We start from the raw sequence: 72,089 nt of genomic DNA, 5'->3' as shown, positions 1-72,089 counted from the left end.
CATCTCTGATCTCCTAACCTCGTCTTCTGCCTGGAGGTCACAGAGGTCGTCATCACAACAGAGCCAGAGCCAGTCGTCTTTCTCTCATTGCAGAAGAAAAAGTAAATAAATAAATATGTATAATAGATCTTTATCTGTTGCTGCCCACAAACTCTGGAATTTTAAGTATTTTCTTTTCTTCCATGGCTTTAAATCAAAGTTAAAACCACAGTAAAAAACACTACGGGGCCTCTCTCTATCTCTCGATCAATAATCCATTAACAAAAGATGATATTAAGCACTGTCATACCAGATTTGTACCGCTGTACAAAAAAGTGTATATTTTATTTAATAGATTTACCTTTTTAAACGAAATATATAAAAATGTGTATTCTATTTTATGAGACTATTTCCTGTTAGCACTAATAACAGTTGTGGAATGATGACTGACACTAAACATGACGAAAAAATGTGGTCGTTGGCGATACATGAAAAGGTCTAAAACTACTTTATCGGACTGAAACGTGTCATCACCATTGAAATATTCATTTACAGTACTATTAAAGAGGCCATAGCATGGTCGTAGCTCACTTATATGTGAGATATGGAGGTAGCATGCGTATATACACATACGCATGTGTGTAGCCGACTATCACTGCAGCATACATGGAGGTATTGGGAAATGTCGCAGGGATATTCCCATCAAATATGAAAGATATCCACTGAGCTTTTATTTGCTCATTAGTGGGGAGCTTGTGGAGCGTCTGGTATTGTTTAGCACAACCCAGAACAGAGCAAACACTCACTGAACCTTTTTTCGACATGTTCTCAACCGATACGCTCAGCAGCTAGTGAGAGAGTAGTTCTTCTTCTTCTGAGGTTGAAGGTACGTCACCGGATGTGCCCGGACTAAGAGGCGCTGCTGTTTACAGGAGTGGTGAGATTCACCAGTGATGTCATTAGTCAACAGAAGTGCCTTGCCACTTCTGTTCAGGAAAACAATAAAACCCTGTGCTCTCAGCAGTGGCTGAACTGATTGTTATGGACTTTTAGGGCTTCATAGACGAGGTAATGACGCAGATACACACACAAACGCTTTAATTGGCATTTCCGGGCTATGTCAACTTTAACAGATCTGTCAGCTGTTATGATATTTTAATGCAAAAATGTCACATACTACAGATTTAAAGTATTACCTTTTCAATCTCGCTTTTAAATCTCATCTTTTTTGTCTCTTTACCTTTTTCTCAAGTAGTCAACACTCTTTACAAATATAGATATATATAAAAAAAGTAAAAACGTTGTTGTTTATTTGTATTTGTATATATGATATATATATATATTCATATATATATATACGTATATTTATATACAGTGCACAATACAAGTTATATGTGTTTAGAACTGACCTGCTGCCAAAGCTTGAGTAGAATAAACAGCACTGCCACTTGTTTTTCACCCCTTACTATATATATGTATATGTATATATATATATATTTATAATATATTTGTTATATAATATATATAATATATTTTGTTTATCCAAATATTACTTCCATTAATATTCAGTATATATATGTTATTATTAATATTAGTTTGAAGATGTGAAGACCTGCGCTCGCAGTAAAAGGTCAGCAGGTCGCGCACAGCATCTCCCGAGGTGACCACAACCATCGTCCAGCCAGAGGAAAAAAAAACACAAAAAACAGTCTTATCTCTGCGAGCACTTTGCCAAATCACAGCTGGCTCTGTTTGTTCTAACACTGTTGTTTTTCTTTTTTAAAGATTAATTTTCATATGAAAGAGCTTAGAATGCATGTCTCTGCCAGTTTGCCTAAAGGTAAAAAAAAAAAAAGAGAGCAAGAAATGGATACATATTATGAAGGAAAAAACCAGGTTTTATTTTAGAGCGCTGAATCTGTGGACATTAGAGGTTATCATAATTTATATATTTAACAGTGTGGGTAATGGTTGTATGTGACTGCATTTATTGTTAATTATGTTTTCCTTCTACTCCGTGCCTTGAAAAAGGTCTTTAGAAATGAGCCGGTTGCTGATTGTTGCTGATGTAAATCATGGGCCCCGCGTGTCCTGCACCTCTGCTCCTGCCGCGTGTGTTTCCTCTGTTTCTAATGCCGTCTTTGTGCCTCCTCTCTTGTATGTGCTTTGTCCTCAGGGGCCACCGTACTAGGCTAATGCCTGACTATTCATTATCTCCATTAGGAACACGTGAAGAAAATGCTTCCTTTTTTTTTGTTGTTGTTGTTGTTGCTCTGCAGCGTCTGAGAACATCTCCCCCAACCCCCCCCCTTTTTTTTTTGGTACATATAAACACAAAGAAGACACTGGAGTGCAGATGACTTCTGAATAACCCCCAACTGAAATATAAATAGAGCGTATTCTGGAGTGCAGGGCTGTTAATAGGACAGAGGTGCAGTTGCTGTTATAGCCGAAGTGTCCATTAACAGCTACAGTAAACTGTCAAAGAGTCCTTGAGCAAGTGCACCCTCTCTGTGTGCCTCTCTCTGTCAGAGTTTAAGGCTGCAACGCATTGCGCGGACCCCGGTATACTCTACTCACACGGCAGACCCCAGTATACTCATATCTGACACATCTGGTTCGAGTGGCTCACAGCTGCCCGTCGGGCAGGGGAGTCAGAACACTCCACCTTCTGGTGGGGCAGAAGTTCAGTTCACGCATGCGATGTCCACATGCACCCAGCACGCTCTTTGCACATGGTTCCAAAATCTGGGCTGCGCACTCAAGATGCACGCTGGGTCCGCGTAAGCGCATGCAGAGAACTTTTGAAATGTATGGAAATGATGCTCAGACTTCTGTGGACAAGGCGCGTGGGTTTGCATATGGATGGAGGGGACATGTGCCCACCAGTATTTGAAGTAAAGATTGTCTCAACCAATATTAGCAACAGAGCAATGTGTGCCAAGGTTATTATAGTTCACGAGCAGTCGAAAACTAAAATTGAAAAAACATTGTCTATGTAAATTTATTTGGTTCATTTAAGTGTGTTTATTTCTTTTCTCTGAAAGGTTTTGTTTTAGACGGCCTTTTCGCTCATTCACTCATCATGAAATGTTTTTAATTCGTTTTTCTTGTGGTGTGGGACATAGATAATGTTATGCAAGTGAAACATGACATTCGTTATGTGGTTAATTGGGTCGAGTTGGTTCATGGAAGTGAATCAAACCTTTAGTCTTTTATTGGCTTTTTTAATTTTGCTCATGTTTTTCCCCCAGTTTGAACTCCCTGAAACTCCTGACTCACAAACAATGTGATGTGTCTTATGAGAGTTATTTATAAATATTATTTATGTTGTTATGTTCATGTGTGTCTTCAGTCATTTTGCACTTCAGGTTAATTTCTTGTGGATGGTTATATTTGATTCAGTGACAGTTGTGTGTTCATTTGTCCTAATAAACTTTTGCTGGGTTTTTATGACACAATACTTTATTAGGACCTTTTTGCACCATGCACCTATTACAAAAAAAACTTAAACTCACAGTATAACAAATGAAAATGCTCTGACATTTACAATTTGCAGTAACAAGGCAGAAGAGCAGCGTCAGCACACGCTAACTCGCCACCGCCACTGATAACTCACCGCTGCTTCACTTTCCACCAAAGCAACAGCTTTTATGAGGGAAAATTACATTTGACACCCCGCAGTTCATAAACAGGAAAGTGAGACGCACGCTAGCACTCGACGAGAAGCACAATCACCTTCAAAAAATAACAAGTTAAAGTCAATTTGTGGGACGTTAGCGGGTTTATTGCATTTGTTATGCCACCTGAAGTTTGGAAAAACAAAATCATTTGGGCCACTCTGCTCTGGCCTTGAGAGGCAGGAAAGAAAGAAAGAGAAAGAGAGTCCAATTTAGTTTTCTAAATGTTCACAGTCAGTCTTGTTCTCTTGTTTTTTACTGCAGTGTTGAGGAAAACCCTTAAATCCAGTAATCAGGACTTAAGGACTCAAACTGCACCAACAATAACGTTCGCGTTGTTGTCGGCGCAGGAGTGGATTTTATTGCATTATTCAGAGTCCATTTAATGCTAAAGAATCCAATTTTCATGTGTAGTAACAGATCAGATTTTGTGAGTTTTTAAAAGGCATTGTGTAAAAATGAACACGTGCATGCACTTAAGGGCTTTCCAATTTGCCTGTTAATTATTTTCCCCCAATAATTGAGTACTTGTTCGGTCCCAAACCTTTTGTTTGACCCAGTTTTGAAATGATTTCTTTGTTAAATGGAGCAAAGAAACCAGAAAATATTCACATTTAATAAATACAAAACATGTTTTAATTATTAAGAAAAACACTCAAAGTGATCAATTATTTTAGTTACAGCTGTAATTAAGTGAAGAATATGAAAAAAAGATTTATTTAACTGAATTATACCTACATTTATGCGGAATATTTATGCTGGAAATGACAAAAACAATGAACTGATTAATTAATACGTTAAAGAAAGACTTAATAATGACATTTTTCAAGCATAAACATCTCAAATCTGGTGGTTACCGTTGTTCATTTGCTGATTATCTTTGAGTAACATGAATGTAAATTAAAATATGTTATATTTTGACACTGTGCAAGTAAATTAAATTAAAAGCCTTCAAAATTACTCGTGAGAATCCAATAAACTCACAGCTTTTTAAGGCTCTATTTAATCCACACAAATTATTTATAAGGCTGGTAAATAGAGAGAAAAAAAAGTGTATTTTAAGTACATTTTTAAGCTGTTATATTTAAGTGAAAGTTGTTTTTTTAATGATTATTTTAGTAGTGCAGGATACAAGTGTCTGGGGGGACAGAGTGTTTGAGCTAATATAGTCTTGTCATTGCCATCATATACCGGGAGGCATATCAATAACCCATCAGCAGCTGCAGTTGTTATGGCAGCGCGGCAAACAGTGGGTAGACATCCGCAGCGTTCCTTTGGGAAGACGAGGGGGGAAATCAGAGAACTAATCAGCGGCGGCTAAGAAGTGTGGAAGGGAGGGAGAGAAAAAAAAACAAAAAACAAGTGCAACAAGCAGCTGACGCTGATGGGAGCTGACAGCGGGAATTGGGAGACGATCAAGAGACACCCTTATTTAAAGGAAGCTCTCCTCAAAGCTGGGAAAACTTTGATTTAAACGTAATGGAGTCCTCATCAGGAGGAGGACGAGCCAACAAAGACGAGGGAAGAGGGGGAGAAAAAAAAGGAATTTGGAAGTAATGACATTTTACATTTTGGTTTTGTGGAGGTGTTTGACACGGGGCCAACGTCCATGTGTGCAGCCGGTGCCACTGCAGTGAACCTTAAGCCCTTAACTCTTAAGCCTGTGATATTCTTAAGGATGTGCTCTCTGCCACTAACTCACTCACACCAAAGCCCATTGAGAAAATCCCGCATGTTTAGCACGCGGGGACACAGGAGCTGCTTGGTCCACTGCTGCCACACTTGGATTGCGTCACCGAGGTGAATCAGAACACATTTCAAACACCATTTCACCAAGTCACACTATAGCATATTTAAATGTACGAATGGAAGCGGCGATCGATAAGAACCTCCTGTGTGCTGTGATGTAGAATCACTTATTTTCTCTATGGGATTTGGTGTGGGAGAGTGAGCAGTTTACCAACTTCTGCCTTCCAGAAAATATTATCAGTAGAGAAAAGAAGTCATATTTTTAATTTTTAAGATATTGTAGAACAGTGACACCAACAGTGTAGGCCAAGCCCCCCTGGTGGGACATGAAGGTACTGTAGGAGGAGCTGTATGAAAAAGTTTCAAACAACTGGAAAATATGTATCATGATATTTATATAATTTTGTTTTGTTTTATATAGTGTATCCTGTAGTTGTGTGTGTTGATAAGAGGTACATACGAGGAAAGATATTGTAGAGTAAAGAAGGCCTAGATTCTATTTGGTGAGCCTTTGTTTAAGTGGATTAAATCCGTGTTCCCTTGTTTTTTTGTATCACTTTAATGCTACAAATAACAATTTCTGTATGTTTTTTCAGGGTAAACTTTGGTTTTCGGTATTTTCTGACACAGTCGGGTACAACGTGTGTGTGTGTGTGAGTGTGTGTGCTCTTGTTCTCTGATGTTTGCACAGAGTTGCGTAACAACAAACGTAATTAACGTCCCATGGGCGTAAATAGCAAGTAAATTAATACTAATTCTATGCAGAGTACAAAATAGCCTCCTTTTTTCTTTCTTGCCTTTCTTCCAGCGGCTTGTTAGCGAGAAACACTCGCAGAGACAAACACATACATGAGGAAACATGACACACCTCTCCTCCCTCCCGTGTACAAACACGGTACGCACGGCAACATATGCACACATGAACAAATCCAAACAACAACACAACTACGTCTTAATCTCACAGCGCCACAAACACGAGGGGAGTGACTCATGCGGTGCGAGGACTTGACTTGGCATCAGAGGGAGCCTATACTTCGCCGCGTCTTGTTTGGATGTTAATTAGTTTGGCCTGTTTGCATTTTTATTAAGAGTTGGGGGCTGATAATCTATTCACACTGTGATATCGGGAGATAAAACTTGAGCTCAAATGAGGTTGGCCCGCAACAAGAGCACTGCTGTTTTTTTTTTTTTTTTTAGTTTCTTGAATTATGTATCAACAGTGCAGGCCTGAGTGACATAGTTGCAGTTCCCTGCTCTGCTGTATCACGAGGAGCACGTGCAGGTATATATAATTAAAAAAAATGTATCATGGTTGTGTTTGTTCGCAAAATGAAATCGATGTCTCTGAAATGTCGTCAAAGGTGTTTCCATTGAAGGGTGTCTGGCGAGACTAAAATTTAAGGAAGATGGTTGAAAGCATTTTGCGTTTCCATGGTTTTGGAACAGTGACCTTGATTGTCGCTCGTGAACTGGTCATGTGACGTGTAAATGTGGTAGGAAAAAAAAACAAATTTCCTTTGCACTTTTGAGAAAAACTTTTATATCGACACGTCTGAAAAAAACACTGCATGAGAGAGTAAAAATGTTTTAGTGATTTTGTCCAAAATGTGTATCCTGACTTAGATATAATGATAATATCTTGACTTAAATACCGTGATAATATTGTATCGTGACTTACATATTGTGATGATATTGTGACTTAAATATCGTGATAATATCGTATCGTGACTTACATATTGTGATGATATTGTGACTTAAATATGATAATCGTGACTTACTGATGATATTGTGACATATCGCGTCCTTGACATATTGTGATGATATTGTGACTTAAATATGATAATTGACTTACATATTGTGATGATATTGTGACTTAAATATCGGATAATATCGATCGTGACTTGCATATTGTGATGATATTGTGACTTAAATATCGATAATATCGTATCGTGCATATTGTGATGATATTGTGACTTAAATATCGATAATATCGTATCGTGACTTACATATTGTGATGATATTGTGACTTAAATATCGTGATATGATCTGACTTACATATTGTGATGATATTGTGACTTAAATATCGATAATATCGTATCGTGACTTCGTATTGTGATGATATTGTGACTTAAATATCTGATAATATCGTATCGTGACTTACGTATTGTGATGATATTGTGACTTAAATATCGTGATAATATCGTATCGTGACTTACATATTGTGATGATATTGTGACTTACATATCGAGATAATATCTTGCTTAAATATCATATTGTGACTTAAATACTGTGATAAAATTGTGACTTACATATCGAGATAATATCTTGGCTTAAATATTGTGATAATATTGTATCGTGACTTACATATTGTGATGATATTGTGACTTAAATATCGTGATAATATCGTATCGTGACTTACATATCATAATAATATTGTGATAATATCGTATTGTGACTTAAATATCGTGATGACATCGTGGTGCCTCTCTCTCATAAATATACACTTCGTAAGTGGAGATTTAAATGTTCCACAGTGTGTCATTGCCGCATCATTGTCTCGTCTCATCCTGTGATAATTCTGTGCCGCTACTTTAAGGCAAACACACGCTCACTTTAATCTCCGCCTGTTGTGAACACGCTAAAATCACCCAACTGGGTTCAACGTTTCAGGTAAATAGTGTTTTTACAGGCCATACAGGTCATCCGCCCGGACATTGTGACAAATCTCTGCTGCAAACGCACTTCATTCTCAATATCCGAGGAAATGACCCATACAAATCAATCAGTTATGCACGTATGTGTATGATGACAGTGTGACAGGTGCTTTTCTCTGTGTTCCACAAACTTTAAAATCCACTTACAGTTCCAAAACCTACGCATAATTTGAAAATCTACTAGAAAAGTCTGTATATTATATCTGTATATCTGTGTATTTAGCGACAGCTCTTCGATCGTGACGCGGAATCACAAACCAACATTCAGTGGTATTTCAGTTCGGAGTCTGTGCTCCGGTCGTGCAGGAAGTACTGAAGGATTCTGTAAACAAATCTACAAATCTACTTGATGTAATGATTCAGTTACACCGAAAACAACTGCTTTGACGCTCACTAGTTTGTGTGTATAAAAGTCACGCTACGATGACTCCACCCCCACATTGAGGAGGTACTATGAAGTCATGGAAAGCGACGCGACTGATAACAAACTGAGTATAGTGCTAGAACTCTATGATGGCAATCATTTTAAATATGCTATGTTACTGTTGCACATATTTTACATACATCACAAAACCTCTCTGTCTCTGGCCACTGGCATCAAAATCAGCCGGATTAAGGCGCGATATCGCTCCTCAGCGGCATGTGCAGTGTATATGGAGACGTGCTGATATTCATCCGACATGAAACCTGTAATGAGAAGGGATGACAGAGTGCCTGGACTGCATGTGCACCTGTCACATATACTGGCAGCCAAGTCAGCGGGACGATAGATGAAGACGAGCCGAGCTAAAAAAAAAAAAATCTACCTACACACACACGTGTGGTGCTCAGTGTGTGGCTGATTTACAAGTTATGGCCTTTTTCTCCTTCATTCCTCTGTCATTGAAAGAAGATTAGATGGGGGGCCGATTGCTTTAGACATCAAACATCATACAGTCGATCCGTCAGAGCGGTCGCTTTTCAGCTCAGCCTCTTATGTGGAGAGCTTTCTGGATGCGTTCACTGTCAGGAGGGGAGGGAAAAAAAAAAGGAAAAAGAGAAAGAGAGAGAAAGAAAGACTGCATTTGCCTTCCCACCGTCCACCCTCCTCTTCAGCCTCTAACCTCCCCAGTCCTTCCATCCCACTGTCAACTGATGCTCACTGGGATGTAAAGGCCTCTATTTTCCTCATAACCTCCCCCTGCATTTTTTTTCTCCTTTTCCTTCTTCTTCTTCTCTCTTTATCGCTAACTTGTGAATGGCAGCCAATCAGGGGGCAGAGTCGCCTCGGATTCAGCCCGGGTGACATCCACCGCCAGAAGTGATGCACTGCTACAGAGAAAGAGAGAGGAGGGGATGGAGAACGATGGAGAGAGAGAGAGAGAGAGGGAGAGAGGGGAAGGGGGGAGGAGGAGGGAAGAGAGAGAGCGAGAGATGATAGAAAGAAAGTGTAGAGGAGGAAAGAGAGGAGCCAGAAAGAGTGGGGAGGAGGAACGGAGTGAGGGAGGGCAGGGAGAAATAGAGAGAGGCACAGAGCGAGCGAGGGAGGGAAGTAAGTGCGCGCGCTCTCTCTCTCTCACTCTGTGGTGCACACACAAACACACTCTGACTCACACACACATTCGCACCAGCTGTGCTGTTGTCAGTCTTGGAATGTAAGCTCTGCTGCGAGGAGTCTGATTCTCCAGCGCTAAGCTAAGCGCCGCTCAGGAGTACACAGCGCTCTCTCTCCCTGACACAAACACGCACGCACGCACACACACACAAAAGCACACGCACACACACACACACAGATGGATGCTAAGCTGTGAAAATCAGAAAAAAAGAAAAAGGTAAGGGCTTTATTTCTTCTTCTCCTGATTAAATGTTGAGAGGATATTTGTGTTTCACTGTCTGCCTTTTTAACGGACTCCTGAGAGATGATCTGCTCCTGTGCACTGTGACCGAGCCAGACTAATGCAGCAGCAGCAGCAGCAGCTGATGATGATGAGGATGAGGATGGTGATGAAAAAAAAAGAAGTGTTTCAACTTCAAAGAAGGTTGACAGAAGCTAAAAAGGAGAAAAAAAAAGGAGCCGGGGCAAATGATTTAATTGACTTAAGCTATGTTGGAAACAAGATGCATTGCTTGTAGCCGAAGCTTAAGGCTCATAAATGATAAATTAAACCCTTTCAAAAAATAAAGAGGAGGACGTGTTCCATTTCTTTGAATTTCACATTAGTCAGTCCACTGCACCTGTCACACAGTGGCTTACTCCAGTGCCTGCGTAACTTTGAGGTGGGCGTTAAGGCTCGGGGCCATACTGTGCTTTTTTTCCATGAAGACTCGAATTAACTTTGTCACTCACACACGTGTGTGTGCACGTTTTGATCATGTCACATACATGCATACAAGTGCACCTGTGCAAGTGTCTCGTTCTCTGCGTGTGGAGACGCAGAACACCAGGATGTGTGTGCTCTGTGTTCAAAAGAGAGAAGAAAAAAAAAGGAAAACGAAGGCATTGGAGGTGTTTATCTTGGTGTTCAAGCAGAGCAACGAGTGCAGCCGTCGGCGTTGCCGAGTACGTAGGCTGAATGTGCATATCCTCCACAGCACAAACTTAATCCTCTTCCTTTTTTTCCCCCCCTCTCTCTTCCGCCTGCTCTCTGCTCTCTCTACAGCTGCCCAACACACACACACTCACACAAGTGATATATCAGGGGGCATAATGATGTGCAGCAGGTCACCCATGTAACGCCATTATTGTTTAGTGCAAATTAGCCACTAACGTGGCCCCCTTGAATTATTGCCACATACATATGGGGTGACCTTTTTAGTGTTCATATAAAACACACACACACACACACAAAGAGAGGAGGTGGGAATCCATTCCAGGCACAGATGCTCTCATGAGCTTTTCACACAGCTCTAAGGATCACACATGAATATTTATCCATTTGAGGGACACTTTACTGTATCATGTCAACGAGGAGTTTGTTGTTTTCCTCACAAAAAAATGATGTGCGCTTTAATTCCCCCGCGTAGTTTAACCGACTTTTAACAAAACGTTTAACTGAACCATTTTATAGTTTCATGAAGAGGAAAATGCACCCTGCTCTCTCTTTTTTTTCCTTTTTTTGTTTTAAAAAAAAAAAGCATCTTTTTTCAACAATGAAGTGTGCACTGTATGACACGTTTTTTTTTTGCTTAGAACAATTTCAAAACATGCTTCTCCCTATCACCGACTGCAGCCAGCAGCACAGTGGACGCGCACGCTCGCTCGGGAAGGTCTAGGGCTCCACCAAGTGGCCAAACGGGCACATGCGTCTTTGCAGGCACTGCATCTTGGTGCATCGACGCCCCTCATGCTAGATTTACACTCTGTCTGTGCTGCTCCTGCCAATACCAGCAAGCAATCACTGGAGCTACTCAAACTGACAATCACGCAGCACTAGTTTCTCGCACCCAACTCACATATATGGCAAACGTCTGTCACTGCAGAAAATACTGCGTGTGCTGCTCATAAATCATGGTATTGAAAAAAAAAGAAGTGTGGGGTAAGAGCAAGAACGGGTACAAATAACGGCAGAGACTAATCAGTTTGGTGACCTTGCAACCTTCCCCCCTGCCCTCTCTCTGCATCCCCTAATTACTGTTATCTGACTGTTTGTCTGAATTTCTGGAATTTTTTATTCTTATCACTGAGTAACAGCTCATTTCTGAGTGATAATTGTGATAAAAGATGTTTTTTTTCTGGAATAAATTGTTCATTAAAGTGACAAAGTGTTTGCTGATGGACTCTTTCAGCAAGAAATACTGTCTCAAATTGAAGCCTCATAGACATTTGATTGTCTTCATCATTAAAGCTAACCTGTTTTATTTCACCAATTTTCTACAAACTACGGTGGCCCTGAAGGTCAACGCACAACAACATGTCACGAAACACAACGAAACATGACAGCATTTACTAAAATGCCACAATGTTTCACAAAACACTACATTTACAAAAAACGCTACATTTCACAAAACATTACAGCATCAACCAAAACGCTACAGCATTTAGCAAAACGCTACAATGTTTCACAAAATATTACAGCATTAACCAAAACGCTACAATGTTTCACAAAACACTACATTTACAAAAAACGCTACAATGTTTCACAAAACATTACAGCACTTACTAAAACGCTACCTCATTTACCAAAACGCTATAATGTTTCACAAAACACTACATTTACCAAAACGCTACAGCATTAAATTAAACGCTACAATGTTTCACAAAACAAACGCAACAACATTCGTATCCCCATAAAGCAGCAAAGATTGAAAATATTGTGATATATCGGGAGGGTTTTTCTAAACTGTGCAACAGAAGGCGCTGTCGCTGTGCCATCTTACTTTTCTTGTGCCCCCTCATATCAAAATGCAGATTTAGCGTTAAATGCTATTTATTACATTTTTTAAAAAGATAATTTTCCCAAATATAAAATTGATGCCAGCAAACATTATTCTCTTTGCTCCAAACTCCAAAAAAAGCAAAAACATCGCAGTAAACAGCAAGTCGGATGACTTAAACAGAATTTAATTCACGTAAACACCGCCATCCCGGTGTTGTTTATCGCTCTGCGTCGATTTCACATCCTCATATACAGCAGGATTGTGTGACTTAGAACGAGACTGTTGCGGCAAAAAAAACAAAAAAACAAAAAAAAAAAACTCTAGTTGTAGAAGTAACAACGTTATTCGCACAAACAATTAACTTTTTCAAGTAGGAGGAGTGGAGTTAGAGGGAAAGTCTGCTGCCAACTAGTGGTCGGAGGCTTAAGCACAACTACTACAAATAACTACTAACATTTTGCTTTAACCCTCTAACACCGAGCGTATCGCAAACGACACGTTTGCTCCTGAACATATTCCGTTTCCATTTTTTAGCCTGTTGTTGGACATTGAGATAAAGACTCAAACAAATGTTATTTCAAAAACATATTACACTGTTTCAATTAACAATTTAAAAACATGAAATCTGGTGTTTGCATACAACTACAGTGTTTTTTTTCTTCATTTTAAATTGTTAACATGCAGTAAACTGTAAATAACTGCCAGATATTGAAAGTTATTCTAGAAAATGGACAATTTGAGTTTCAGGTGTTAAAGGGTTAAAGATACAAGACATGAAATATTGCAATATACACACTTTTATTTGTTTCGTGATAAATAAATAAAAGTACTCTCATATTAAGGAAGAGGAGCACAACGTTAATTTGAAAACATAGTGCGTTGACATTAATGTTGGTACCAAAGGCCGCAGCTACACCAGATGGTCAATTTAAGTGTTTATATCCTCACATGTATAGAGGAGTTATTCATTTAATATGCATGCAAAAAAGAAAACCGTGTGCCGTGCTCTGCATCTATGATTACTGACCTGTAGTGAAGCCATAAAAACGCTTAGTTGCAAGGATCAGTTTAATGTCTGTGTGTGGACGGGAACTCTGCGCCCACAGACGAATGTGCAAAATGATTTTTTTATCTATTTATTTATTTCTCGAAGGAAGCATATCCTGATGAACAGCTAGATTATGCGTCCGATCAAACATGTTTCTTACTCAGCAAGAACAAGAATGTGTACATTTTTGCAGATTACAGAGACGGCGGCGGGGGCCAGAGAGCTCAGCTCCTGCCAGAACGTGTCTTTGTGTCTTTGCCAAGATTAAGAATAACAACCTGGGACTTTTGCAATTTAATAGGATATTTAACAATTTTTTTCCCTTTGCACCTCTGAGTTTTAATGCCAAACCACATAATCTGCCTACAATTTATTTAATCCAATCATAAACATTATTAGTTATAATGGTTGTTCTTCTTAATGTAACTGTAACTGTTGCTGTTAAATGGGCAGAGTAAGTTGTTGAGATAATTTAGCTTGAGTCTATAGGCTCTGGCACGGATTCAGCGAGCGGACTCATCCTTTAATGGAGTGTTTGGAAGAATTGTGACCAAAAAAAAGAAAGATACACACTGGCCCGATGCTTAATAGGCACAGCACATCAAAGATTCATATCCAGAATGCTATTAAAACTCAAGGACAGGCTGGAATGATAATTAGAAAATGCAATCACCAGCATCAGACGAGATTAATTGCGAGGCGACGTTTCCTGATTTGGGGGGAAATGTGCGTCGTCGTTGTCGTGGTGGTACAAAAACACGGGGCACGCACACAAGAAAATATCGTTAAAAATGTATCAGCGAACGTGATTTTATACTTTCTGCTTCAGACACACGTTGACTTTTGAGTCTCTGCTCTGATGTCGAGGAAAAAGTCACTGTTCTTGCTCGACATGTTTATATAAAATGGAACAAGACTTCTACTGGCGTTCATCCTCCATAAAAATACGTGAGCAACAGTGGAAATGTGCTCTAAATATGTTTATTTGTAAATGTACTTTTTATTTCCTTGGATTCATCTGTTGAAAATGGTGAAAGTAGGGGTTGGTAGGTGTAAGGGCAGTGTAGGGGCTTTTATTTTGTGAGAAGGAAGTGACTTTTTGTCTATTTTTTCAATCCCTCCCAACACATCCTCTGTTGAATGAGACGTGTGTCTCAGATCAACTGTCGGATGATTGAACAGCACGTTTAGCTCTGTATATTTTTGGGGGAAGTGATCCTTTATTTAAGTGAACTAAACAGTAGTCAATTATTAATAGATTAATGGATTAATTATTAAAAGTTAAGTGTTTTTTTTTACTTGTTTGAGGGCTCAGTGGTGACGTTTATGAAGCCAAAAGTGGGGATTCATTTGGTAGATTATTACACGAATAACAAGCACAGGGACTATATTTTTACATTGTGACCTCTTTAGTTTAGTTGTTTGATATTCTGTTTATATGATTACAGTGTTTGTTATCTTCTTGATTAATCATAAAATGAAGAAGCTGTTTCCCTGATTTCATAATGAATAGATTGACAAAAAAAGCCAAAATGTTGAAGCCAAAACTATTGTCAAATAGTTGTTTGGTCCATGAAATGTTGGAAATCTTAAGTCTGAAATTCCCAAACGTCACAATGACAACTGTCCACAACTGTCTCTACATTTAAACTAAAAGTGATTACTCAATGGATCAATTGTTGTAGCTTTAGTGTTTTTAGATCATTTTCTTCCCTCAGTGGTGACATTTTTGTTTCCTCCAAGCACTTCCAGCTACAGTGGAAATGCACTTAAAAACCAGTGAGTCAGCTGTAATGTTTCCTTTTACACCATGATATCCATTTATCCTGTGCTTCTTTGACGTCATCCGTATAGAACCACAATGCCAATTTATAAACAGACACTAACGTGTCTTTTGTTGGGTGTGAATTATACATCACAAGCCTCATTTAAGAGCACAGGAAACGCTAAACTGGCATGCACCTTTTTTTTTTAACGCAGCAGTCCCTAAGGAACCGCTCAATGCTTGTCAGGATAACTCACTAAATGAGCTCTTTCTTTCTTTTTCTTGAAAGAGAAGGCAAGATTTATTAGAATTAACTTCCAAAAGAGCATAAATTATGCATGCATAGGCAAATTACTTATCAGGACTGGACCTGGTGGAGACATTTGCCACAGTCGAGTATCAGAAGACGACTATATAGCGAGTCCTGAGGGGTTGATTGTGCTGATTTGTGACATTCGTTACACGTCAATAGAGATTTCTCTCTCTTCAGAAAACATCAAAACGTGTTGAGGTTTGGATAAAACTGAGATAAAAATAAATACTTTCCCGAGAAACTGTCCGATCGTAAAAGCGATATAAACGGCGATAAGAGCAAATTTGTGCATCACAGAGTGACTCATTTCTGTAAAACCTTCCATGAAATGTTTTGTAATTTAAGTAAAACTTAATTAATGCCCCCGACTAAGGATTTTCTTAGTCGTCATGGGATGCCATTCGTCGACTAATCGCTGGCACGTTGAAGATTGTTATGAAAATGGAATTATATTGAATTCCAGGTCTGAGAAAATATGTTATAAGTAATTTTTGTAACACTGTTTGACACTATATATACATGCAAAACCTTCAAATCTAACCCGAAATTTATTCAACCGTACCGCCACATACTGAAAGTTTTGATTTTATTTGGCTTAATTGATTTTATTTTGAAAAGACGCATATTATATATATTATGCATGCTATTTAAAACATGTACGTTTAAATCTTTGCTAAAGGTTTGGGAAAATTCTGAAAATTTGATATAAGGACCCCAAAAAAAAGTCTTTGAGAATCCCTATTTTTTTTTTTACTTTTTTAAAAAAGTTTATTTTTGCAATTTATAATTAGAGCAGTGTGACGGACACCGAGATGGATACTCGTCTGTATTTAAAAAAAATGACCTCCCGATAACAAAGTAAACAGACTGCGTTTGCTTATCTGTATAAGTATGTTCAAAAATAGGAAAAAAAAACAAGGCCAGTGCATCGGAAATGAAACTGTGCCGTGGTAAATGAAACAGACAATTATACACTCTAGAAAGGAAACATCCAGTATTGACCATTTGTAATCCAAAACAATGAGCAGACAAGGAGATGCAGGAGCAGCGATTAAACTTAATTTGACCGTTCTCTGAGCTGCTAATGCACTCACTGTGAGGAACACAGGGCCTTTTTTTTATTTATTTTTTTTCCTGTGCCTGTGATACATTTGCAACCACAGTTTATTGAATTTTCTTCCTGAGCAATCTTTCCTTTTAGTGTCTCTTTTTATTTTCTCCAGCCATTTTTCAGTGCCTCACAAGCTCTGCGTAATGACTCCAAAACTACATTTGCTTTGTCTACATTCTTACGCAATTATATACTCTTTTTTTTTTTTTCAAAAACAAACAAGTTTCCAATTTGTGTTTGACTTGATTTAAACTGTTGCGGTCCCTCATTGGCGACACTTTCTCACTCAAGTTTCCTCTTTTCCGCAGGAAACCTGAAGGACGTCGACGTGAGGAATACAATGACTATTCTGATGACACTTCCTGCCACGAGCCTGCTACGATAATTCAGAACTCACCCAGGACGTTTCGCCCGCCACACATCAGCTGACTGGATACCATGGTAACCAATCAGGTTGTGCTGCTGCTGCTGCTCTGTATCCCGTGGCCCAGCATCGCCCTGCCTTTCACACCTGGGAATATTGGAAAACTGCTGGGGATGGCGGAGAGTGATGGGAGGATCCTCCAGCGCTCCAAACGGGGATGGATGTGGAATCAATTCTTTCTGCTGGAGGAATACACAGGAAATGACCATCAATACGTCGGCAAGGTAAACGTGTCCAAACACGTTGTCCGTCGACTAATTATAGAAGGTTGAGCTTGTTGAAGTAGTGTTTGATGTAATTGGCCCAAGACGAATGGGCTGCCAGGAAACTGGCTGTTACAGGCACAGTTAAATGGGAGCCATCACACAAGCTGCTGCTCTCTTTGCCTGCAGTCTCTCTGTCGTTTGAGCAGCACTTTTCAATCAGCTTGCACGGCTCCGGCTAAACTCCAAAGTATATTATCTGAAATTTAAATTGCGCATGCCAACGATGTATCAGGGAATATCTCAGCGATAACGGAACATGACTCTTCCCTTCATCAGCTTGGCTTCTTAATCACTGCTCCCATCAATCAGTGATAGCAGAGGAGCTCGAGTCAAGCGGAAACTTCCTGATGAAGCTTGAGGGGTCGTCAAAGAAATCGACTCTGATGCTGACAATAGAACACATGACATGACTTTCCGTATAAAGTATAAACTTCTAATTAGGGTTTTTAAAGTGATGAAAGGCAAGATATAGCACTATTTTCACAAATTGATGCAATCTCACTATTTGGCAACGCCCCATCACAGCTCAAAACACATGAATCAAATACGTTGCTGGCTAAAAGTATAAAAACATATAAATCTAATCATCAGAGAGGACAGAATATCCTAAGAAACCCTGAGAACGCTGTGAGATATGAGACTTCAGAGTGCAAAGACATGCAGGCTCACTATTTGGCAAGCAGCATATCGCAATTTCCTATTTTCCTTTTGAGTATAAGTAATTATAAACCTAAAACTCTGTTTCCCTGAGACTGTAATAAATCTAAGGGCAGATTAGAGAGGAAAGTCGCCTCCTATTGGCCGCTCTGCTGCAGACCATCTATACTAACACCTACACTTCAAAGCACCTCAAAAAATGTTCATATTTTGTGCAGAACTATCAACATATGAAGCACAAAACAACATTATTTTCACAGTGTGGGGATGAGAATCAACAATTAACTATTTATCTAGAGCAGTGACTGCGAGACTGTGGGCTGTGGCCCCCCTGCTGGGCCATAAGGGTACTGCAGATGTCCTGCCGTGAAAGGCAGTTTGAAATATTAATATGTAATTTATAATTTAAGCGTCAAACGATCCTGCAATGTGTGGTTAATTCAGATTATGGGAATTAATTATTGTTGCTATGGACAAATTATGGAGCAATTTGTTATGTATCCTAGGTTTGAGTTACTTAGGTTATTTTCTGGATGTGGCATAAACCGGAGCTTCAGAACCTGTCTAAGATTGCCAGGAAAGTTAAGAGGCCAAATTAAATCTCACTCCTGCTGCAGTGGCACTTTCCTCCAAATGATTACCAAAAAAGAGAAGAGTTCCAGGACAATGCTCCACCCCAACCCACCCAAGATCAGAGAGTTTCCTGTCAGCTCCCTCGTGCACTTTCACACTACAAAGACAGGTGTGAGTGGAGAATGCTTCAGTTATCAGCTCGAGGGAGGGAAATGAGGTGACTGTCGACAGCCAATTTTCTCAAAGGAAGCTGGCTTTCATCACACACCTCATTCTCCGGAGTAAACAAGTGTCTTGTGCGAGGTTGAGTTGGGGGGATATGACAACTCCACAAAGCATCATCCTGATGTGGTGAAGAGAAGGGAACAGTGGGAAATAATGGATCACGGGAGTGAGAAGGCAGAGAGAGACAGAGAGAGGGGGAGAAAACATATCAATCACGAGAGGGGAATGAAATTCACCCCGTGTTATATGATGAAGCAGCAAAGTGATTGCTAACTATGAACGAGGTCGCGCACTGATGTGTCACTGGGTGTGATGTGCGCTTTGATGCTTGCTGGCACCAAACTTCTGTGGCATGACAGCAGTCCTATTCACCACTTCACTTTTCCCCCGTGTCCAATTTCACTCGTCCATTACCTTTTCAATGTGAGCCTGCTTTTGTACTGATAGCTCTTCAATTTTTTTTTATTTTTTTTTAATCCAAACAACGTCAAAGTCGGCATTGCACATACTGGTGCCCTTAGTGAAGCCTGCACAGTTTTTTAAACAAAAACAAAAAACATGAGGCTTTAATAAATCACAACACCTAACCCTTAAAATATCTTTCTGGACAGACATTTTAAAAGGACCAGAGAATGCCCTAATGTAACTAAGTGCTTTTATCCATTTTTCCACAATAGCTTCCAATATCTGGCAGTTATTTACAATTTACTGCATGTTGAAATACTGTTTTAACAATTGAAAAACCAAAAGGTTGATTCAGAAAAACACTCCAGTTGTACATGATCAACAGATTTTGCGTGTTCAATTGGAAATTTGAACAGTATAGAACATATTATTAACATATTATTATTATTATTATAGCCGCCTTATTCTCCACAGGAGGTTTGCGGTAGTATATCGCCCTGTCAGCTGCCAATCTCAGCTGACATAGGGGACGATAGGCAGGGTACACCCTGGACAGTTTGCCAGTCCATCGCAGAGCCACAACCATTCAATCATTCACTCTCACACCTAGAGTGTCCAATTGATCTAATCCCCATATTGCATGTCTTTGGATTGTGGGAAGAAGCCGGAGAACCCAGAGAAATCCCACCCACACACGGAGAGAACATGAAAATTCCACGCAGAAAGGCCCTTGTTCCGACCGGGGCTCGAACCCTGTTCTTCTTGCTGTACAGGCAAGAGTGCTAACCTCGACACCAACCATGTGGCCATCCTGAAACAGCACAAGTGAAATTACCGCCATAACCACACGTTGGTGTGCAACTCCTCAGCTTTCAGTAACCATTTGGATTTTTCCGATAGCACAAACCCGTCACGTAACTACGGTGATGCAAAGTGCGCTTGTACCCAATGTGGTGTCAGCGAATTGCACTGTTTTAAAGGGTTAAAAGGAGGGTTTATGGACAAAACGAGACATTTGAGAACATCGTCACTTCCTGATTAATCGAGAAAATAATAGACAGATTAAACGATGATGGACATAACCGTTAGTTGCAGCCCAACGTTGGATATAGAGCTAGAGCGTGTTGGCGACAGACCTACAGTAGATTGCCGTCTGTGTTAAATAGCAATAGTTTTGTTTGCTCTGTGACAAACACTTGGGTCTAACAGCAGCTACAGTAAATATTAATCAGTTTGCATCAACCTTGTTGAACCTTTGTTTTGTGTTGTTTTTCTTCTCAGTACATTAAAGGTCCAGAGTGTGGGATTTAATGAGAATTAATGACATCTATTTGTGAAACTGGAGATTGTAACCAAAATGGAGAGATTTCACCAAGTGTGTCAGGGTGTAAACAGAAAGTATCTCTATTTTTTTTTACCATTTCCTTCTTCTCTATTGGTTAATAAATCAGGTTAATTTAGACAAATGAGCTTCCATGTCAAAATACAATATTTCTTTGGGGCTGCTGTCGAAGAACGACGATTCAACATGGCAGCATTCGCAAGTCAAGACCACAAACTAACGCTACGAAAACCAAAACAAACAAACTTTTGGGCAGAATATTGCTGCCAATCAACCCGCCCTAATGTTTCCTCCCATAATAAATGTGACTCACTTTCACTAACATTAGATGGGAATAATTTGAGAAAATAAGTGATTTATATGAATTACTGGCAAGCTTTAAAATGGAGAGAAATGGAACAACAGAAGGTGTAGACGTGGACAAGATAAATTTATATAAATACAGCACAAACCGAACATTAATCTTTGTGTGGGTTCATATCTATTTGGAAAAATAAATCTTCTGAGGCACCAAACACCGTATATTAAGCTCCGAGAAGAAATTATAACAGGTGCACTTCTGTCTCAGTATGACATTTTCTCTCTCACACACAAAAACATGTATCGACTGCCGGCCACCGACATGAAACGGAAAAATCAATCAATAATTAAAATAACTGTTAGTTCCAATCCTGATGGATGTAATGATAGATAATCAGAGGGCACACAGAACAAGACGGATGAATGGGGTGACGGAGAGAGAGAGACGTAATCAGATAGAGACAGACGGCAAAAGGCAGACAGATAAACAAAGATATTGGAAGAAAAAAGACACGGAGAGAAAAGAGAAATGGAGAAAGTCGGGGACCAAAATGCACTTAAACGCCTGGCACAAAGCCATCGGAGCGGTGATGGTCGTCCCTTATAAGGATTATTTAATGGTCTTTGCAGAGCCCGGTGGGAGACCTTGTTTATTTCTCATTCAATCAAACCTCTCCAATCAGCCCACACACACTCGCTTAACTGTCACTTGAGGTTGATTTCTTGATTGCGGCAATCAAACGTGATGTAAAGAACAGTCACTCAATCACTCACATATGGCTCTGTGCCTCTTAACAGAAAGGGAAGCGCCGCTCTGCTGCGGCTCACGCACTATGATAATAAAAATAATAACAATAATAATAATAATAATAATAATGAGTGCGGCTCGCGTTGCTGATCAAGGTGTTCGAAAAAGAGAGATGTGTTGCTTTGATGACGATGATGATGATGAAGAAAATAAGTGCATTCATGGAAAAACAGGAAGGTTTGGGTCAGCAGCAACTGTCAACACTGGAAAAATGACAAGCTTGTTTTTCAAATAAAGTCACTCTGTCGTAGAGGTCGACTGATTTCAGTGTTCGAGCTTCATCTTCTTCTTACCAGGACGTTGCATCACTGCCATCTTCTGGAATTTTCCTCAGATTAATCCTTTCCTATGCTTAGTCTCACCCTCTCATTTCCCCTGCCTCATTATCTCATCCTCTAACCTCCTTTGTCTCATCATCTAATGAGTCTCATCTTCTTCTCATCCTTTCCTCTCACCTCCTCATTCTCACCCTCTCACGTCCTCTTACCTTCTTAGTCTCATCATCTAATATCCTCACTCTCATCCTCTCACCATCTTCGTCTCATCCTCTCATCTCCTCAGTCTCATCCTCCCATCTCCTCTACCTCACCCTTACGTCTCCTTGGTCTCGTCCCTTCACCTTCTGACGCCCCCTTATCTCATTTCCTTAGTCTCATCCTCTCACCTCCTCAATCACATTGTCTCACCTTCTTAGTCTCATCCTCCCGTCTCTTCAGCCTCTCTTCTCTTTAGTCTGATACTCTCAAATCCTCTGTCTCATTCTCTCATCTTCTCATTTCCTCAGATTCATCCTTTCCTCTCATCCTATCACCTTCTTTGTCTCGTCCTCACACCTTCTCAGTCTCATTGTCTCGTTTCCTCAATCCCCTCATCCCTTAATCCCTAATCTCATCTCCTCAGTCTCATCCTGTCAATTCCGTACTGTCTGATAGCCACTCCCACTTGTAGTCCCGCCCCCTCTCTTACAGCTAACATAACTGTGACTTAATCCTAACCCTTATAACAATATGCTGATATGTTTGTTTTTATTCTTTTATTTTGCTACTTCTGACTTTTCGTGAGATTTGGACAATTTGAAGTCCCGCCCCCTGCTGATAGCCCCTCCCACTCCTAGTCCCGTCCACCCCTCTCTTGCAGTCTGCCGAAAGATACTGCTGAAAAAAGATGTTAGTGTCCCACTCCAACCTAAATAAACTCACATTAAGTCAGGAGTTTCCCGGGTGTGTTAAATTTTAAGGGTGAACCGACCAAATAAAAAAAATATGTGGGGTCAAATATAAACTGACAGACTTTTTTTTCTATTTCTGATTGATAGGTGATTGATATCAGCCGATAAATAAAGAGCGATTGACTAGTTCATGCGTCAGACTATCCTTATTCAATCAGCCTTTTAAAATAACATGGGTCGACCTCTGCAGCGGCCGAAGCGTGAAATCCTCAAAAATCTCCTTTTCACCGACTTTCATGGAGCCCATTAATGAGTGCGAGCGCTCACTGTTGTTGCAGCTGTGGTGCCCTACTTCTTAAGCAGGGGCTGGTGGAGTGTGAATGCTCGCAAATGCAGAGCAACACAAGCACAAACTTGTGAGTGTGGAGTGTTTGAATAGTGTGTGTGTGAGAGTGTGTGTGTGTGAGAGAGAGAGTGTTTGAAGTGAACTAAATCCTGTTAAATTCTTGCTGCACTGCATTGTCTCTGTGCCTCGGAAAAAAAAAACAACCCAGAATCCGCTGCACTCACTTTGAACATTCAAGGTATGGCTGACTTTGTTATGCTAAAACTTTGCCAATAATTATCCCGGCCTTGTCTTATTTATGAATTTCATTTTGCAACAGACACTGTGTGAAGCCGCAACGTGTAAACCGGCTGCATTCTGCCGCGCCGTCCGTCCGTCCGTCCGTCCTCCTTCACACGGTGAAGAATCTGTGTCTGTCTTATAGGAGACGGAGGGAGAGACGGAGGAAGAGTAATTATTCTGTATCCGTTCTGCTCTCTATTTCGCTATCTCCTCCCCGCAGCAGCAGCGACCAATGCTTACCAGAGACCTGACGAGAATTGCCAATGATTTTTTTTACACGCTTTGCTTTGCTTGACAATTCCTCAGTGTTTGTGCGAGGCGATTTAACTCATCAAGGCTCTCTTCTGTGCTTCTGTGTGTTGTAACGGCCTTGGATGGTGGGGCGCACTTGTGCCGCAAGGCCTTGAAAGGAGAGAGCCTCTAAATCTCTGCAAATACAGCGAGGTATAGTGCTAACATTTGATTTTGTCGAGGCTGTGTGGAGACACTTTGTGCCACACTGAGCACACACACGCACACACAAGAGTATCGGTGCCATTTCTTCTTCCTCTTCTTCTTCCCAGCAGAACTACGCGTACTGTGTTTACTCTGCATGGTAAATGAGGGGCTTACGGCGTCGCTGCTACTGTATGTGTAAACCTGTCGAGACTTTTTGGAGTCCCTACATTGGATGCTGTTATATTTTTATGTGGTGCACTTGTATGTTTCTACAAAGCTGCACAAGTTATTTACACTGCGATAGTTTTACGTCATCGTTTGTCACAGTTTTGGCTAACATACTGTATAAGGGCATGAGGGTGATTATTAGTTACTTTTTCATCTCTAATAGACAACACATTTGTGTCTTTTCAAGCTTGTTTCAAAGACATACAGTAATTCTCTCAACTGAGTTGACAACATGACTCAGGTGTAATGCTATTGCTGGTTTTCATTTACATTTTAGCAGTCTGTGCATTGATCCATTGATTATGACCAATATTGGACCGATACTGAGTATCATATTGGGGACATTGTGTGGACACAATAGCACATTTTCTGATGTTTGCGCTCAGATAGCAGTGGACATACAGTATTGCAGATATTCGGTGGACGCCGTCAAACGCATCTCAAATTGTGGCAAATGTCTTGCAGACACTGCATTAATGTTTAGATGTTTTCTGGACATCCTGAGGAAACTGTTAACAACCTTCTCCGACACATGGTCTCAAAGTGTCAGGGACAATCCTGTGACGTTTGGAGAGATCTTGTGCAAACCTTCTTTCATTTGTTAAATCTGTGTTAGACATCTTGTCTATGCTGCCATTAATCTTTCAGTGTTTTGCTCTCTGACTGTGGCAGACATCTTAGAGACAAATCTTGGGTCTCAAATCTTGAAGGTGCCACAACATGTGGAAACTTTTACTCTTGAACGTAACATTAGAAATGTTGGTATAAGACAGTGGTTCTCAGACTTTTTTATACCAAGCACCACCTGAGAAAACACTGAGCTCCTGAAGTAACACCATTATCACCAACTGAGTCGAATTATGACTTTTTATCTCATATTTATGACTTTATCTCATAATTTTGACTTTTTATCTCATAATTTCAACTTTTGATCTCATAATTATGACTTTTTATCTCACAATGTCGACTTTTTGTCTCAAAATTATGAAACTTTATCTCATAATTTCGACCTTTTATCTCATAACTATGACTTACTTTGAGGATATTTTATTATCAAGGCTAAGTTGTACCTCTTTTTTGGGCTTCTATACATACCCTTGTATATACACATATATATATATATAAGTAAGTACCAATAACAATAAGTACCACCAGAGGAAACTTGCGTACCACTAGTGGTACACGCACCGCATGGGAAGTATAGCAGAGTAAACACATGTGATGTTGTCCATGATTTACAGAAAATAATAGCAGCCGTTTTTCCCCCTGAGAGAGAGCAGACTCGGTGACTGCGCCGTTCCTCGTTGATTTACAAGGAACAGGGGATGCCATTATTATTATTATTTTACATGAACTGTTGTCTTATAATAACTCAGCGCAACACTTGCTTACTGGAGCAAAAAAACCCTTCCTCATTTGCACTCGGTGAAACAAAAATCTATACGGCCACAGGGAGAAGGATGTGTTTATCCACATGATTGGGGGAGCTGACGTTAGACATCCGATAATTAACAAAAGTGCATGAGCTGACGTTTTGCATTATTCCACATAGAAATATGTTAAAACACACAGCTCCGGGTTCTGCAAAGACTGACAAATTTTCTATTATTCTGCAGAGAGCTTGACTGCACAGGGAAACAGGCTCCTTTGATGGCTAACTGTTTGTTGTTGTTGCTGCCACTGCTGCTTCTCAGGTTCGTCTTTTATTTCTTCGTCGAGATTAACAACCAAGAGAACGAGGGAGAGGGGAGGAAAATATGGTAATAATCGGATGAGAACTCCCACAGAATATAATCAAAAGATTTACAGAAATCTAATTCCTGTGGTGTGACAAGGTCTGAATTGTTTTGGCCTAATTGCGACGGTGTACGCGCGGCGGCGTGTTGGTGGAGTTTTTTGAGTGTTTGTAATTGAATATGTGTCGCAGAAGGCGTCCGGGCTTTGCTTCGCGAGCATGTCATGGCGCATCACGGGGCCACTGTGGCTACCGTTAATGGTGAATTTCAAAGTAAAGTGAAGGTGAGTGTGGCACAAACGTGGGGAAATAATTGCACAAACCGTGGATATAAAGGTCGTCTCAATGCAACACAAAAAAAAAAACCTCACACACACACAAACACTCGGCTTCTCGCTAAAATTAGCCTGTCATTCACACTCGACGGCAGCCGCAGCCTTCACATCAACATACACATCATAAATCCTTGGTTCAACGGTTGACAGCTCATGGGAGCATTCATATTCATAAACAATGACGAGAACCGTCCCAGAACGCAAATATATGTGGAAAAAATACAAGCCGACTGATATTCCCGGCGTAATAGACTCGGGGATAATGGAGTTCTTCTGCATGAGAATTATTTTCCAAACACAACTCCACGTACTGTGCACATTACTCATTTGAACTTGACAGCATCTTGTTTCCACTCTCTCTCTCTCCCAGCAAGTGATACGTTTCCCATTTCCATCCAAAGTTGTACTGTTGACATCGCTCTTCCAGCGGCGGCGGTGACGACGAGAAATAATTAGTTTCCTAACAGCATGCGGACATTAATATTAATAAGTTACTGATGCACATTCCCGTGTCCCGCACTACTTGTCATTTAAGGAATGTGAACCCACGAGACAGGTGATCTAAATATAATCCCGCTATGTATCGTAATGAGCTTGAATCAAGTGTCTGTCACAAGCACGCCCGCTGCGACTCCGCCGTGACACCGCGAGCCACTTTCAAGGTGACGGATAGGTCAGAGGTGACTCATTTGTGCAATTGTTGCTCGAGGTCAGGGCTTTCTCATTTTTCAAAAAGGCACGACTGATGTGGAGGAAGAGGACAGTGGGGACGATAGAAGACAACTTGTATTGACAACCTGTAGAAAGTGGTGCAGCTAATGAACCAATGTATGATGACATTTTGATCAAATATAACAGTTTAATAACAGTAAATTGCTTAAATGTATGGTCTGTCTCTCTACAATCTGCATTTTGTGTATCAAGATAAAAATCAAATCAATGTTTCTTGTCAAGCTTAAAGGGTAAGGCATGAGCTAAATGGCTTATAAATTATAACTCAATATGTTTGGGGCTATATCCAGATATATATATTTATTACATATGCACACAGGTTGTTTCTCTGGACTTGTTTGTGCATCTCGTTGAATTAAGGATATGTGCGTGTGTAAGAAACAACGAAATTGGCAAAAAATATTGGTCAAATTCCCTAAATACCATTAAAGACACTTTCCAACACAAAATGTGTCAATATTATACATATATATATATATATGTATATATATATATATATATATATATATATATATATATATATGTATATATATATACATGTATATATGTACATATATATATATATATATATATATCATATTTAATTTATAATATTAATGTAAAACAATGAATAAACTGAAGGTTAGCCGCAAATTTTAATTTAAAAATTAAATTTTAAGTGTAAATGTTAGCATTTATCAAAGTTCTGAGTCGAAAATGTCTAAACTTTAATGAATAAGTTGGGCTTTTAATCTTTAATCCTGTTCATCCTTATTTTTGCTATATGATGCGACCTGTCAGCCATTTTGTTTGTGCAACTGGTTCCATACACAGAAGATATAATAACTAAAACACATTTTTGCAGACACTGGTCATTAATGTGTGCAGACAGTTCAGGGCTGCAGCAGATTATTATTTCCCCTCACTGATGACTCTTTGTTATGATTTTCTTGATGAACCAATTCATTAATGGTCTAAAGTGTCAGAAAATGGTGGGAGAACAAGCCTCAAAACTTATTTCTAGTATAAATTCAGTGAGGAAGACTTGCTTCAGTTGTAGAGTATTTGTGTTTCATCTTGTCTTTATTTCATGGCCTGTCAGTCGAGAGCAAAATATTGTTTTCCACCTTCCCATCAGAGCCCAGTGTTCACAGTTTCATCTGCTCCGTCGTTCTTCATTCTCCAAAATAATCACGCAGCACCAGCGTCTGGACTCTAAAGAGGGATTTTTTACCTAGTTACCGCTGTCCATCTTAATCCACCCCTGCCGACTCCATCAAGACTTCATGACTATCATCACATCTCGAAAACAACAATTTTTTCATGCACGCGTCTCTCCTGATTGAAAATAATGACGTCCACAAAGTCTTGTTTGGTCCACAAGCTAATGATATTCAGTTTTCTGTCGCAGTAAGATGCTTTTATTAGAAGGAAAAAGAGCTGGAAATTAGTCTAGTAGTTGATTGCAAATTGATTAATTAACCCAAACGTTTACCTGTGTGCCTACAATATATACAAAATTGCATGAATCTTAAAATAGTGAGTGTGGAGAAATTCAATTCCCGCTAAAGGGTTGGGGAAGAAAAAGAAAACAGGTAATGGATTTTACTCTATGTATGTGAAGTGGTCAAAATTGTCTGAAACTGGACAGATTTGAGGGAAACAAGAAAGAAAATGATTTCTTTGAGTGGTACTCAAGGATAATGGTTAGTGCAATTATAGTTTTTCTTTTTCTTTCTTCCGTATTTCTAAACTATACTTTGTCGGATTGCCAGTGGTTACGCAGAACTCGTTTCTCGTTTTCTTTCCCATGTACTAAAATGTTCCATCTCTAATTTCACCCACCCACCCACAGCTCCACTCCAACATGGACAAAGGCGACGGCACCGTGAAGTACGAGCTGACTGGAGACGGCGCGGGCACACTGTTCCTCATCGATGAGAAGTCGGGCGACATCCATGCCACCAAGAGGCTGGACCGCGAGGAGAAAGCCATGTACACGCTGCACGCCAAAGTCCTGGACCGGAGAACCAACATGGAGCTGGAGCCCGACACCGAGTTCAACATCAAGATCCACGACATCAACGACAATGCGCCAAAGTTTGCCAAGGACATCTACTTCGCCAGTGTCCCTGAAATGTCTGAAGTTGGTAAGTTGATGATTTGGTGGATTTTTGACAGTCAACAAAGAAAAACTCCACTTTAACCAGTTAATTTGGACAAAAATGTGCAATTGGAAGCTACTTTTTTCTGCTTTGGTGAACCAAGTGAGGAAATAATCACATTTATTTATTCATTTTTGTATAAAAAGTTGAAGTAATTGCAGATAAAATATGGCAGTTCAGTCAGCTGCACTGGCCTCATGTGACACCACATTCAATCCGTCAAAATCATTTGCCGTTTTGTTTTTTTTCTGTGTTATGATTGTTTAGTCGGCCTCATTGGGCATTCATGACAAGTAATGCCATTTTGCCGTTTTAATAGGCAGTAGAAATATTGAAAGTTTAGATTGTCACAGTCTTTCCAATTAAGGATTTGCTCCATTGCACTCCTCCACTTTTTAATCCATTCAACTTATATAAATGAACCAGATGAATGCATGAATATCAACAAAGCTCGGGGAAATAATGCACGCGATGTCCCCGAGATCAATCCTCAATTATACAACCCGCAAATGGATACACTGCAGCAATCAAGGCTAAATCAAAAGCCAATTGTGTATATGACAAATAACGACGACCTGTTTGGAATTGTTAATGTGCAGCTCGCAGATTTATCCTGGCGTGTAGACGCCGGGCCGGGGTCGCCACTGCTCATCTGCGCACTAATAAACTGCCTTATATGTTCAGAGTGAACACACTGGTTTTAATCGAGCCAGTCAGCCGTGAAGAATCAGCAGCTCTCTTTTATGCTGCTGGTGCTGGGAACTAAGTGGGACAGATGTTCGGGACTTCATTGGTATGCACATGAGACGCTCAGAGCCCCAAACAGGACACGGCAGAGAGGCAGAGAGGTCTCCTGAATGCCAAGGACAGTATTCACTGAAGAGCCCTGGGTCGATGATGGTGGACTCATGGATGTGACTTCAGTGAACGTATAGGAGACGAGAATGGAAATTAATCGGAATTACACTGATCTGGGACAGAAATAGTAAGACACAGATACAGGGATGTTTCTGCACATATATGTTTCAAGACGTTTTAAGACAGTAAGGGCCTAAATCTGATTAAGTGAGTCTTTACTGGGACTTCTCTCCGCAAAACTTTTCCCTTTTCGTTATTCGGGCATTTTCTGTGCAGTAGCAGTTTCCTCTAATCAATCAAAAATAATAAATAAATCACAGTTTTAGCCACAGAAACAAATATGTCATCTGTCAGTAAAGGTAACACCAATTAAACGTTTAAAAGCTAGCATGGCAGCAACAGATATTTTCGCTTTTACATTCAAATATTCAACATAAATTCTGCAAACAAACAACCAACTATAACAAGGAAACGTGAAGTGTTGAATATGTACACACGAAAATCGTCTATATCACCGAGCAAAAAGCACACAGCGAGCAGCTGTTTGTCGACAGAATTCCCTCACAAAATCCACACAGGACTGCAGCACTGTCAATCAAAAACTGGCTCCGCCTTTCAGACAGTTCCTCCAATCGTCACGCAGAAGCCCAGTGTCCTCTGCTCCAGTGACTCCCAGAGAAGCTGAGCTTCCCTGGAAGCGACGTTTATGCCACATTAGTCCAATCAGCGTCGAGCTCACTGCCGTGAAAAAACCCTATTCTGTGTCGTCCCGCAGAGAACAGCTACAGGAATACGAAAATCCCGTAAGACGATCCATCATATGTGATAAACAGCCGATTCTGAACGAACTAGTGACACGTTCTGATCACGTTCTAGCGCACGTTTAGTACTGAAATGGAAATACAACACAGTATGTGTATTATAAATGGACCGCCAGTAGTCGTTTTCTCTTCCTCTACACTGCGACTTAGAGGCTCGTCTCACTGAGTCACAGATTTCCTCTCCCTCACACAGCTCTCAGCCCGCTTCTTGTCATTTTTCAAAACCAGGTACAGGGCAGAGTCAGCCTCGGAAAACACCCCTGCAGCATCTGCATGTGCTGACGTCTGCGGGTTGTATTTTACAGTACATGTGACGCTCCCCGTTGTGCTGTTAAAACCACAGAAAAAAATGTCAGCGTCCGTACCATTTTAAAAATATTTTATTTATTGGACTCTGTGGATACTGTGTGATATATTGCTCACTAACCTGAAGGAAAAGGAAAAAAAGGAAAAAGATCAGACTCCTTCGACTCTGCGGTTAATCAAAGCAATAATTTTCACTGAGGTGTAAAATGAGACGCAGCCACAGTCTGTAAGCCTGTCACTTTCACAGTGTTTCACACAGGTGAGGCAGTTGCTGCTGCTGCTGCTGCTGCTGCTGTTCTTGCTGCTTCTGCTGCTGCTGCTGCTGCAAATACAAATCTCGCTGCTTCTTCAACACCAATCACAGAGAGTTGACACATTGCTCCTGGCAAAACTTTAAAAAAAAAAATCAGAAGGAGCAGTGCACTTCACTCACTCACTCGCTGATTAAAATCAAGTGAGGGGATTTTTGGGAGTTTCTGCTCTGGAGAGAAATTGATGCACGGGTCATTTTATTTCTACGCACTCGGGTTTTAAAAATGAAACGCACACACACATACACAAAAGGGCTAATGTTATGTTACTGATTAGAAAACTGATTTGACTTCCTCTTGAGCCCTGCTGTTCATTAAAAAATCACATATGAGTCACTGATAATCAGTGATAGATGAGTTATATCAACGCCATCACTAAGAGTGCACGTATACTTGATCTTGTTTCGACTCCATGTGGGTTCAAAATTAACCCTGCATGTATGGTTTTGGGGTTTTTATTTTGGCAGGTACATCTGTCGCCACGGTGACTGCCACTGATGCCGACGATCAAACGTATGGGAACAGTGCCAAGCTCGTATACAGCATCCTACAGGGACAGCCGTATTTCTCTGTGGATTCTGAAAATGGTAAGAAAAACATGGTGTGTGTGCTCTGTAGAATGCAAGTCTTAGGGTGATGAACACATGTATTGCCCTGCTCCTCTAAAGCCCCGCTCCACACTAGGAGGATAATTGGCCAGGTTTCAATCCCGATCGTGGGTGCCTTCCGATTTTAGGCAGATTTGAGCAGATTATCTAGCTAATTTATCCTGTAGTGTGAGGGGATTAATCGACGTGATTTTAACGTCTAATGTTTTCCCGATTTGTAATCTTAATTGTTTGATATTCACGACTGCACAGCAATTGGGGGGGGAGGGGGTGAACAGAACCCTGCAAAAACCAATGAGAGCGAGTCAACCGGGAAATGGATGTTGCGGCATACTTTTGTTTAGAACCATAACTTGTACAAGCCAAGTTGATTCCGTCCTCTCAGCTGGGATTTCATCCACAGTTTTTTTTGGTTTCTCAGCACAAAACATCGCACACACACACACACACACAACAGCTACTAAGTGACGACACCGACAGTCTGTTTATTATATTCTGAGGTCACCTTAAATCATGTGGGTTTCTGTGAGATCTCAAATCCCTGAAAGTGTGTAGTCCTGCGTCTTGACTGGATCGTCTAAATCTGAGCTTTCTCAGGATTTAAAGCATTGAAAATCGGTTACAAGGTTCGTTGTGTCTGTGGATGTAAGACTTAAACAAGCGGAAATACAAATCTGCCACTTGCTGGTATGATTTCATGTACACTGAATAATGGCTACCAAACTCAAAAGTTCACTGAAACTAAAGTTACATAAAGACAATTGGCTTTCTGTCGTTGGAATGGACTTACTTCATTTCGAGGTCACCAACTGAGGAATTAGTATTGTATCCGCTCTGATTATTCTTCATTGTCATCTTTTTGAGCGCACTTTTTAGGGCCTTTCCATGAACGAAAACTCATCAAAATTGGTGTGACCATCAGGACCTGCAAACACTGTGATCTCACAGAGTTTTAGCATGAATTTTGCAGGGATTAGATTTAAAAACACCTTTCGTGTACCCACTAGCAGGCTTTTGCCAAGACAGATGTTGCCCTAACCTTCCTTTGATCTGCATGCAGGTTACCATGGCAACCATGGTGGTGGCCAAAATTATGTTTGCAATTATTGGTGGCCTCTTTCTTTCTCTAGCACCACACAATAACCATTTTTGAGTTGTCAACATTTTCTTCTTCCAGTTTTGGTCAAATCATCCATCTGGCCTTTGCAAATTTAGCGCAAAAAAGCTCTGGCACATATTTACGACACAGTTAATGTATGACGGTCACAAAAAGGAGAATGAGGATGAAAGTGGATTTAAAACACGAGACATTGCCTGTTAATTAAAGTCATTTCTGGGGGTTTCTGTTGGGTCACAGTTGAAATAACGCAGCAGAAGCGAGCTGTCGAGTGGTGCTACTCTGTGTCATAATAAACAAGTGCGAGTGAATTATATCCTCTGTGGTGTTAAAGATACTGAATAGCAGTGTCTTTCTTTTTTTTCTTTTTTTATTGTTAATCGATTGGCTTTTCCCTCCCCACCATCTCAGCATCTGGGCAACGGAATATCACAGTGAAAGCAAAACTTGTGGGCAGATCAATACGAGTGCGGATGTTGTCTGTTTTATAATGATATTGCGATGGGCAATCAGTTTTCTGCTACGTGGGGGCTTATGTTGTTTAAACCGCACACAGTCATCTCTACATTAATGCCACATTTCTTACACCGGGGAATATTTTACCTCAAAAAATAATTACTGGTTGCACACGGACAAGGCAATGTGTGAAATTCAAATGACCTGAGTCAACTTTACAAAGAAACCTCTAAAAGGTGAGGTAAGTGGTAAGAAATATGCTTTTCAGTGGTACTTTTTTCAGTTTTTCTGATTGTTTTCTTTCTTTCTTGCATTAGGCACCATAAAAACAGCACTGCCCGGCATGGACAGAGAAGTCAAAGAGAACTATCAGGTTGTGATCCAGGCTAAAGACATGGCTGGACAGATGGGAGGGCTGTCAGGAACCACCACAGTCAGCATCACCCTCTCCGACGTGAACGACAGCCCGCCACGCTTCGCTAACCGTAAGAGGCTACGTTGCCATATCTCATATCGATTTATAACAGACTTTTAGAGAGTTTAGTGTATGCGAGTGGGAGTTTTCACTCAGACTTGGACGCTAACCAGACTGCAATCGTACCCAGATTCCTTCCGCGTGACTGCCGTGGAGTCGACGGACATTGGAGGCGCTATTGGCCGAATCAAGGCCGATGATCCAGACGTCGGGCGCAATGCGGAGATGGAGTACAGCATCGTCGGCGGTCACGACATATTCAACATCATCACTGACCAAACCACACAAGAGGGAGTCGTTATCATCAAAAAGGTAAACTTGCATTGGCGTTATTCCGGAAGTTGGCGTATTTTGACCGTAAGGGAAGACAGAAGTAAGGCTTGTCTTTTCACCATCAACCATGCGGCTAATATCAGACGCATTGTTGAACTCTATCTCTTGTGAAAACCGTCGTCGTGTGTGGTTTCACAACACCATCCGGAGCCGGACACAACTTGGCGACTTTTGCCGTTTAGTTTGGCTCAGTATGGATAAAAACAGCTTCCAGTGGTACTTTCGCATGACGAGCAGACGGTACACCGCTGGGAGAAAACCAAGATGCATTCAAGGAATCTTGTAAATTTTAATCACTTCTGCAAACACACATGAAGTCCTCTAACTAAATTCTTGCTGCTGCTTTTTAGTAATGCAGTTGATGAAACAATTGTGTTTGTGTTTTTTAATAATCGAACACTCACAGCCTTCCGTAGTTTACTGCTTCACTGTGTGACATCATGTTCAATTCAATGATAATGGCTGTGGATTCACCTAAAACACTTGTTTTAAACAGTGGTAATTCAGAATCCTCTGGTTCCTATAGTATAATCACTGGTGTACCAAGGATATTTGTTTAAATGAAGTGAAACCTGGGGGATTAAACTTGTGCGAATAAAGCACATGGAAATTTATAAAAATTGAACCCTACAAGATTGTCGTGACTGCTAAATTTATGCTGTATGTTTTTACTTTACATAAAAGTTGAGTCTCTTTTTTACCTTATGTTATTATGCACGTTTGACTTCAGTGGGGAAGAGAGTGAGAAAACAGCACCGCTTCAGATGAGGAAGAAAACAAATGTGATAATGTACGTTCATGTAAGAAAGAGAAAAGAATTTGTTTTTGAAGTAAATCAGATCCCTTAAGCCTGTGAAATGTCATGTCTCAAAAGGTATTTTATAAGTTCAAACCTTGCAGATCAGTATTCCTCTCTTTGATTGAGGAAGATAAAAGCAGACAAATGAAGTGCACTCATCAAAAACCTGGTGGGCGAGTGTTGTTCTTTTATTTTTAAACTGAGAAGAATAAACGCTCAACGCCTGATGCTCTCTCATTTTCAGCCTCTGGATTATGAAAGTAAAAGGGATTACGAGTTCCGAGTGGAGGTGAGAAACACCTACTTGGACGCCAGGTTCATCCACGGTTTGCAGTTCAAAGACTACGCCACGGTCAAGGTCACAGTGGAGGACATGGACGAGCCCCCGGTTTTCACCAGGAACCCGTACATCATTGAGGTACACGAGGACACTGCGGCCGGAAGCTTCGTTGGCGTGGTGTCGGCCAGGGACCCCGACGCCGACAACAAGCCAGTCAAGTATGATATCTACTTTTTTACTTTTTTGCTTTTCCCTTAGTTTTACTGCTCTGGTTCGAGGTTCCAAGCGAGCTGAGCCAATACTAAAAATCTGATGTCAACAAACTGCTGGACACTGGTTGGTGTCATCACTGGAAGACTCATGAACGCGACGTCCGACAAAAGAATCTAAACTGACCAATGTCGAACTGTAGATCAGCTAAAAAGACTTATAAATCCCTGAAAACATGCGTTAATCGCCAACATTTAGCAAAGGAAATGTCTAAAATCTCAATATTTAACATAGTCTGGTGTATGTAGCGACAGCCGCTGATCGTGAGCAGCAGTTTGTGAAAAAATCTTTTGAATCAACTGATTCTAATGATTCAGTTACACCGAAAACTATTTTACAAGTCACAAGTTTGTGACGCCTATAAAACAAAGTCGCGGCAGTTTCGTGTAGCGGCTGCTATGACGACACGATATGTTGAGGAGGAGCTATGAAGTCATGGAAAACAACGTTACTGATACCAAACTGAGTAGAGTCGAGTAATGTTAGAACTGTATAATGAAAAAGAGCCAAGTAACCTTTTATTCTTGTGTTTAGTTAATTATGTTAGCCCTTTAAAAAGTAATAATAATACTTATTGCTTGGCATTAACATTAGTACGCTAGATTTTGTGTTTAATGCGTCTATTACCTGTGTAATTATGATGAAAGTGTTTTTCTAATGGAAAAAAAATCCACTTAACTAAAAGAAAATAACGTTCAAACTGCAGAACTGCAATAAAACATTTTGGCAAATCTTGGCAAATTTTTTATGACAACAGCAAAGATATTAATGAGAAAAAGATTAGGAAGCATTAAAATAAAAAGAAATGAAGCAGACTTTTAAAATATTTTTGGAGAATAAATAGTTTTAAAGAAGTTAAAAAACCTTTTGTAAACTGTAATCCTGGGTAAATAAATACTGCCCATCGCTGCTGAGCACTCACTACAGTATGTGGCCAAATTTAGAAAATAAATCAATGAGATTTCCTCCCAAACAAAGTCAATGTGAGACTTTGTGGCACTTTGCACTTCAATTAAAACTCACATGAAAATCAATCAGGAAAAAAGTGGCAGATGTTACAGAAATACAAAAAAAAAATACAAAGTCTTCTCTCATCATTTTTTTCTTCCGCCTCCCCCTTCCCTTTAGATTGAGAATGAAAATGTGCGCACTTGGCTAAATCTAATCCATCAGCCAGTCAATGTGTCAGTGAAGAGGAGGAGGTGGTGAGGGATAGAAAAGGATGTTATTCATGGGTCGTCCCCCCCTCTGGTGATTTCCCAGTGGAAGACGGCAGCAGTGGCAGCCTTGTGAAGTGAATACGGACAGTGTTTATTTCCCCCAGAATTATGTAAGCCCTCTGTGGCTGCGGCACAAAGTCAAAGTGAAGGAGCCCGATTGTTGCTGTATCAACTCACGCAGCTCGGCGTCGCTGCGATACACATATGGCGCCTGCTCGTCTCTGACACAGAGACGTGCCGCTCCCCGGGCCCCGTGCCACCAGACGTATTGTGTTGCATATTCAAATTTCATTGAAATTAGAACATCGACTGTGGCAAATGAGGAGAGATGACTCAGGTCTTGGCAGACGAGAGCAGAGAGGCGTTTGCTTTTAGAAATGAGGCAAGAGTGAAGACAATGAGTGGAATGCTTAGTATTTAAAGCAAAATGACAATTGTTTACTTTTATTTTTGAATGTTTTGTGTTCTATGCCAATTTAAAAGTGGATAACCTCCATGTTGGGCTGAAACAATTCCTCGATTAATTGGTTATTAATCGACCACTAAATGAATCGTCAACTATTTTGATAATCCCATTAGTTTATCTGATTTTTCAGCTTCTTAAATGTAAAATATGATCAGCGTTCTTTGCTCCATATAACACAGAAATTATTAAAATTGAATCTGAAGTTTTATGGAAAAAACAAGACATTTGAGAACATCACCATTAATCGACAAAAAATAAACAGATTCAATTGATTATGAAAATACTGTAATTGTGAGTTGCAGCCATGTTATCAATTTTCTTCTAAATTGACATCATGCTCTATGTAGAAATTTGTGATCGAGACGATCTTTGCGAAAAAGTTTTCTTTTCAAATAGAGTTCTTCAAGATGCATTCAAGGAATCTCGTAAATTTTAATCACTTCTGCAAGCACACATGAAGTCCACTAACTAAATTAAAATTCGAGAAAATAATCAACAGATTAACCGCGGAGGTCCTGAGGGGCTACCGTAATGACAAGTATATATGGTATCCCGTATCCATCCATCCATCTTCTACCACTGCTCCTCCACAGCTCAGCTGACATAGGATGAGAGGCGGGGCAGGGTCACACCCTGGACAGATCGTCAGTCCACAGTTTTTGAATTTTCTAGATATCACAAACGGTCTATTGGAGTTACGGTGATGAGAAGTATGGATTTGGTAACAGAAGGGTTAAAGCAGAGTACGGTTGAAAACAAGTGGTGTCTTTAATTTCTCGTATGTCGTTTCTTGTATGACATCATAAACAGTTAATATTTTTCATCATATTTAATGTGGTAGTTCTTCTCTTTCAGATACTCCATCGATCGACACACAGATCTCGAGAGGTTGTTCAACATCGACTCTGTGAACGGTACCATCACAACGCTAAAAGCTCTGGATCGAGAGATGTCCAAATGGCACAACATCTCTGTGGTGGCCACTGAAATAAGTAGGTTTTTTTCAAATTTTAACTTTTTATTATTATCCTCCATGTCTTTGCTCACTTGAACAATTGCCGTTATCCCAGATAACCCGCGCCAGACTACCCGAGTCCCTGTGTTCATCAAGGTGTTGGACGTCAACGACAACGCTCCGGAGTTTGCGATGTCCTACGACACGTTCGTCTGCGAGAACGTCAAAGCGGGACAGGTCCTTAAAATTCATCATCATCTTATCATCAAGGGATTTATTGAACTGCTAATTATCCCTTCATTTGCATTCACGGAAAGACGGAGGTCACACAGAAACACGCACGTGTCATCGCACCACACGGACTGTTAACGCATACATCAGCCGAATCATAAAAATGATTTGGGATTGATTGGGGGTTTTATAGTCGGCCTGCTTCTGACACTAAAAACGTCAGTCATAATGTTGTGCACAGTCATTCATAATGCAACGGCAGTAATAATTTACTTTGCATAGCGAGGATAAATAAGTCATAGAGAATGTAATATAACATAGAGACGTAAAATATCAAGAAATTGGGAGACTGTGGCGTGTTGTCTTCATGAGTGTTGAAAAGAAGATGAATAAAGAATGAATAAATGTGTCTTCAGGTAGATTTTTCAGTGGTGGTGAAGAAGCTAATGAGAAATGAGCGGGGGAACCTTCATACAACTCAGGACGAATGACGAAAAGGGACTAAATCAAAATGGAGAGCATTGAGCGGTCAGCAATTCTGAAGGTTAACAGAGGAGGCAACAGTTGAGATATACGACCTGGTCACAGTCCAGTCCTCCTGATAAATTCTTCACCTATACACAGTGGAAAGAGGCCACTACATTCCCAGCATCGTGTTTGATTTTTTTTTGATAAGACCTACTATGAATTGAGCGAGGACGTCAAGGACGTTTGGCTTATTTTAACCATAAAAAGGGACAGAAAATGTCCCCTGAGTTAGTGCTTTTGTTTATTTTTCCACAATAACTTTCAATATCTGGCAGTTGCGCATGAACAATTTAAAACAGTACAAAACACATTTAAATAACATTTGTTTGAGTCTTTGTCTCAATGTCCAAAAAATGGAAACTTATGTACAGGCTTTTTTTTCAACTCTCTCAAAGAAGCTGATTCACCGGCTTCCTACAACAGTGCGAGTGAAATTACCGTAATACTCACATATGAGTTTAGTATTCCAATAAAACATAATTGCAGTAATGCAAAGTGCATTTGTGCAAATGCATTCATGGCAATGGTAAATCCTTAATAACACAAAGGTATCACCACACCACACAAAGACACTCAAATAAAACCGACTCATATTTTTTTCTTCCTCACTTTTGCAGCTGATTCAGACGATAAGTGCCGTGGACACAGACGAGCCCCTGGTCGGACATAAGTTTGTCTTTAGTATAAGTGCCACCAACCCAAACTTCACTATCAGTGACAGGGAAGGTAAGTGCAAAACAAGTCCTACACATTTCATTCCATTTCAAAATTGCTTACAGATGTTATTTTCATCTATCAAATGCATTTCTTGATTAATTGATAAGTCATTTGGAGCATGAAATGTCCAAAAATGTTGATTATGGCTTGAGAATCACGGACTCGATGGCAAGTTGTCCGATTGCCTGTAAAAGTTGGACTTAGCTCGATTAAACTGTGCATGTACACGAGTGTTGAACACAAATAGTAACGTTCTTCACCTTAAGTACAAAAACGTCCCCACTGGAAAACCTAATCCCACTGTCAGTAGAACAAAAACATCATGCATTTCATGCTTGTATGCTTTTATTCCAAGGCATGATGTATATATATATATATATATATATATATATATACATAAATATATATATATATATATAAAGCAGTGCCAGATCGGAGCAACTTTGTCTGCATAACTTGTATGATTTGTCCGTTCCGTACCTGTCATTCGCTCAGAGACTGGGTCAGGACACAAAGATGGATGGTTTTCAGGATGGGTGCCTTATCTATTCAAAATAATATTAGGGTGTTACAGAAATTGCAGGTTAAAAATAGAAACATAATAGTTTTTTGCTCTTGACATGGTTTGGATCTTGAATTGGGTCGTTGTCCTGAAAAAAAAAAAAAATAAGTGGGTTCCCGGATAAAAAGTTTGACACACAGTGCTTTATGTAGTTTACCTGATTAAGTATTTATCACAGACAGAGGAGAAAGTGAAACTATGTAATAAGTGCTCTTCAATTTATGTTCCATAATAGCTACAATGGAAGATTATGACAGCGTTACACGACGGAAACTGCATGCTGCACTGAAATTCTGCAACAAAGGATTATTTTATAAATTGATTCATCTGTCAAGCCATCGTTTAGTCCATAAAATGTCAGAAAATGTTGATCAGTGTTTCTCAAACCCGGTCTTAATGATTTCTTTGTTATGTGTAGCAAAGAAACCAGAGAATATTCACATTTTAGAAGCTGAAAAATCAGAAAACTTCTTTCAATTCTTTTAAAAAAATGCTCAAATCAATGAATCGAGTATCAAAATAGTTGACGATATAATTTAGTATCTACCTCTGTAGTAGTGTGTTTGAATCTACTGTATATTTTAAAGACTAAAGTAGTGGAAGCTAGTATTTTATTTGTGGAATATTGTAAAAATATGGTGGTCCAAAATGACAGCCTCCGTAGAGCCGACATTGGCTTGTAATATAAATATAAAGGGATCATTTTGGGGTAATAAAAAACACACAATTTGTCCAATTTCAGCTTTTTCAAATCCACTTTCACAATATCATCAGACTCTACATTAATTCTAAATGTCTCGGCAAATTAGAAGCCGTACACGAGATGGACAGAGGGGAAATGCAGATTGAGATGATTTCCTGGAAGGTGTCACTGAAACTTATCTCTCATCATGTGTTATCTCTGCAGATAACACGGCCAACATATACACGCGGAGGGGAGGCTTCAGCCGGCGCGAGATGAGCGTGTACTTCCTGCCCATTGTCATCTCGGACAACGACTACCCCATCCAGAGCAGCACCAGCACGCTGATCGTGCGCGTGTGCGCCTGCGACAGCCGTGGGAACATGCAGTCGTGTGACACGGAGGTGCTGCCCTTCTCAGATGGCCTCACGACGGGAGCGCTGGTGGCCATACTGCTCTGTGTCATCATTCTCCTCAGTAAGTCCAACCTCACGTGTGAGCACGTGTACATGCAGGTGTGTGTGTGGGTTTCTGTCGTTTTTTTTAGTCAGGCCTCCTTCCTTCTTACGAACGACACGGGTGTAAAGAACATTTCAGGAGTTTAACTGACGGTCAGGTTTGTGAGAACAGGGCTATGTTGGCAAACCAGGGTGGAGTACTAGGGCCATACAGGAACAGAATCGCAATATTACGAGAATATAGTCCTAATATTACTCCCTCTAGATCCAAAAATTTCACAAAAGAGGAGATTTCCTCCAAGTCTGTGTGATTCTTTCTGCGGAAGAAATTCAGTTTTTTACACAAGCCCTCATACGGATGCTAATACGGTGCTGATGTGCCAAAAAGATCACATATTTCCTTACTTGTGAAGCACAAAACCAAATTATAACTTTACAAGATGCTCCTTTTGCTTTGAAACTAATATTATGATTGTATCCTCGTAATACAATTACTTTTTTCCTGGTAATATAACAAGTTAATTCTTATTTTTTGTCATAATATACAACAAAAAAGTACATTCTAATCATGACACACAACCAATTGTCTGTGGTGGTAAAAAAGTAAACTTAATCACAGCATGAGGTGTAGTTTTATCATCGACGAGTAAACTACAGGTATAAGATGTATGTGCAGGACATAAATGCACAACGTATAGGTCACATGTTGATTTATTGTCTTTTTCAAAGCCGCACCTCCGCCCTCCCCCGTGATCTAATACTGTGTGTAACTGCATACGGGGGCACAGGTGCAGCGCGGCCTATCGTTTTACTCAGCAAAACGCAGAAATGTGGACGTGTCAGTGGTCAAGGGCATATCAATAAGTAATGGGCTTCAACTGTCATTGAACCTTACCTTGACTTGTCTTATAAAGAGTGCTCAATAAAAAGCATTCAAACATGTGAATACAGATATTTTCAAAAAAATATGACATCTGCATGGTAAACTTAAGCATAATATTGTGGAAATTGTACTTAAACGTGTGCATTACAACTATTTTAGTGACAAATATTTAGTCACACGTATTTAGAACTGAAACATGTCGTATTTCACAGTACGATTAGGATCTAATGTATGATTAGGATCGAATCATACTGTGAACATTTCAATGGGCCAGATTGGACCCTCTTCTGGGCTGGTTCTTGCCCACGGGCCTTGCGTTTCACATCCCTGGTGTAGTGCATTGTTCTAACGATGGTTAGCCCAAAATTATGTTTGCAGAATTGCAACTTTTTTTGTGTTATTTGAACTGCAACCTGACAGAACCGATACAAGCAATACTGTATAACCAGCTTCTCTTTGGTTGTCCTTGTCGTAACTCCATGTTTTCTGAAGTCTTGTTCATAGTGGTCGGCAGTTCTGCACTCACATATCGAGTGTACTGTGCTGAAGGTTAAATGCTAAGCTCTCCTCTTGAGCAAAAAATATCATGACATCTGCTCATTATCTGATGCTTTTTCGCTCTCGCACGGAGCCGCCAGCCCCCTTGACAGACCGTCTCATTTACCTCAGCTTGACTCCGACAGACAGGTGCTGAGCTGGAACGCCTCTCCCTGTCTGGTCCTCCACATTTCACTCCTCTACGCGGTCGAAAAAGAAAAAAAAAACGTGGCACCACTTGCTCACAAATGTCCGCAAAGGAGTGTTTTAAATAGCCACCCCCCACCCACCCCACGGCGAAGGCTTTGCAATTAACACCCACGTAGGAGGCAACCAGGCAAATATACTTCCTGATGGTAGGACAAAAAAGGGAAAGCAGAGGAGCACAGGTGGAGTTGGAGACATATTTGATCCAACTGAGTGATTGCTTCCTCTTTATAGGGAGTTTCATATGTGAGTTTATTTAAAAAAAAATGTCTTGCAATCATTAATAAAACAAACTTGTCTTCAGCTTAAACGCAACAAATGTATTACACATTATTATCAGCTATTAAACACTGCATGTTTTCTTTTCCTTTTTTAACTGATCGAAGAAAAAAAATCTACCCTCTCAGCACCTTAAATGCTCAACGTGTCCAATTTGTTTTAACTTCTATTAAACAATTGTTATTTTGAAATTTCCAATTTCAACCAACATAAATCTTGATTATGGATAATAGGGCTGTAACAATGAGTAATTTTCTGATTTTCCAGCTTCTTAAATGTGAATATTTTCAGGTTTCTTTGCTCCATAAGACAAAGAAATCATTAAATCTGAATAAATGTTGGTTTGTGGACAAAACAAGACCATGGAATAAAAGCATACAAGCATTTGTGTTCTACTCACAGTGGGATCATATGTTCCAATGGGTACGTATTTGTACTAAGAATGTAACTATTTGTGTTAAACAAGGCTGTAGTCCGACTATAGGCAATCGGACAACTTGCCAAGTCTGAGTATACATGCGGAGTAGAAATTCGATATATTGGCCGTGTACTTCTGACTCCGCCTCCACGTGGTTATTGTGTTGTCAGAAGAAAGATGCCACAGCCACCATTTAAACGTTGTCTCCTTCTGCTTCTGGGTCAAAGACCAGGGGGGGGAATTTTGGTGTATGCGGAGAACGGCAAGTCCGTCTAGGCGTATACATGCATGACTATGCATCGCATTATCCAGGTATGTCAGTCCAACTGAGACTAGCTTGATATTAGTTGGACTAACGTGTCGACATGACATTAAGAAAACCAAATTATTGTCTTAGTATGACTAAACTCATGCATGTAAAGGCACCAATTGGGATGAAAAATTCATTATGGGTTCCAATGTAACTATTTGTGCTACACAGTGAATTACATATATCTCATATGGATGCAAGTCATAATTTTTAAAATATCAATAACAAAATACAAACCTGCAGGTTCATGCCAAATGCATTAACACAGGGAAAAATGTAATCATAAATACATAAAATAAGGCACAAACTGACTCAAAGGATGTATGAGGGTTAAAAAAATACATCCGTGAAAAGACACAGTGCTATAGTCTTAGCTCGTGCCTTAATCTCTGATTGTCTTTTACAACTGAAAAACAATAAAGGAGATGAAATATGTTGTTTGGTGTGGGAGAGTATTAAAAAAAACATATCCTCCGACAAGTGTGCGCGTTACACAGTGAAGGGAAAAGAAAGAAAAAAACCTTTTCCACTGAATCTTTAATAATAAGAGGTGAAAGCCTGAGGCAGTGTTGGGGATTTATCGTGGGTAACAAATGTGCCTTCCCCCTTCTGCGCTTTAGCTCTCCTGTGCTTTTTAATGCATGACACATGTTAGGGAGGCACTGAGCTTTCACTGTCTCTGCATCTCTCACTGTAGTGATCGTGGTGCTGTTTGCTGCCCTGAGGAGACAGAGGAAGAAGGAGCCTCTGATCATCTCCAAGGAGGATGTCAGAGACAACGTTGTCAGTTACAACGATGAAGGGGGCGGAGAGGAGGACACTCAGGCCTTTGATATCGGCACGCTGCGCAACCCAGAGGTGATGGACGCTAACAAGCTACGGAGGGACATCATACCCGAAATGCTGTTTCCCTTTCGTAGGACATCACCTATAAAGGATAACACGGACGTCAGAGACTTCATTAACGGGAGGCTTCAGGAGAACGACTCAGATCCCACAGCGCCCCCCTATGACTCGCTGGCCACGTATGCCTACGAGGGCACCGGGTCGCTGGCGGAATCCCTCAGTTCGCTGGAGTCCGCCGCGACGGAGGGTGACCAGGATTACGATTACCTCAGCAACTGGGGGCCGCAGTTCAAGAAGTTGGCAGAGATGTACATAGGCAGGAGCCCGGACAGAGAGACCTAAAAGAAGCCATGACAGTCTCTCTCTCTCTCTCTTTTTACCCTGTCCATTATTGTTTCTGTCTGTTTCTCTAGCTACTTAGCCAGACAGCTACACTACTGTGCAAAATAAAAAAAAAAACAACCCACAAAGTCATATTCCCGTTTGAGAGCGACCTTGCTGATGACGCAAAACTGTGATTTTATGTCTGTCAGATTATGAAGCCTGAGGTGTTTTGAATGGGATGACGTGATTGGAAAGTTAGCAACAAATCAACGGGAACATACACAACATTCTGTATGTACAAGTGTAACCTCTAACTTTTCATAAGACTTCACTGCAAACCCAGTTTGGAAACACATAAACAAGGAGCAGCAAAAACAGGCTGTATGTGGATGAGAGAAATAAGCGTTATTCGGACGGGATTAGTTTTACATGTGGATACATTGCTGTTCCATATCAGCAAGGATTACGGCGACTTTTACCTGGGGCGAAAAAGGGTCTGGAACAATTACCCCAAGTAATACTAATTACGTGCGACTAGACCCGCAGTAACTTGTGATATCGAGACATGAGGTCAGGAGGTGACGGCGGTGCATAAATCAGGCGCCACTCAGTGTCCGAGAAGCCGGGGTAAAGTTGTTTTTGCGCTGAGCTGGATCAGGGATCATCGGTTCACTATCCCCCGTGTCAGGTTACTGGGAAGTGTGAAGGTCTACCCAATTGTGGTAGATTTACTGAGATTTCTTATCCCATGTGAATTGGCCATTAATATTACAGATTACATTACTCTCCACGTAAAACTAATCCCGTCTGAATAGTGCTTTAGAGAGAGTGTTAGCTTTGGCCAAAGCTTACTGTTTTGCTACTAGGGTTGGGGAGGAAAAAAAAATCGTCTCATCCAATAATGATATCACAGTACTCAGCATATTGCAATATTGCGATAATATTGTATTGTGACCTACGCATCGCAATAATATTGTAACGTGGTGTCTCTGGTGATTCTCACACCCGATTATCAGCTTTCAACCATCGATATTTTAATGTGTCACACATTTAAACACATTTATTCTCCACAGGTCAAGATCTTTTCTTTTTTACGAATGCTGTTCATTTAATGACCAAAATATAATGAACTCCTTACATACAAAGCCTTTAAGTGTGTCTGGCATTAGGTATGTAATAGCACATATGCAGTAATCTACAACATCAGGGGTTATAGTACTTGAAAAAGTCAAAAAAACAGTAACGCAGGTGTTGCAAACGGCAATACACTGGAGGGTTTGCGCTACATTTTAAATAACATATGGAGGTTGCACTGAATAATTGACACGTTAGCGTGTAAAAGCTAATTATTTTCTGATAATTGTCATTTTTAAATACTACACACAGACTTTTTTCTTTTCTCTGGTTGCACTTGTTGAAAAAAGACTGAGAAATAATGTATTTTATTGCTTAAAAAACAACAAAAACTAATGTTGGCCTTTTTGCACAGTACTGTGTTGATCTGGTTAGTGAGCTAGCCAGCTAGTCTGACTGTCCGTCTACCTATCTATCAAGCTATCTATCTGTTTATCTGTCTAGTTTGCTAGCTAGCTCGCTGGTTGACTAGTGGTCTATTTGATTCTCATACACGCGCTGTGTGCGCGGGACGCTGAAAAATGGAAAAATCAAGACTTGAACTGAGTTGAATTTTTCTCACCACTGAGTGGGAAACACAGTGTAATTCTCAACGTTTTATCCGTTTTTTGGTCATAATCAGTAAAGATGCCTTTGACTTTTAGGATTTTTTGTGAACAATGGTGTGGACATTGTGTGTTTTTTGTAAGTGACCCGAGCGATAGTAGTATTGTATACTATCAATGTTTAATGGCACTGGACTGGGGGGCTTTGGATTCCGGGGGAGGGGAAGGAGTTGAGGAGCTCTGTTAAAATGCTGTAAAACAAAAAAAGAAAGAAGAAAAAAAAAAGTGTTTTTAAATGATGGACATCCTCTATACTATTTGCTATCCTTGTTTGACGAGCAATGTTCATGTGAATGGTTGGTGCAGTTTATTTGTCAAACTGTGAATTCATTTCATCATTATAGGTGTACAATGTAATGGAAAAAGTGTATGTCGTAGGAAAAAAATCTGTCATACACTGAATTCATGCTGTTTGAATGCCAAGTCATATTGTTTTATATTTATATTTTTATACTTATTTTCTCAATAAAAACGACGTGCAAATGAATAGGCAGCATCTCCAGTGCATTGTCTGCTTTAGAACCCATTCAAACTTTTTAATCCAACCTAAATTCAGTGGTCAGTTTTGTTTTGTTTTACCGGCGGCGCAACTTGGATTTGTCAGATTGCAACAACATAGAGGGACGGGATACCGAGTGGTAGACGGGGAAAACAACAAAGGTAGGGTATTTTATGTGAAAATACACATGTACTGCTTATTTGGGAGTAGCTGCCGCAACTCAAATGTCTTCATATCTTGGGAAAGCCTGGTTGAACACGCGTACCAAGTTTCATTCACATACATTAAACCCAAGGGTAAAACCCACGCATAATACTCAAAATAAATATACAGTATATAAGCAAAATATAAAGGATTTACCATAAAATAGTTAAAACCCATTATAATGTTGCACAGAATGCCTCAGAAATACACAGCATTATTTGTTTTGTAACTCTCCCTAATGAACAAACCAAGGCCTAAACAAATAACCTTCTTATGTATCCTCATGCCTAAATGGTACCAAACAACATAAGTATGAAGTATTTTTTTTTGTTTTGTTGGTTCATATTTCAGGTGGAATTTGTATAAAAGCACAAAACACCAGGGAGGAGCGACTGAAATGACTAACTTCACACAAAAAGAAAATCAAAGGAAGGTTTTATACAGAGGAACGAAAACACTGTCTGACACCAAAATATGCAAAACAAAAAAATAAAGGCAAAAAATCCAACAAAAATGTATATGGTGCTTGTTAAACCAACTCCTCTTGTCCAAATAATCCATCCACCGTTAAAAACTAAATGACAACTTGAGTCACGATGATAAAAAGTGAAGTGCTGATTAGTTTCACCTGTACTACTCAACACGCAAGCAACGCCATAAATTCAGCTGTAATGTCCAGGCCTGTCATCGCACGAGCGGCACTATGGATCAACCATGTTGTAAATTTGAATGCTTCTCTAAAGTGTTTGTCTCACTCTGGAGTCCATTATGTTGATGCATGCGTTGCAAGTGACTGAACTCAGCTAAAGAGTGAGCTGCATCAAATGAAATGAAGACAGTTTAAATTGGACCAAAAACAAAATGGTGTTTATTTGTTTATTTGTTTGTTTACTTGTTTGTACTAGTTTCATTTATTAACTATTATTTTGCTTTAAAATGTGTTTTTTTGTTTGTTTTTCCGCCAATAGAAGTGCCGTTTTGTCCTAATGCTCAGTGGTCTGTATTTATTTATGACCACTCAGAGCTGCTTTACACTTCAGGTTAAACATTCACCCTTTCATACACATTGCCGGCACGAGCAACTTGGGGGTTAAGTGTCTTGCCGAAGGACGCATTGCCATGTCAACTAGCACAGCCAGGAGTCAAACCCTTGACCTCCAAGTTAATAGACTTGCTGCACCTAATCCGCCGTGTCACCTTGTGAAGTGCATAAAAATGACAATTTAATGCAATTCCAATACAAGAACACAAGGGAGCGGTGCTTGGATGGGATGACTCACACTCGGTCGTACATTAGCAGCAAAATTAGCAAATTAGAGGCAAATTATACCAATATGTCGTGTTTATTTGTGCATTTCAGGATGTGAGTCAACCAAAATGGAAGCAGTTGTGGTGGATCTTTTCATGGCTGTCATTATTCTGGGAGTGGAGGATAAAAAAAAAGGACTGGAGAACCACTTGAGTGTTCAAGTGTTTTCCACACTGCAGCACCTCCCTGTCACATAACAGTTACTGACCATGCTGTTCTCTTTTTACTGGTCAAAAAATGCTATTATGGTATGTTCCATATCAATAGTATTTGGGGGGTTTTGACAGGAGGTGCATATTATACTCACAAAACAAAACAGTTTAAACCTGGACACGTTGGTTTTTGTTCACTTTCGGCTCTGATGGGAAGACAAGAAAGAAGCCAGACTGTTAGCATAACCGTTAGCCGCGAATGTTTGTCGCAATCCCTACTTTATACCACTCGGAAAAGCACTTGGTATCTTTGATTTCAGCGTTGGAATCAAGTGAGAAAAATTGATTGAAAGAAGAAAGTGAGTCAAATTCCTGTGTCATTTGTGGACCAAAGCTACGACATGCATTCATTAGCTGTGAATGTTTGTTGCAATCCCTTATTATTATCATAATTATTATTTAACCGTTTGGATGAAATGAAAGATTGATTGAAAGAGGAATAAAAGTGCAATGCTACAACATGCAACCACTTATTTTCGTATGAAATGATGACGTCTAAAGTGGCAAATACAAAAAGACATGTCTTTACAAATTAAAGCAAATAAGAGATGAACTTAACCTTGACTTTTTATCTTATGGATTAATTTTTCCTCACAAGAAGTGTGAGCCAGTTGTGTGAGATTACAGCCATCATCAAAGTAGGATTTCTGTCAAAATAGCTGCATTAGATTTTTATTAAACTGTAAAACTCAAAAAGCTTCTTTGGGATGCAACAAGAGTGCCGTGATACTGTTTGTAGCTACTGCATGTATCCATCTATTTTTGAAAATTAGACAAGCTGATTCACTGGTGTTTCCAAAATATATGTAAATTATGATCAGTTTTCTTGGGTAAGATGTAAATATGGTAGCGTATATGGATTTAAACTGTTAAAAATCCTTGGTCCAAGTTCACAAAATAATATTACATAAGTCAGTAAAAAAAAAAAAAAAATCCATTAATGAGCAAGATACACTGCTGTGCGATGAGCTCTTGCTTGTCATAAAATAATTTAAAGTTCTGTCCAGTGGGGACGAATCAAAGGCAACGCTCTTTATCTGACCTGCTGTACAGAGCTACATGCCCAGTGAGAAGAGATTACTCCTCTGTCATGTCATTAATAGCGTTTCCATCATTATGTTTCATGTCCTGCCACTAATTTGACCACGGCGACCTGGAACATACGACGAGGGCCTCTGGTCCTCCTCGGGGGTCTCTGCTGGATTTTCGAGCAGAAAAGCCGAGGATTTTTCCTTTCGCTCGCATCAACTCACTTGTGACTGCATGATCAGAGCTTAAGTAGAACATATCTCGTTTGATGTGGGAGAGGCATTTGCATGTCAGATGGAATAATACATGACAGATAACTCCTGATGGTAAACCCGAGTGTGGGCTACTGCAGCTTTATTGGTTCAAGCGAGGTCCATTAAAGGAGACAAGGAGTGCAGAGATGTCCTCCTCTGGTGCAGGACTGCGGAAGTTTTTTTTGAGTTGCAGATTGTCGTCATTCAGGTCTTCAGGGGTTCATCATCAATGGTCTGTTCTTTCAGACGTGTTCTTACTGTCCAAATTTGTCTTTGCCAGATATCACCAAAGTGCGAACCTGCCGGAGGATAAAAAATCCACTCTTGTCCTGTATTTTCTTTTGATTCCAATGTTGTATGGCTTCACAATGTTCTTGTTCTGTGGCAACAAAATTGGTCTCGTTGTCTGAAGGAATGGTTGATACCTGACCTCTCCTGCACATGAACCTCCTGTGCGTGAGCAATTCACCAACAATGGTCCAAAATAATCTGTGCCATCATGTGTGAATGGTGGTTTGTCTTGTTGTCTTTGGGCAAGTCGGACAATTTTTTGTTCCTTTCTTCTGGGTCCAACCTTACTCGAGTGACACATCTTGAAGGAAATTTGAGGAGAAGAAAACTATGACGGAAAAATGTGCGTCAACGACCCCATTTTCAGCCCTGAAAAATTAGACATTAAGGAAGTAATAATAAAGTTGATATGACAAAAACTATGAGGACACTTTCATCAACAAAAAATAGGTGGAACAAACTGGGAAGAGAACCTAATCTCTTTGCAAGGCACGGAGGTTCGGTTGAGGAGGATACACGAGGAAAGCGGTAGAAATTGCGGCGTTAGGAGGAAAGACAAGAGACGACATATGATCAAATTTGTATGTACTATGTTACCGGAGACAAACACAAACAAACCTGAGTGAGTCAGCCTGAAATCCAGAAAAAAGGTTTGGTAAAGACACATACACTAACTGTCACTACATTTAAAATGTTGTTCAAACTGAAATAAACCACCAACACTGATAATTTGGGGTTTTAAAAAAAAATTCCAACTGACATTTTGAAGATAAGTGTAATGTTTGTTCAGACAAAAACAGTCATATTTGTGTTCAAACCTTAATATTCACACATTATTGGTTACATTTAGTTGACTAAAACCTAAGACTATAACTAAATCTAAATCAAATCTAGTTCGCTTTAATGACATCATAATGAAGTTTGTTGTCTTGTTTTATTCACACAGGGCAGACGTGTGACAGGGGGAGAAAAACTAGTTGTGTGGCACAGCTCTGTGTAGCTCCTAATGCTTTGGGATATGGTGTTTTAATGTTTACAGCTGCTCTGTAGTTTCCGCAGACATACGGCGGGAAGCACGTTGATGCCATAACTTCAACAAGACTTTAATTTTAGGATGTTTTTGTGCCCCCTGCAAGGCTTGTAAGAAAACGGGCCTTGTGTCATAATTCATAATGCATGATGTTTTTTGCGGGTCTATTGTGGCTTGAAGAGGAAAAAAAAAAGGACTAAAAGAACTGTAAAAGTGCAGCAATCAATAATGCAGGTGAAATATCTGTATGCAGACAAGATGTGACAGCAGCGGCGGCCACCAGGGGATTTTTTTCTTGTTCTGTAAAATGACTATTTGAAGAAAAAGAAAAAGACTGCAAGGTACAAGCATGTGCTGCCAATCATCTTAATGTGTCTAAAATGTAAGCGAAAGGGCATCATTTTTAAACAAGTATTGATTACATAACTGTCCGTTTGGCTGCTCGTAAAGTTGAACGCGGCATTGATTATCTTTTTTTTCTTCCATTGAATGAATGACCTTTAGCAACTGAAACCCCAATGTGCCGATACAGACGGCCCGGGCAGGAATATGCCACGAAATAAAATCAGCTTTTGAGATAAATCATGAAGAGTGTTGGGTGTTTAAAGCTATGGTTATGAAATAAATTGGGGAAAAAAAACATAGCGGCATATTGGTACTCGATGGTGCTAGGACCATGAAGTTCAAAGTCAGTAGTAGGAGCTTAAAAGCTGAAGGTGAAGGGATTCCTCACATGTTAGCTGATGACGACTGGTAACTTTGTATAATCTCATCGAACAAATTCATCCATTCATCAGCACTGGTCCGATACTGGGCAAAATCACTGGATTGTATATCAGTAAATAAAAACGATGCACTGGGGATCGCCGTATGTCAGCTAAGAAAGGGAGAGGAATAGACCTTGGCACCTATATACTTGTTATTATGGTAGCTCCTCAGGTCTTCCGCGGAGTGACCGTCCAATCACAGACGAGATTCACCAGCGCATCATGTTTGTGACGTCAGCTTCTCAGTACTGTAATTCCTAAATGGATGAATAACTGCCAGATACGGAAAGTGAAAGTTATCTTGGAAAAAAGAGCAGAAGAACTTTTCTACAGCCATGAAATCAAAATAAATCCAGGCAGCCTGATTATCATGACGGTCATTCGAGGGTTATCCAACCTTTCTGCAGTAGTTTACCGGGACCCTACATGGACGACCGTTCCCTGTCACACAACACGTTCACGGTCGAGTTGGTGCTGCACTATTGTTTTGAGAAATTTTAGATAATGGCTCCCCTGGAAAAACTGCGTGAGGATATATGAGGGCATGCACTGGTGTCAGCCCATGGCCAAGAAAAGGAATTTGGCTGGCTTGTAACAAGCCGGTTCTTATCGGAGGACAGGTCAAGACAAGGGCTGAGGTTGCCTGAGCAAGGCGAATAACATTCTAATAATTCTAATGCACAAGTTGGAGGAGAAAACAAGGAAACAAAAGAGGGGAATGTGATGTGTACACAAGTACACATGCTGTGACAGTCCAGCATTTCACAGAACTGCAGGTAAGAAAACACAGTATGACCCAGCCCGTCAGAGCTCTAAATAACATTTTTGTTTCTGTGGTCTGTTTCTTCTTCTTCTACTAATTTCTGGCAGGCTGTACACTGCGGACTGTAATGCTACCTTCCATAGTTTGATAGTTCGTAATCACAGTTCTTCTTCTTCTTTCAATAAGTTCCAGGGTGTGCACTTCAGAGGCGCACACACAGTTCAAAGTTCCTTAACACAGATCAAAGTTGCCCTTCATTCCAAATGAGTTAGAATTCCACTCATGCATACAGTATATACCTTCTCCTAACTTCTACTCCACGTCCTCCTTGGAGGCATGTGGACCATTGTGGATCTAAGAGGACTCCCAGACACAGACATAGACATTTGTAACGATGTATTTTATGATTTCCGAGTCTGAAACCCTGTTATCTGAGGTCTAACTGCGTTTGGCCACAGCTTGGGCCGGTTGAAAACAGGTTGTCCACCTTAAGGGACAGACGGTGGCGCGTTAGTGAGCCAGACGAGTCTCAGTGGGCTCCACGCGTGAGTTAGTGAAGGGAGCAGATTACTGTGAGGCTTCCTTTAATCCTCTCGTCATGACATTCGTTGACACCTGCTTTCACTCTCACACCTCTAAAGCAAGGGGTGAATCATTTTCATCAGAACAGTACTACATACACCAAAATACCATATGTGCAATATCACACTTCCAATATACTTGATATCTACCCTTTTCTTTTTGTAGTAGCTGCTGTTACAATAACACATTTCGCCCCATGGGACTCATAAAGTCTGTCTTATCTTATTTTTTACAAACACGGACTGTAATTGATGACGACCAGAGACCGCCTCGGAGCTAAATCAGTCCGAACATAGCGTGTTTCATCAATCCAGATACACTGGAGATTGAATTTCAGAAATGGAAATGGTCTGTGGTACATTTTTGGACTGAAATGATGAGTGTCGTCCATCAATAAGACTAACGTAATACGACGTGTCAGTTCTTGATTTTACAGCTGGTGAAAAGTAGAAGCCAGAGAGGAGGCACTAATTGGTGACTGGAGATCAGGCAGTAAACTGAAATGGTATAGCGTGCGTTTCAAAATAGAAAGAAATATTGGACTAAATGTTGGTTAACTGAATTAACTGAGAACTATTGTTTTCAACTAAATATAACATCTGCTGAATAGCATTTGAGGACGTCAAAATGTAAAAACAGAGATTTGAGCATTTTCAGTTAATCAATCAATAACTGGTCATTTTCACCAGTGAATTTTCTTTTTCAGAACATTTTGCCAAACTTCCAATACTCAATTCAAGTAGTTAAAAAAAAAAAAAGAGTTGACCCTGTAGTGACTGTAGGACACAGTAATGAGGCTCTTACTTTGATGTCTTAGCCCTATCGCAGGCTGTGCAGCAAAAATGGAATTTGGAATGGAATATCCAAAGTCGACTGTGTCTCTCTTTTGAGCCACGTCTTACATTATGCCGGGGATCAGGCGACATGAATACAAGCCGAGCATTCCAAGTGATTATGAATGTTGGGAAACGGAAAACGTGTAGTGTAACATAAATAAAGACGACGACGTCGACCAACAAGATACGAGAGACATAAACATGGCGGAGAGGAAGAGGAATGCAGAGTTATAAAACTTTTTGTTATAAAAATTTTGCCGAGAAATAGCGGAGACTCTTCAATAACCCTGAGAGTAATGATGGACAATTCCTTGCCCCGCCTCCTCGGTGACCCTATGAGCTCACAAGGATTGGTGTCATACTTTTAGTGTTGCCACTCCCCCAAACAAGACTCGGCAAGATCTCTCGAAGATGTGATCTCTGATAATCTGACATTGTGACCATCGTGAAAGACAAAAAAACAGAACGCTGTGACTTCACAGGCTCCTACTGGACAACACCAGCTGTCAATCACACCAAAATGAGCTGTCCATTATCATCTACTTCCCTCAAACTGGGAATATAATTCACAAAAATTGACATCATGTTCTATCGAAGAACAGCTAAAACTAGCGATTGAGACCATTAACTCGTCAGGGAGATATTTAATGATGTTATAAATCACATGAGAGGTAGAAGCTCATTTTTGCAACCTGGAGATTCAGATTCGGTGGCTAAATTCTACTTCCACCCATCCCCCCCCATGGGCTTCACTCCGTCAATTTTTACACACACAGTCATTGGTGTCAATACACGTGATTAAAGTCAATTAATGACAGAGTGAGTAGATCGTGCTAAAGGGAAAACATAGCGAGTGGACTTTGATAACAGAATGTTATTTTGTCACGCACTTGACTTTAAGAAAATGACTCGACATCGATAAATTCACATGGATTTAAACTCAACAAAAACCACCAAATTACTGCTCAGACTATTTATCCCCACCACCACCACCTTTTCTCTGTCATAGCAGCCGCAATCTTGGAGCCACTCTTCCCAGGTTTAAAGTAATTTCACTGCTTTACTGTGCAGTAGTTATGGATGTGGGTTGAACATTAAAAAGCAGCTCCCTCCACCCCCTTTAGGAAAAGAAAATTACTTCTGAGCACAAAGAGAATGCATCAATGGCGTGGCGTGCTGCCTGGTTTGTTATAATTACCAGCAAAGGCAGTTGTGAATAGGCTTCTTAATGACCAAACAAATCATTGCATATTTCAAAACCATCTGGATAATTTTCTTACGGGGAAATGCAATTGCGGCACGGAAAACGGTGAATGCTATCTTTGTTGTGGGTACAGTGTGTGCACTTGCACCCGTGACGCTGCATAATACACCTTTGTGTTGTCAGGTGTTGTGTAAAGCAGGCAGTACACGTGTCTTCCGTGTGTCCATCAGGCCTGGAATTGTCTGCTCAAGCTCAATTTGAAAAGCTCATGTTACACTTGTGATGTTATCGTTTTTTTGGGGGGTTTTTTTGTACTTGAGTGTCAAATTTCAGTATTCAACTCTCTGTTTGAACGCCGTGGCCACGTCAACTGTCGACCTCCTACATGAGTGACCTTTAAGTCTGAGGGAAGTGGCAGTGAATTTCTTTCGTCAGTGTTTGGCTCCATCTCCTGGACAAGTAGAAACACAACATGTGGAGGGAGAAAGGACTGCCATTTTCATCCATCCATCTATCCATCCATCCATCTTCTACCGCTTTATCCTCCACAGGAGGGTCATGGGGGGGGAACTGTGCCAATCTCGGCTGCACTAGGTGGGGGTCACACCCCTGGACATTTGGAGTATCCAATTTACCTAATCCTAATATTGCATGTTTTTGAACTGTGGGAGGAAGCCGGAGACCCTTCTTGTTCTTCTTTTGGCATCTCCCTTTAGGAGTCACCACAGTGAATCATCTGCCTCCATCTTGCCCTCGTGTCCTCCTCAATTACGCCGGGATTAGACTAGACAAATTCAGATTTAATGTTCAAGCAATTTGATCCTGACCGACACATTTCCTGTATCAGACTTGTCGGCAAGTGATGATTGATGATAATTGAAGAACAGAGATTTGGCATCTGGGACACTCGGACTCTGACATCTCCAACAATGTGCTCCAGGACATTGACCAATAAATAGGACACAGTCTGAGCATAATGACAGACATCAACATGGTGTAGAAGAAGAGGGAAGAGCTGCTGCTGCTGTTTCTGTTAGGTGCAAAAGTAATGGACAAAGTTTAGTTGACTCTGGAACGGGTCCACAATCTTCATCGCCCACATCGCTTTGGTAACCATGAACTTGCGTAGTGTCGAGAATGACGATTGGTCGGGGTCAGACCAAGACACAGCAAGAATCTGTGCAACTGTGACTGATAATCTGACATGGTGACCATCGTGAAAGAGATAAAGTGTCCTCATGTCCTTCTTCATAAGATCTATGAACCTTCTATGTGTTCTTCCTCTCTTCCCTACTGACCGGCAGCTCCATCTTCAATGTCCTTCACACTGAACGTGACAAAACCAACTCAACCTTTTCCCTCTTATTTTAACTCCAAACCAGTCAAATTCGAATATGCTCAAATGTGCTAATGAGACAAAAAACGAAGCAGCTACTCACGCTGCTGTAACATGAAATACTATTTTAACCATCAGAGAAAAAATACATCGTGTGACGATTAGTGCAAATATTGTGGCAGCGGCTACAAATAAATCAAGCTGGTGTAAAAACAAAAACACTGAAACTGCTGTGAATCAGAGGACGTCGGCAAAGGAGGCAGAGTCTCTAATCTGTGGCAGTGGCAATAATTCTATGATAGGGAGGTTATATTGTAATTATGCCACCTTATTTCTACTACAATTTCCTAGCTAAAGGAAAACAATGGCAATAAGGACATCATATTACAGAAAAAATATTCTGTGAATTTCTATCAGCTACGATAACTGTAAGACTTTTTCCAACACTGAAATTGTATAATAATACATTGAGCTTGTTATTCCCAAGCTGCCACTTAGTGACTACTAGAAACAGAAATAGATGACATCACACATATTTAAACAATTATTACCATGCTGTTGCAATATAGTTACTAGAAATTGTCTAGAAAGTATTTGAAGAATCCTAATTCCTATCATATGGATATTGCAGTGTTGAATTCACATCTACTGTCTGTCATAGATATTATTTACTGTATACTGTGGCTGTCAATCATGAGATTATTGCACATGTCTTGTGACCAGCAGAGGGTAGCAGAGGTCTGTGAAGTGGTAGCAGGAGGAGGAGGAGGCTGGGAGTTCTACTGAAATTGCTGCTGTAGACCAAACCAGAGAACATGCATGTGCAGGAAATTACATATTCATGAAGAAATTAACTTGTCTACAAAGCTGGAATACACAAAATGTTAAATTGCAATTCATCTATATGGTTGTTGGGTTATGGGGTAAATGGAGAATCAATACATTTAACCCATATCTAAGAGTTAGAATTCTTATTTGGACATTAAATGTGGTAACATTTTACCCCAGAAGTAATTTTTCCTGTTGTTAAATATGAGATGTTTTTTTTTTAAATGGTGACCATTTTAGATACAGCATGTTAATTAATACAAGCTGCTAAGAAGATTACCTTACCATCTGTATGGAAAAATGTAATTATGAAACAAATGGGACATTGGCTGACAAGAAAAAGTCCAAAGATATAAAAAAAAAAATAACTCCCAAAATTGCGAGTTCTCTGAAGACTGGACATAATATGAGCTGTAATTCACCCTGCAAAGGTTGAGAATAATCACTTGCAGAACAGTATTTGGGACAGTCATCGCTCTGACCTGGCCCTCCATTAATCCTCACTCCATTAAGCAAACGCTTCAACTCCTCAAACAATGATAAAGAAGTGGTCCAAACAACAGCAGGTGAGAAATGACTGCAACTGCAGCAGCAGCAGCTCAGGATGCCTTTTCATTAGGTGACTTATGCACACATATAGCACCAATGAGCGTTTATGATCATGGCCGATTTATTTTCACGTTGCACAGATGAAGTGCTGCCAATACGGCTGATTACTTTTCCCCCCGGCTTGCCCTTGCTTTCACCCTGCTTATAATCAACGTACACAAAAGACTTGAATGCATGACGTCTTTACGCGTCAAACTCTCATATCAATCTGCCAAGACGCCAAATCTGTAACCGTATTTAACTCAGGTTATGATCTGATCCCACAGATGCAGTTTCAGTATTTCCTTGAATACTTTTATTGCGCTTACTCGTAGTGTACAACCTAGTGGTTAACATGTGTAACTGCAAGGGGTAAAGGATGGACAAAGACATTAAATCCATTCATTTTCATCATCATGGCAGCCATTTTTGACCAAAGGTGTTGAATAAACCCAAACATAAATGAAAGTAATGATCAGGGATTAAATGTGTACTGTAATTTAGTATATAGGATTTTTTTCTTCTCTGCCATTCATTTCTTATATCACTCACGTTTGACTAGGAACACCAAAGGAGTGACTAAATTGAATAAACCACTGTAAAAATTCTATAAAATTGGTGATTAACAATAGTATTTATTCAGATGCCAAGTGTATTAGTATGTTTTCCATTCATTGGATAAACAAAAAAGGAGTTTTACCCATTCATTTCATATGCTGGTCACATTTGACTGGGAATAAAGTTGAATAAAGCACCAGGATATTGGTAGTTGAATGTGTTGAAAGACTTGGAGATCTGATGGATTAAGATAATATTGTTTTCATACGGTGGTTGTTTTTAACCAGAAACACCAAAAGAGTGACTAAGTTGAATAAAGCAGTAGAGAATTCAGTTTAAAAAAAAATGATTCACATAATTAGTGTATGGAAATGCTTCCCATCTGTTCGATGAACAAATATAATCTTACTTATTATTACTTACTTATTAATTTTCTATGGTGGTGATTTTTGAGGTACATGAAAGTGGAAAACAGCTACTTTTATTTGCTCAGAGAGTTAGTGGTGGGGATGTATCCCATTTTTTCAATATACAGTACTGTATATAAACTTACCCATTCATTTCCTATGGTGGTAATCAGCCATTTAATCTGATTAAGACATCTGTTATGTCATATTTATTTCACATTGTGGTGAGTTTTGACTGGAAACACCAAAACATGCTGTGTTCAAAGTCTGTTGGATTAAAACAATTTGGTGTTACCCATTCATTACATATGCTAAATTGACCGTTAGTTAACCAGTCAGATTGGACCAAACCTCTCGTGCTAGGTATGTTGCGTTATTTTTTTGTTTATTTTTTGGAATGCATAACATAACAAAATAAATAAATCCCACCATCTTTAAATAATCTGACGGCAGCCTCTGGCTTTGGCGCAGGAAGTGTGTTCCAGAGGTCAGCTCCGATCTCATCTTCCACGTCCCCCCACAATTGTTAAGCTCCATTCTGCTAAGCGTGTCCAAATAGGGTAATTCTGTGTTCAATTAAGCAGGGCAGACACAGGACATTCGACACAATGTCAATGAGATGCCGCTAAGAGTGAGCTATCAATTTGATAGACAGTCGGGAGAGGTGGATAATAAGCTGTTGTGTGTCCCCGTGGTTCTGCACCACCCAAGGCCATCCCTACAATTGAATTACACCAGTGACATGGGTAAGTCACAGCTGATAGGACCCCCATTCATCGCTGGAGAAGCCACCTCGCAGTCACTCTCCAACCGACTGACTGACTGGCTTTAATTTGTTTGTGTAATTGTGTGGTTTGTCCGCCGCTATCATGGCACCGTCTCCTAAATCAGCTACAGCCGTGAAGCCAGTGTACAAAAGCCACACAAAGCACTGCAGTTGTCCTTAGGCATGAGGCCAGCAAAACAGAGAGAGAGGGGGACAGAGGAAGACAGAGAAGTAAAGCAGGGGGGGAATTAGGGGATGGGGGTGATTCTGCTGCACACACTGAGCCAAATATCCCCGGGACTCGAGCCAAGTGGCCAGTCACATGGATGGCATGCCGAGCGAGCACCATCCGGCCAGGTTGCACGGCCAGATAAAAAAAGCTTTGCGGGGTCGCCTGTAGCTCCATGCAGACATCCCATAATACAACAGGCTACCCTTTTCTCCCTCGCTAACTAGTGCGCTGTCCGTGAAGCAGCTCACTTGCGGGCAACACACGTGCTGTAATTTTTACTCATGCTGGTGTGAAAATGCAAGATTTTGCCTCGACGTCGACAAGAAAGAGAGAGAAAATCTAGAGCTTTGATTTCGTTCAGACACAAACCCTCAGAGCGGATGAATCGACAGTTGTGTTAGCTTCAGTCCAAAAGTTCATATGTAGGCTACTGAGTATCCTCTAACTGTACTTCATCTGAGATGTAATAGGCAGGAAAGAGAGAGATGAATGAGACCAAACCAAGAAATCGAGCAGGCCCAGACATTTTCTGCCACCAGTCAGCAGCAGGTGAGGACACGTTTGAAAATGTACATCAAAGAGTACATTATAAATACAATGAAAGAACTAGCAATAAAAGCATATTGGTCAGACCTGTCCTTCGCACGCCTCAAAGTGCGTAAAAAAAACTTCAGCTGTAACTATTTTAAATGAGAAATGAACGGGTTTTGCCATCTCAAAGTGCATAGTTTCACTTTGAAATAAGATGGACATTATGTCATATATGGCCCACAAACATCTCAAAGTTCCTTTAACAGTATACAAAAGGACTAACGCTGCTCTCAGACAACTGAGTGCATGAAGGAATCTTTAAGGATGTTATTTCTCAGTGTTTCTGGAAGAACAACAGGCTTTTACAAAAATAGTACCCACTCAATGTGCATTTTACACATGACACAAACAAACGAGTAACTTGTGACTTGTAAAGCAAATGTTTTTCAATGTAACTGAATCATTAGAATCAGTTGATTAAAAATATTTGTTCAGTGAAAAAGTTGTGAAAAAGAAAATCGAACTTCTCTTCACAGTTTGTGTACAGTAGCCCATGCTATAGCATTTTATACAAATATAATATTAAAAGAATTGTATAATTATTGTTATTATTATTATTATTATTACAAAATGACGACAGAACGACGGTTTGTGTGCACATTGAATCACAGGTGACATTCACTCTGTTATAATGTGATGCACCACTAAAATAATCTAGGAGACATTATGTGAAGGCTGGTATCTTACATTATCAGACTTTTGTTTTGGTTAAATGTGAAAGCAAGTTTTTTTTTTTTCGAAAAAAGAGATCATATAAGAAAATATTAATTTAAAAAACATATATAGTCCTAAGAATTTGGTGTCACATTCCCGAGAAGCTAGTGAAAAACTACACTAATATCACCTCATATAAAGCACTAAAATCCAATAACAAAGATGTGTCCCAACCAGTCAGTGTCCATGGTGGGTCATAGTACAGTTTGAGTAGTAAAACCAGATAATGTATAGTTGAAAAAATATTTATATCCACTTCATTCCTGGAGGCGACACTGAAGAAATGGAAGCAGCAAAAGAGGACGCAGCAATAAACTAACGGCTGTTTTATGTCCTTCTATCCCAACATGTTATCTCACTACCTCCCTACTCTACACACCTCCATGTGTCTTTTGCGTCGTGATGCAATACCTCCTCCAGAGGGAGTGCCAAGTTGCAGGCATCGACAAACATGGCGAACATTGAAATGGTTTTTCATTGTGCTTGACTGGAAATAGCCAGAAGTTGACTAGTACTTCTATTACATAGTCTACTTATTTTATTTTGTTTGAAAATACACTTCTTGTTTGCAAAGATCAGTTTGTCAGATTATAAACGTTAGACACTTACAATTATTTTGTCGGATGTTGATGGGGGGAAAACTTCGGGGAAACGAGTTCCAGATGGACAGCGACTCTTGGTCGCTCCAAAACACAGGAGCCAATCAGCAAGCGGCTTCCTAAGCCCCGCCCACAGTAGGAATTGCAAACAAAAAAACCAGGGAGCGCAAACGCAAAAGAGTCGGAGCAAACAAAATTCCGATGTGTATTTTCAAACAAATAAAATACGATTAAATCAATATTTTATGTTCAATTCATTAATGGTTCAAATATGAATATGAATACAACAACAAAAAAGTAACTAAGTTGAATAAACCATAGAAAATTCAGTTCAGGAGGATGAGTGACTCTATACTGCCCCCGCAATTTCTGGTGGTATTGCACCGCAAAGTATGGATGAAAGGCTTTTACGTATGAATGGGCCTCAAGGCTCTCACTCTTTACATTTATTATTACTTTGTAAATACAGACACTGTTGCATCTCATGTGATATTCACAGATGTATAAAGAGTCAGTTTTATGTGAGCTCAATTTTAACGCCAGTCCCAATTCATCTCTCATCGTGTGACATTCACACTGCAAAAAATTGACTGTGTAGAAGAAGAAGACAGCGGGATAATGCCAACACCATTCCAGACACCATACATGGAGCTTCTGTTGAAGCTTTTATCGCCAACGTTTATAACGTTGTGATTTTTTGTTTGTATTTAACGTGAAGGAGTGCATTTACCCAACATTGTTCAGCTGTTCTTGCAGCACAGAACGTCTATCGCTTGATCTATGAGAGAAGAAAAGAGAAGAAAAAGAAAGTTCACTTGCTGCTATTCAGCCATTTTTTTATTGACTTACTTATTAAATCTAACAAGGACACACATTAGAAAAGAAAAAGGGCAAAGGTGTTTCAACTTTGGCTCCGCTGATTTAAAAACCTCAGCCTTTTGCAACAATATGTAATAAGGAATTTAACAAAAGCTTCTTTTTTTTCCCCCTACTTTTTGTTCAGGTTTTCTTGGGTAAAGACTAATTGCAGTGACCTTCTGCTCCAAGTACAAAACAGTAATTTGCTTCCTGACCTCAGTCTGCTGAAGAAGTCATGATGCATGTTCACAGAGAGGGAGAGCAATTCAATTCAATTCAATTTTATTTGTATAGCAACATTTTTTGTTTTTTTAAGGAATATGCAAAGGAGGAGATGTGACTCAAAACAAGAAGAGAACTGAGCTGTTTGGAAAATAAATAAGCAAAACACATAATAATGTGATGCTATAGTTTAAAATAGCAAAGTGCTATTTTGTTCTATTTTATACTGCACCAAATGCATACTGTATGCTTCCTTGACATAATTAATCTTTAAACTTGACAGATTAAAAAGCATTTAAACACAAGATTAAACATGATCGTAAGAATTAGAGAGCATTTTGAAGATGCTCAGGAGGGGCTGAGGATTGGAGGAGGGAACTATGAACTACGTTGAAAGAACTTCAAACTTCGTTGAAAGAACTTTGACCTACGTTGAAATAAATTTGACCTTGCGTTGAAAGAACTTTGAACTACGTTAAAAGAACTTTAAACTACGCTGAAAGAAATTTGAATTAGGCTGAAAGAACTTTGACCTACGTTGACAGAACTTCAAACTACGCTGAAAGAACTTTGACCTACGTTGAAAGAACTTCAAACTACATTGAAAGAACTTCAAACTACGTTGAAAGAACTTTGACCTACGTTGAAATAAATTTGACCTTGTGTTGAAAGAACTTCAAACTACGCTGAAAGACCTTTAAACTACGCTGAAAGAACTTTGACCTACGTTGAAAGAACTTCAAACTACGTTGAAAGAACTTTGACCTACGTTGAAATAAATTTGACCTTGTGTTGAAAGAACTTCAAACTACGTTGAAAGAACTTTAAACTACGCTGAAAGACCTTTAAACTACGCTGAAAGAACTTTGTACGCTGAAAGAACTTTCACCTTGCGTTGAAAGAACTTCAAACTACGTTGAAAGAACGTTAAACTAGGCTGAAAGAAATTTGAATTAGGCTGAAAGAACTTTGACCTACGTTGACAGAACTTTAAACTACGCTGAAAGAACTTTGACCTCGCGTTGAAAGACCATTGAACTACGTTTAAAGAACTTTGACAATGCATTCAAAGTACTTTGACCTTGTGTTGAAAGAATTTTGACCTGCATTCAAAGAACTCTGACCTTGTTAAAAACCTGATGAAGAAGTTTGGTCTGTGGATGAAGAACTTAAAAATGAGGAGGGCCAGCAATAATTTGAAGGAGAATAACAATGTCGAGCTGGGATTGAGAGCTTTAAAATCTGATTGGGAACTTCAGCTGTGGAGGGTGCCGGATATTATGATTAGAGGAAGAATATGCTCAGGATCAGGGAGTAGTAATAAAATCCCCTTATTTAAGACTGTGTCTGTAAAGGATCTCAGTCATCCTGGTCATTGTATCTTCATGAGTTCAGATAAAGGCAGCTGGACTGAAGGTATAACGAACACCTGAAGATTTAAGAGTGTAGTATTTGTTATCAGCTCAGCTCTCTGTGCTGGAGAAATTAAGGCAATAGATTTCCTCTTTACTGCCGTGACATCAAAGTGTTCGGCACACTTTATCTCACCTAGTCTATTTTCAAAATGACCAATACATAAGAGAAATCATGCAATTACAGTCGCGAAGACATCTAAATGTGCTAAAAGGGTCAGGACGGTCAACACTGGCGATCCTCGTAGACACAAATTGAATAGTGAATCGAGTTTCTACCATAACAGGTTGGGAAAAAACGCAAGCAATCTGTCCAAATATCGGGGGAAAATCCATGAAATACAGGCGGAATAGACATGTCTATAACAGCATCTCAATGGAGAGAGAACCCAGACCATTACTCCTGACTACCTTGTTTTTGACAGTGTAAAGTGGGTCAGTGCCTTTGCAGATGTAAGTTGTAACAGCAGCTGTCACCACCTTTCATTACTTAATGATTTTTTTTGTTGCTATGGGACCAAATGCCTCTTATTCTGGGTTTGTTTTGAGGATTAAAGGTACAGTGTGCAACATTTAGGGTTAGGTGGAGGGTTTATTGGCAGAAATCACTTTAAAATGAAGCTACAGTTGACGTAGGTACTTTACGCAAGGGCCCTGTTTTATGGAGGCCAACATTTTGCGTTGCCATGTTTCTTTGAGTGTTGAACACATAGGGAGAAGAACAACATACTTTCTGGCACACAAAGGCCACTGTAGTTCCCTATAGAACATTTGTGGGAAAGGTAAGAGTGCTTCAAGGAGTTGTTACAACCTTTAGTCTCACCATTAGGATGCACTAATGTGTATACCCTGGACCTTTAAAATTAACTTTTAAACACGCAAAGATCCACCACTATAACAATTGACTAAAACAGTAGCTGCATAAAGTGCTACCTCCTTGATTTCTATGCTGGCGCCCTCTAACTATAATATTTTAGATTTTTTAGTTTTGCACAACAAAAAACGGTACTGCTCTACATCTGCTGTGACATGAATTATTTTATATTTTAAGCTAATTTCACCACACAAGAGACTAACTGATCTCTGCTGTTGGGGAAAGCCCATATATGGGTTATTGGCTCGAGCTCTCCCAATTTATATCACATATGCCACCACCTTTCACCAATATTGGTACAAAGTCCAATATTGTGCATCCCTAATTTAAATGTTTGATGATAAATCACAAAAAACAAACTGTTGAAAACAAGTAAATCCAATGAAATGCAAACTAGAGTTTCACGGACTCTGCATATAACAGCATGAAGCATCCTTCAGAAATGTACTATAGCTGGGACCATATATTCAGTATGTATGCGTCTCAAAGGGGCAGTTATTGAAAAAGAGAAAAGCCCTTTGTGTTCGGCTCTGACAACTGAGTGACAAAAATCACAGTGCACTAACCGCTAACGTCCACTGCAGGAGATGAAATTGCATGCTGTCGAGAGCCTGATGTTTGACTCCCACACGTCGAACCAGCACTTTTCTAAAGGAGTCGTGGAAAAAAAACTGAATCTGCAGTGGACAAAAAGGTAGCTGTGCAGATAATGCATGAGGTTTGTGTTTGTGTCCGTTAAATATTCAAAATATCACATGAAATGCTGTCTTCTGCAGTCTCTGGAATTATTCCAATCTGTATTTAAGATTTATTTTTATGTTCATATTAAGTTGTTTTGTTTGTTTGTTTAGTTGTTTTTTGTTTTCGTTTGTTGAATGACTGGCAGATACTGTCTTTTGGCACCAAGCTCTGGGAACAGAGCCGGTTAGAGGGAGACGACTCTGACAAGCGCCGTTGTTGTTCTCCATATTAAAACAGACACATAGCCATTAAAGAGAAAGTGCATGCAGTCCATCACTCAGCATTGTGCTTTGTTTAATTATTTACTTTAAACAGAATATTTGTTTCTTCGAGTCAGAAAAAGCCGGCGTTTCACAGGAATTACCGTTAATGTGATCTGGCAAGAGCCCAGCATGAGGAGATTTGACCTTGAGAGAAAAACCACACGTAGCATATAGCGATGACCTCAGTGGGTTCAATAGAGGGCAAAGTTGATGGAGGACATTTGTCTGTTGTTTCACTGGGAGCTCTCCTGCTGATGACAGGTGCCAGCGTGGCTAGGCCTTGTCAATACAACTCATATGTTTCATATTTATAACCTCCTCTCGTCTCTTTAGCCTAAGAGGCTGCGATGCATTATTTATGCTGCCAAGACCATATATTGAATTTTTCCTCTGACACTTCACAAAGATACTGTTGGTGTAACTTTGAAAGGTGCTATGAGAAATCACAACATTTGTTTCGCTCGACTTTGAGAATTATCAGGAACCAAAATGAATGTGAATGTCAGGATTTTAGATTCCTTAATGTAAATGGAATCTTTAGTGCATACGGCTGGCTTCATTTGGGATGTATATGTACATTGTCAGTTACATTGTCAGTAAATTTTGCATATGAATGATACAAAAATAAAAACAGAAGAACGAGTATTTTGAATAAACATTGAAATGTTTGGGCCCGAGCCACGAATGGCAGGAGCCGGAACGGCTCCTAGCACGAGTGCGAGGGACCTATTGAAATCCGTCAGATTAATATTATCATATCCGTGGCTTTCCGGTAATTTTTCAGGGGGTTCCCGTGCAAAAAAACTCCTGAAACTTGGCATGGAGGTCAGGTCTGGTGAAAATGCGATATTGACATAGGTTCCGGACCCGTGTGTTGCTCAAGGGCTCTATAGCGCCCCCTAAGGTGACACGTGGATGGAGCACACTAACATCAACTGGCACCAAATTTCACAAAACTTAGTGGGAAGATGTTATAGCGATGAACAAAAAAGTCCAATAGGACCACGGCCTCAACTCAAAAGGAAGTCGGCCATTTTGAATTTGGAGTCCATCTTGGCAATGTGCACGCTTCATACCGACATAAAAAAAATGCGGCAATTTGTACTGGACACATCAAAGGCAAAATGTTACCAAAAGGTTTTGCGGATTTATAAGGGTGTGGCCACGGTAACCATCGGAAGTTTGGTGAATTTCAACCATTCACCACGAAAAAGGAAGTGCCCTATAACTTCGCCATACATTGACCGATCGCCTCAAAACTTCATACGTGACACGAGAGACCGACCCTGAACACGTCTACGGACCCAAACTTCACCCAATGTGATGTCGGCCATTTTGAATTGAGGTCAGGGACTTGTGTGGGGACGCTTGTGGTGCGATGGCCCTGTCATGACTGCGTGCAGCCCAAGTTGTTTTATTTTTTTACAAAATACTTTACTGACATCACCAACAATTTTTTTTTTTACAAAAAATGCTTACAAAATACTGTGAGGTTAAAAAAACTACTGAAATTACGAACAAAGATTGACAAACTGTTGTAATGTCCCATGAAACACTGAATACAACAAAATCTTGTAATGTCAAAAACGCGACCGATATTACCTACAAAACTTTAAAAAACATCACCAACAATTTTTTTTTTACCAAACATAATGTTATAAAATGATTGTTGATATTGCCATTTGTATATATTTATTTATTCATTGACGTTATGAAAACTTTACAAAAAACAGTACTGACATCACCAACACATTGTTTTATAGAACCTAATGTTCCAAAAAACATTAGTGATGTTACAAAACTTGACAAAATGTTGTAATGTTACCAATATCACTCATATTAGATCTTATGGACTGACTTGAAAAGTTCAGGCTCCCTCTTGGGGCACTTGTAAATAAATCACTAGGACTGCATGTGTGATGGTGACGCTGGACTAAAGTGAAATATTTGCTATTTCACCCACTAATGATTATCCAGATAATTCCAAAAAACTCACCAGTTAACTTAGTATGAGTGTGTTTTTAATCGCAGTGTTTGATAATATCACATACTGCCTCGGCTCTACTCACTGTTTGAGTACGAACGGATTATTAAACATCAAACGTCCACTCTGTCAGTGACATATTGACAGGTTGTCCTGTTAGGTGTCCCCCAACACTTGTGTCTTCCAACCTTGGCGTTGCCTCATTGTCCTTTTGTCATGTTTAACATTAGAGGACCATGAATTTTTAATCATCGACATGGTAACAGACGCATTGGCCCGGGTGCTATCTTTAGTGCTCCGCTCAGTCAGTAATGTGACCTTAATGTGTCAGACCCAAAGAGCCCGGCTGGCTCAGCGCCTGTCAATATTACATCAGGATCAGCACTTTTCAAACAGCAGCATCGGGGCCGGAGAGCCGTTCGTGTTTACTGTTTACAAGCAGCGGCGCGGTCGTATTTACCCCCGATGTGATGGTGTTTCAAGTGTCTCTTTCCAACAAAAGTATCCGTGTACGTCTCGGTGGATGGACGTGATAAAACCCGTGTCAATACAAGATTTATTGGCGCAAATGCAACGGCTCATGCATCTCGGAACGTTATCCATCATAGACGTCGACGCTTATCTTTGACCATACGGTCACTGCTGCCCTGTTTCATATTAAGCGGCACGCAGCAATTTTAAGGAACTCTTCTTAGCTTGGATATTCCAGCTTTGACCTTGCTGAAACAAAATCTCCCTTTAATGCATATGTTATCTCGTAAAGTAATCAAAACACAAGCAATCAGGGTCACCTTTATATTCATGGAGAGCCAAGCTGGCGAGCGAGGGTGCATTCATTCCAGGACCAGGTGACACACACACACACACACACACACGTGGACAGATTATAAATGTTAATGGAGTCATATTAATGCACTTGTGTGTGTGTTTTCTTCTGCTCCTATCAATCAAACTATATCTCCTTTATGGCAAGAACCAAATGTCCTAGATGAAATCTAGTAATAAAAGCTGGGAGATTTATGCAGGTCGTACTACGATATTGGCTTTTGATCAACCTGGAAGATAAAAAGCTGGGTTTAATTTTGAGTTTTAACGTCCACTGTTGGTTGGCAAATATGGATTTATATAATCTATAATAAGGTGAAATTAAATGTCACAATAACATTAAAGAACATTTTGTAGTTTTCATATCAAAATCACAATTTGAAGGCTGCAATTTGTTCATTTTCTATATATTGTTCTGTTGATATTTGTTGAAAATTTATTTTAAGATTTTTATTTTATTTTTACTGGAGAATTTGAACATTTAATTTGCCTTTTTTCAGTCATTTGAGTCATTATTCTATTCCATAATACTCTTATGTGATATGTGTATTTCCGATTAATATTATACATATGTACACAATTGTTTCTATAATTCTACCTTGTAATCTTTGGTGCTGGTGCAGGTTTGTTTTGGCCTGGATCTTTATGAAAAATGTAATTTTAACCTCAATAGACCAAGAGTTAAACAAGGCAAAAAATAGAAAATACAACACTAGTTTCTGCATTATAATATACTAATTTGAACAGAATGTTGACATGTGACACTCTTTGAATCTGTAATAGATCAGTAATTTGATGTTTTATGAAAAAAAAAATTCAAAAAAATAAAGATTTTACACAAAATTTTAATTAATCTTTCCTTTGCAAATTATTGAAATGTTTCAGGAAAAACTGACTGACAAAATTGTATTAAATGTAGTAATCTAATTTTACTGTCATGAAATTAGATATTTTTTCTAAAAATATTCCCTTAGTCAAAAAAAGGGAAAACAATGATGTACATTTTACAAAATATCAATCAAAAAAGATTAATGATAACATTTTACGAAGTATAGTAGAATTTATAATACAAAAAAAATGTGCTGATGTTCCAAAGAAAATTACAAAATGTTGCTCCCTAAAAGAAATCAGTACTGATGTCACTGTTATTTATATTACTGTTGTAATACGGGTCAATTTTACTGTCATTAAATTAGATATTTTTTCTAAAAAATATTTCACCAATAATCCGAAAAAAATGGAAAATAATTGATGTATTGACTATTTTGTCATATTTGAGTCCAGTCCTTTACGTATGTCACCCGTTTATTCTCTAACTATGTTAACTCAATAATTTCCTTCCCAATGACAGAATATAGACAGACATAAAATACCTCAGTCTATGTAAATAATGGCCCACATTTATTCCAACAGAGCCCATGGAAAACTTTTTTTCAAGTTTGCTCACCAAGATGAGCTTTATTGATGGAGACGGAACAATACAATGAGTCTGAGGTGAGTAGAGAGAGAGCCCACAGCAGCGACAACCTCCCCTCCTTCTGCTGCACTAAGTATTAAAACAAATAACATCTGCCTGTGTTCACTGCAGCTGTGTTGATTCCTCATAATCCCCAAAGAGTAGAAATCCACAGTGGCAATTCTTCCACAGCTGTCAGAACACTCTCACCAAAGCTAAACACATTTTGTCACATTTTATCATTGCTGTTATTACTATTATTCTTAATAATGCATTTACAACAAGGCACCTGAAAGGCTGTTTAAATGTTTTTTGTATGCTGCTGTGTGGTACAGCACTGTCATGGTAAGAGATAAGATAATAATATCGATACACATCACAATATAAGTTAAATCAGTATTCCTATAAAAAACATCAAGAGAGTGGAATAACTTATCACAATAAGTTGCAAATATTGCATTGTAACTTAAAATATTGTGATAATATCATATCATAATGGAAATATTGTGATATATTGCATCATAATGTAAATGTAGTGACAATTTTGTATTGTGACATAAGTATCATGATATATCGTATTGTGGCTTGAATATTGTGATATATTGTGACTTAAATATCGTGATAATATACTGGGACTTAAATATTGTGATAATATCATATCATAATGGAAATATTGTGATATATCACGTCATAATGTAAATGTAGTGATAATTCTGTATTGTGACATAAGTATCGT

The 72,089-nt window shown here is 39.7% G+C and overlaps 1 protein-coding gene across 1 annotated transcript; it reads left to right on the top strand.

The window, feature by feature from the left end:
- The first annotated feature begins 17,027 nt into the window (after positions 1–17,027).
- On the top strand, positions 17,028–47,398 carry LOC122779827 (cadherin-10-like). The gene is made up of 11 exons (XM_044042478.1): positions 17,028–17,363; positions 28,814–29,108; positions 31,887–32,006; positions 33,918–34,085; positions 34,206–34,387; positions 35,452–35,705; positions 38,299–38,435; positions 38,514–38,635; positions 39,775–39,883; positions 41,344–41,595; positions 44,908–47,398. The coding sequence occupies exons 1-11, from the start codon at positions 17,154–17,156 to the stop codon at positions 45,396–45,398; spliced, it is 2,340 nt and encodes a 779-aa protein (XP_043898413.1). The 5' UTR covers positions 17,028–17,153; the 3' UTR covers positions 45,399–47,398.
- The last annotated feature ends 24,691 nt before the right edge of the window (positions 47,399–72,089 follow it).

The sequence above is a fragment of the Solea senegalensis genome, linkage group LG1 (genome assembly GCF_019176455.1).
Source record: "Solea senegalensis isolate Sse05_10M linkage group LG1, IFAPA_SoseM_1, whole genome shotgun sequence".
Classification (NCBI taxonomy): Eukaryota; Metazoa; Chordata; class Actinopteri; order Pleuronectiformes; family Soleidae; genus Solea; species Solea senegalensis.
The sequence above is the reverse complement of the archived record's forward strand: the minus strand, read 5'-3'. Positions and strand labels throughout refer to the sequence as shown.

Excerpts from the sequence above, each read along its gene's own strand:
- LOC122779827 (XM_044042478.1), top strand. The coding sequence starts at position 17,154 with ATGGTAACCAATCAGGTTGTGCTGCTGCTGCTGCTCTGTATCCCGTGG. Across the intron at positions 38,436-38,513 it reads TGTGGTGGCCACTGAAATAA|ATAACCCGCGCCAGACTACC; the intron begins GTAGGTTTTTTT and ends CCGTTATCCCAG. Across the intron at positions 39,884-41,343 it reads CACTATCAGTGACAGGGAAG|ATAACACGGCCAACATATAC; the intron begins GTAAGTGCAAAA and ends TTATCTCTGCAG.